Consider the following 72,089-nt stretch of genomic DNA (forward strand, 5'->3'; position numbering starts at 1 on the left):
ATACTGTACTTGGCAATCACTGGTCCACTTACAAAGAGAGACTGACCAATATTCCTGTGTGTGTGCTTATGTGGGTTTATGGACTGAATGGTGTGAAAGACTTGGCTCGGTTATCAGTTGAATACGTAAATTATATATTTTCAACCAATTGGCAAGTATGTTATGAGTGCATTTATTTTACTAATAAAGAAACCAAGACATTTACACTTGGTGTATACACTAATGATAAGCTTAAAAAGCAACATAATTTTGAAGTCCATTTAAGATTTTGCTGTATTTTTGGAGGTCACATTAGAGTAATCAAGCAGTATATATTAATGCTGCTTCATGAGTGTGTTGTTTATAAATGACATTTCTATAAAAGCTGAGAATTTCATGAAAACTATTTTGTTGAGATATTTAACTATTTTCCGGGCTATTCATACCCGTGCCACCTCTTGGGTGGCTTAATCACTTCATCACTCCTCATCACACTTCATCACATCTAACATCAGTTAACTATTCACCCAAAAAAATGGGGACAGCATTAGTATGAAACAAGAAGTTACATTTTCATGAGTATGACTGAAACTGGTTTTTTAACCAACTAGTATACTTTTTTGGGGACCAGAGGGAGAATGAATTTGAGTCCAGTGTAGGGTATGAAGTCAGGTGTTGTCTCGGTTGTTTTAAATAGATTCTATAATGGTTAAAGAGAAGTACACGTGTTGTGAGTTTAGCAACACTGCTCTTTCTAGATCAAGCACTACCTAACAGGTAGTGATTGATCTAGAACAGGACATTCTTCTGGACCAAATTGTTGGTTGATAAGTTTTTGGCCTATTGTTTAGCACTGTAATGTTAGGCATGAATATATGAGGCTATGCCAGTTTTCTATTTAATCACTTTAGGTTCAACTATTGCTTACTTTTCACAATATTCTAGTTAAAATTGCCATAGTTATGATTTAGATCACTTGTGTTCTTCAAGGGGTTAAGGGTGTCCCATACCCTTAACCCTTAAGGGTTAAGAGTATGGGATACCCTTAACCCTTAAGGGTATCCATGCCAAAGGCTACTGAGGTTTGTACCTCTAGACCATGCTGGAGGCATAAGTAACAATTCGACCTGTTGGCTTACAGTAAGCAACTCGGTTTGGCCATTGCTTCCTAAACCATACTAACTGATTTCTTAACTAATTTGTTTGAATCCACTTGTCTGAAAACAAAAAGAGAAAGGTCTTTCATGTATGTTCATTTATTCTCAATTTACTCTTAAGATTAAAGCTGTTATTTTTATTTAATGAATAACTTCAAACTGGTAATTTATCAATAAAACTTTCTGTGCAGTTTACTCTTCCTCTGTTATTTGTGATTTATCTTTACTATGTGGGGTCTGTTTTGTTGCTGGCGACATTCTGCACCGACGCTAATGGTTTGGTTCTTGGCTCGGGTCATCTCATTCATGGTCTTCCTCTTCCCTTCTTGTCGTTTACTGTACTGTGGTGAACATGTAACCACCTGAATTGCTCTTTGCCCAAGCCAATCTTAAGTAAGATACACTGTATGCCTAATACAGTGTAAAGTAATACATGCTCTGTAAGTCGTATATTTACACAATAAGTCTGATTTATATACGAAAGCTCAATATGTACACCACAGTATACAGCCTGTATACAAATATAACCTAATATACACTGTAGAGTGGAAAATCTTGGTAATGGAGATAGTACTGTCTTATTCACACACACACGCGCGCACGTGCACTCATAAAAAAAAGAGGCGATATGTTCACCACTTACAAAATAATATCAGGAAATGACCAAAGTGACACAGATAAATTCCTGAAACCGGTAACCTCAAGAACAAGAGGTCATACATTCAAGCTAAGAAAACAAAGGTGCCGAAAAAAATATTAGAAAGTTTGCCGAAAAAAGTTAGAAAGTTTTTGCAATTAGAGTGGTAGACGATTGGAACAAGTTAACTGAGGAAGTTGTGGAGATGAAAACAGTCAGTAGTTTCAGAGCGTTATACTGTATGGCAAAGAGTCCTGGGGAAGAAGGGATATCACAAGCGTAGCTCTCGTCCTGTAACTACACTTAGGTAATTACACATACACACATACACATAACTTACATATACATATATAGTATAAGATAAAACTTTTATGTTGGTTGTTCTATGATTTATACAGCTTGTGATGAAGCATGCTCAGCAATTTTGATCTTTCTATTCAGTATCTGATCTGTCATAAAATGTTTTCACTGATAAGAAAGAATGTACCATACAACTGAAAAATGCAAGTTGCACGGTAATTGAATGTTAGTTTAATGTAGCACATTATATATATCAAATATTTAGATTTTGGATTAAATATATAAAGCCAAAAATATTTTGGGAACAGAGTTGTTTTTAAACAACGCTCAAATATCTTGCCCTGTGTATATATTAGATGCAAATACTGTATGAGCTCGATTATCCAGACTATATGGAAAGCAGCCCCCTCCGGATAAGCCAGACATCCAGATAAGCAGAATTCTTACAGGGGAAGTCCAAAAATGACCATATTCACAATTTTTCTGTACCCCAACCAACGTAATTTAAACTTCAACGCATTCTATAAACTTCAACGCACACTATAAATCAAAAATATAATTTAAAAAAAGAAATGAAAACTTACCTTGTTGCAGTTTGTCTTCTTGTTTGATAATGTAGATCTTGAAATGTGTAATTCTTGAAAATTTAGTTAATCTCTGGTTATCCAGATTTCTGTCCGGATATGGAGAAGTTTTGCCAGAAAATTATCCGGACTTGATTTAAACTATGCCTGTCTGCGGTATCCGGCTAAACCTCCGGTTATCTGGATCACTATCCGGATACTGCAAAGTTTTGCCAGAAAATTACCCAGATGCTATTTTGGTCGGATAACCCAAATATCCAGTTTAACGGAATCCAGATAAGCGAGCTCATACAGTACTGTACAGTATATCTAAATGGAAAATTTATTATTCAAATGGAAGGCCCTTATTTGTATCACTAAAATTAGTTATATTTTTGCACTGCTTTAAAAAAAATTAAGAGCAGTTCAAGAAGGATGAAGTTTGGAAATTTCCTTAAGTTAGCTGTTTCTTTTTAGAGGGGGAAATGCTAAATAATTGGGATCAATGGAAATGTCAATTTAATATTACATTATCACATATTTGCTCAAACAGCCTTCAATTGTTAACAGTTTAAAGTTGTTTAAGACTTATGAAGATGTAAATTTATTTAACGTGGTGCAAATATTGTCAATTAAGGTTGTGAACTGCACTGGGTGCGGAGAGTTTCAAGAGCATTACATACCGCGTGTTAATACAAGTGAATGAATATCTGTTTGTGCTTGCATGTTGTATGTGCGTGTGTGTGTGTATATGAATCTTGTTGTAGAATCTTTGTACTAATATTAGAAGTACATTTTTTATTAGAAGCCATAGAGTATATTTGTAATGTATGTGATTGTATGTCTCTCAACTGTTTATAAAGCTTAGGTTGAGTTTAGTGGTAAATTTGAAAACTACTGTATATGTGTCATTCAATGTGTTAGTTGTATTATTGTGCCAAATGCCCTAAGCCAATCATGCAAATAAATGGTGTATATTGTAGGAAGTTGTTGTATATCCATATATATGTTTTTATCTTAATTATAAACATATTATAATTTTTTGTTTTCAAGTTGTTAAATACATACAGATGACTTAATATATTTTTTTATACCCCTTAAGTGACATTATATTGGGAAAGCCTTCAGTGAAATAGTTAATGAATTTTTTTTTTTTTTTACCCCAACCTTCATATTTTTGTAGTCGGGTATTTACAACCATTTTGTAACAATGACAGTGTTCTGTATTTTGCTTAGCGATCTAAACATCAGTGACTAAACAGTCAAAAATGCATTAACCCAGTATGTACTTACTTTATTTGCATCAGTCTTCTTCAGTACAATGAATGGTTCAAAATAGCAACACAACAGCTCTTAATTTCTACACTAAAGGAAGTACTGTAGGTTTATCATACAATTTAAAGGTGTATCTTCATAATAGCTGTGAAGGGCTTTTGAGTATTTGATAATTAATTTGTAGGTTTGTTTTTGCACTAAATGTCACTAATCATTATTCTCTAAATGGGGACTTGAAGGATGCTTTAGTTTATATAGCAGTATAAATAATAACACTGAGAAACTACAGAGAGTTTCTCTATCACTATTCTCAGTATTACTTGTCAAATTACAAGTCAAAGACACTTGTCCTTGTCAGTTCAGACTTCAGCTTTTAATTACAGGCAAAGACTGCATATTCAGAGGGGTTGGTCCTAGGAGCGAATGAGTAACTGGCTTACCTAATGCCCAAGTCTCCTGAATAAGAAATGACTTTTACTTACCCAAAAGTGTATTTGGGTTTATTTATTAATTCCGTAAACACTTGTTTCTTCACTTTTATGTTTTTTATAATTAAATAACTTGTGTGGGTTGATGTACAAATATGTATATGATATTGTATTCATGAAACTGAATATACATTACTGATATACAGACTGTACATGGTACAAGTATTTTACATGGCTACATCAAAATAGGTTTTGTATGTGAATAATCAAACCGCCTGAGGGTGATTTTTATTCAAAATACAGTATATATATTCTATTCTGAAGAATAAATACACAGTTTATTAAATGCACAATGTAGCATTACAAATGTATTGTGTGTGTGTGTGTGTATAAGTACTGTACAGCTGTATGTGCATAGGTGGGCATGTACTACGTACCACTCATACTACACTCCCACGATATTAATTTCTAGGAGAAGCCCCTTAATGGCTTCCCACTACTGGATCACGTCAGTTGCAAGAATCCTGATTGGCCTACCAGAGACCCGAACCAGAACCTGGACCCCCTTACAGTGATGCAGGAAATGGGACGATTATTGTCACCTCTTGAGGTTACCTTGAAGTGTTTTCGGGGCTTAACGTCCCCGCGGCCCGGTCGTTGACCAGGCCTCCTCGTTGCAGGACTGGTCAACCAGATGGAAGACCCCTCGTTGGGAAAGCATCCAGAAAGCGAAGCTTTACAGACAGTTGCGAGGTTCATCAAAGCAAAGCATCAAAATGGCCAAGCGACTCTGCAAATGATTCATTCCAAACAACTAGTTCACTTGAAATTAGTTTGAACCCATTAGTGCCGATGGCTGCAACTAGAAGCCCCAGAGGCCTTGGTCCACAGTAAGCTCCAAGGGCAGTCCTGTCACTGATGTGGTTGACTCCAGTATTGTGCTTCTCGGGTTGCCAACTGTTGCGGTGGATCCCACCACTTATCGGCTAAATGCTGGCCATCTTTTGGACTTTGTCTTGTGGGAGCCAATTACTCGTTTTATTATTCATTTAGTATTTGCTTCATTTGCTTGTTTTTATTTCTTGGCAGTTTTGTGTGGACCTGGCAATTTTTCACACTTTGAGCTACATGTGTACTTGGTGACCCTTTCCTGGATACTCATCTAGCATTGCCCCTGCACTGACAGAATTGTTTCTCTCCTGTGTTCAGGAGTTCGCCCCTGATAGACCTGATCACTGGAGTAGGGAGCCTTGCTTTGGGCAGTGCAAGAGTCATTGACTCCTCTGCATAGACCCTCAGCTGGGGGCATCCTAATTAGTAGTGTGAGGGGTTCATTAGGATACCCATACGCTTGCTTATACAGCAAGTCATGGACACCCATCATAACTGAATTGTTGTAGACTGTGTTCAGTGTTCTTTTGGCAAGCATCCTCAAGTGTCTGTTTGTCCTGCTTGGTTAGTTACTTTCAGGCTCTGGTAATTTTCCCTGTAGGTCTATGATGTGGCCTGTTAGGAATTGACCTGTTACGTCAATCCATACCAGCCCACGATTTTAGTCTGCTTATGATTTCGGCAATTATCCAGTTACCCATGTCCAGTAAATGGTGCTCATCCAATTATTTGGGAGGTCTCTGCATGAGTTAATTGGTGGTGGTGCACTATATATATTGGTGCATTTCCATTAAAAAACGATTGAAGGCATTTTAGCAGATGTGTCTGTTAAAATACATGCTGTACCAAAAATAAAACAAATGTCTTCCATTATCCAGTATGTTTTTAGTTTTCTGTATACCCATAGGTGATAAATAATTAGGAAAACTGGGGTTGCACTGTGATATGGACTTTGGACAAATGACCGGAAATTATATATCCCTGTAATTATTCGGTGGAAGACACGCCTTAATAACATGGTTGACACATTTTGAAGATGGTTACCCTTGAGGCCTGGTGCTGCCTTGGATCATTTGGCTGATCCAAGGTAGCACCAGGTTGCTGGCGTGTTCACCTTCACCAGGTGGTAAAACGATTTTCCACATAAATATTCTGATGCTGCAGTCTGATATGTGGCTATCAAAAGCACTTCGTATGCACAGACTATTAATAGTAATACAGTAGTTGAATTATAAGTGTTTTAATTTTTGTATTAGTCTTCGTAGTCTGTCGCTAGACCTCATTATTATACATAGTCGTGCAAGCAAAGAATTTCTTGGAGGTGCGGCTGTAGAGTCTGGCGCTGGCGGTGATGAACTCGTCCCACTTCTTCACCCACATCAACATCAGTTCCTGTTTTGCGTCTTCTTCCAGGCTGCTGTAACTGAATGCAAGGATGCACGTTAAGCACTCTTCCAGCCTCTCACACTCCTATCTCCCTTTTACGTAAATTAAATTGGTAAATATTGACCTTGGGAACAACTTGATACATGTACAGTATGATATGTGTTAACAGTGACAAAACATCACTGAGCAAGCAGTAAAAAAAAAAAAAAGTCCACAATAACATTGCTACATAATAATTCAATATATTCATTCATATACTGTAATGTAAATATAATGTACCTGCAATCATCGGCTGATAAAGCAATCATTGTTACAAAATATGAAATAGAATTGCATATTTAACAATGTCTAATTAGGAAAACTGACATTACAGCAAATTCATATAAATAATTACTTGATAGAGTTAATGGCCAGTTGTTTGAGGAACCTGAGGTCGGCCTTGGCCCCTCCTAGCCCCATGAATGCCTCGTAGAAGTCGTAGGAGAGGCCGATAGCGCCCCAGGTGCCTGGGTCGTCAGCGGACACCACCACAGGGAAGCCATCTGCCACCAGCGCAGCCATCGGATGGTTTCTGAGATCGGACACAAGCTTCAGCACCTGTAGAAGGCCTCCTATTACATTTCATGCCACAACCGGAAATACAACAGAACGTGGAACCGCCTACCCACCAAAATTGCAAATGCCTAAACACTGCTACAGTGCTCACAATGGTGAGAATTCCCAATTGTAAACTTTAATAATAAATAATTCATTATGTCGGGGGTAGGCAGCCAATGTATATAACGTGTGTAAAATAAATATATATATATATATATATATATATATATATATATATATATATATATATATATATATATATATATATATATATATAATCACTAAAAACTCTAAATGGCCCAACCAGGATTCGAACCCATGACTTCTAGGATCACCCCCCAAACGTACACATTACTGTGACCACCGCACCATTGATCGTCTGAGAGATCAATGGGTGCAGTTCGGTGCAACGTTTGGGGTTGATCCTAGACGTCATGGGTTCGAATCCTGGTCGGGTTGTGCAGCCTTTCATATACATATATACATATATATATATATATATATATATATATATATATATATATATATATATATATATGTCGTACCTAATAGCCAGAACTCACTTCTCAGCCTACTATGCAAGGCCCGATTTGCCTAATAAGCCAAGTTTTCATGAATTAATTGTTTTTCGACTACCTAACCTACCTAACCTAACCTAACCTAACTTTTTCGGCTACCTAACCTAACCTAACCTATAAAGATAGGTTAGGTTAGGTTAGGTAGGGTTGGTTAGGTTCGGTCATATATCTACGTTAATTTTAACTAAAATAAAAAAAAATTAACCTTATACATAATGAAATGGGTAGCTTTATCATTTCATAAGAAAAAAATTAGAGAAAATATATTAATTCAGGAAAACTTGGCTTATTAGGCAAATCGGGCCTTGAATAGTAGGCCAAAAAGTGAGTTCTGGCTACTAGGTACGACATATATATATATATATATATATATATATATATATATATATATATACATATATATATATATATATATATATATACAGTGTATATATAGACACACACACACACACCTCACCTGGTTGGAAATAGGGCAGATTTCAAGAGGAACGTCCTTCTCCAGAGCGAGTTCCCTGGCCTCGGGGTGCTTGGTGATTGCGTAACCGTGGCCGATCCTGGTGGCGTTGAGCAGGAGGGCGTCGATGATGTTCTCGTCCGTGCTCATACCGATCCACGCTGGCGACACCACATGGCTTAGTGCACTACACTACTCTTCTTCTACATGTAACGTTAGTATACAACACTACTCTTCTTCTACATGTAACGTTAGTATACAACACTACTCTTCTTCTACATGTAACGTTAGTATACAACACTACTCTTCTTCTACATGTAACGTTAGTATACAACACTAATCTTCTTCTACATGTAACGTTAGTATACAACACTAATCTTCTTCTACATGTAACGTTAGTATACAACACTAATCTTCCTCTAACATTAATACACAATACAACTCTTCCTGCCAATGTAACACTACAGCAGTCATTTTATTTCATCTGATTTAATGTTTCTTATGTAGAAAGATTTATTTGAGTATTATTTCAGGGTCTGGATTTTTTTATTATTATTAATCCATTATCTTGTCTTATCATTTGAAGTATTTTTTTGGTAGATCCTGCCCAGTAATTGTAAAATGCATACTAATAAAAGAGAATAGTGTCTCGTTTGGCCTTCAACTTTGGCCTGTCTGTTCACAGTTGGAGGCCAAACACTCGGGGCTAGACACGCCAAAATTTGTAGGGGACATGGGCTGGGGTACGGGACGGACATAGGTTGGTCGGGGAAGGCCGAAGTTAAATGCTTTAAGTAATATAGCGTGTTACCCAACACTCCCCCAGTGATTTTTCATTAAATCTGAAATCGGGAATGAGATGTCCGTAGAGTTTGAAGTTTACTCGGTGCAATTTCTTAACAGTATATTTTCTGAGAGGAGAAAGAGCGAGGAAGCAGGTGTGGAATGGAGAGGAGAAAGAGCGAGGAAGCAGGTGTGGAATGGAGAGGAGAAAGAGCGAGGAAGCAGGTGTGGAATGGAGAGGAGAAAGAGCGAGGAAGCAGGTGTGGAATGGAGAGGAGAAGGGAGAGAGGTGGGGGTGGGAAGGGCTTTCTTAAAAATACATTTTCTTGTAAAAGGGAGACGATGGGGAAGCAGGGGGAGGAATGAAAGGAATGGGGTCAAGAGGGAAAGGGGTGGGAAGGATAGTCAGGCTATCGCGGGCGCTGACGGGTATATCCCTTATATGCAATGGAAGTTATGGGTCTTGTGAGAATTAAGCGACTCACTGTTATAGTGACCAACGTTGTGTGTATCCACTACTCACCTAATTGTGCTTGCGGGGGGTTGAGCTATGGCTCTTTGGTCCCGCCTCTCAACTGTCAATCAACTGGTGAACAGATTCCTGAGCCTACTGGGCTCTATCATATCTACATTTAAAACTGTGTGTGGAGTCAGCCTCCACCACATCACTTCCTAGAGCATTCCATTTATTAACTACTCTGACACTGAAAAAATTCTTTCTAATGTCTCTGTGGCTCATCAGCCTCCACTGGTCAACAGCCTCTGGCCCCATACCTACCTGTCTCTCCCGAGTGGTAAAACACCGGCACGTGAGCGTCGGAGAGTGTGAGAAGTAAGTCCAAGAAGGCTCTGAGAGGAAGACCCTTGTCCTCTTGACCGACCAAGTCGAACCCTGCCACGAACTCAGGGAATTCTGTTCTCAGCTCCTTCACCAGGGAGATGTAGCCCTCCATGGTGGCGTTGTCGACACTTGTGCGGGAAGAAAGGAACAACTTACTGTTAAATGACAATGTGTGATAAACATAACTCTCCCTAAATCTTCTGTTTATATTCGTCTCTGGATTTATTTTCAATAACCAAAGCAAAGTGATGGAAGTGACATATTAGGCAAAAAATAGAAAAATTCATACAGGAGTCTAAAGCCCCAGGTGTGGATGCAATTCAGTCCAAATTCGTAAAGGTACTGGCCAATGAATTTTGTCCACTACTGAAACCTTCTATAGAAAATTAAGAAAAAGTTCCCCAGACTGAAAATGTGCAAATGTCTACCCCCCCCCCCCCCCCCCCCCTCCCCCCATCTTCAAAAAGGCAGAAAGAGTTTGGTGGAAAAGGCGAACACAATATGGCTTTTGTGTAAAATATATATCGTTTTACTAACCGGCTTGCCGTTATGGAAACGGTTACCAGCCATTCACACAAAGGACTAACGGTAGGCGTAGTATACATGGACCTCACTAAAGCGTTTCATAATGTACCACCCGAGAGACCGGCAAGGAAATTACAGGAACATGGAATAAATAATAGAATAATAATAGAATAGTAATATTGTTTAATATTACTGCCCGAAACGCTTTGCGTAATAGTGGCTTTAGGCATTGTATGTACTAGCTCTTATCTATAAAGCCAACAAACTTTGTAAAATCTCTTTATGTATGTACCTTTGCCTAAATAAGAATTATTATTATTATTATTATTATAATAGTAGAATTGATAAAACAATGGCTGAAAGGGAGTAAGCAACAGGTCGCCCTAAATGAAAATGAATCTGACTGGAAAAATATAGTGGAATACCGCAAGGTTCCATCTTGGGGCTGGAAAAATATAGTGGAATACCGCAAGGTTCCATCTTGGGGCTGGAAAAATATAGTGGAATACCGCAAGGTTCCATCTTGGGGCAACTCTTTCCGTCATGTACATCAATGACATAGATAAGAATATTACAAGTCACATGACCAGATTCGCAGAGGACACTTAAGATCTGTGGTAAAGCAAGAAACGAAAACGATATTGAGGCCTCTCAAAAATATCTACACGAACTCCACAAGTGGTCAGAAGATTGGCAAATGATGTTTAATATTGAACAATGCAAGACGTTGCTCGTTGGGCAACTGCACACCACAACTGTCATGCACCAGATTGAAGAAGAAAAAACCTAAGAGTTTAGATCCATCAGTCATCCTGGCCGGGGAGGATTGGCTAGGCGCTAGTCCTTAACTGTACGCTTCTGTTCATCCAGCAGTTAATGGGTACCTGGGGCCCCGATTCAAGAAGCAGTTACGCAAGCACTTACGAACCTGTACATCTTTTCTCAATCTTTGCCGGCTTTGTTTACAATTATTTAACAGTTGATGAGCTCCGAAGCACCAGGAGGCTGTTTATAACAATAACAACAGTTGATTAGGAAGTTTTCTTGCTTGTAAACTGCTTAATAAATGTAACCAAAGCCGCCAAAAATTGAGAAAAGATGTACACGTTCGTAAGTACTTGCGTAACTTCTTCGTGAATCTGGTCCCTGGTTGTTAAATGATTGGTGGGTCGTATTCCAGGGAAACTAGTGGATAAAGCTTACCCTGAGCTATGGGAAGGTAAAACTCTCAGCCTCCTAACAGGAGTCAATAGTCTGTTCCTGTACCCACATGAGTAAAAAAATAATGGTTACACAACACGCGAGAGCTGTAATAAAAAACAAGAACCCACCAAACTTTAGGAATAGTCAAACGAACCTTTGATTTCAAGAAAAATAAAGTGGGTTTTCAACTGTACAAGCCTCTGATGCAGTATTCTCCACAGAGAATACTTATACCCTGTGCACTGGTTCGTAGTTTAACGTGTGTGTATGTGTGTGTCTACCATTATCAGAGCCTCAAGCAAAACACGTAAGACAGGGAAGTCACATCTTACTGTCGTGGTGGTGCGTAGATGTAGCGAGTCCCGAAGTACTGGTCGGGGTGGTCGGCCAAGAAGCGCTTGGCGGTGTCGCGATACACCGTCATTGTCTCCGTCGGAGTCAGCTGAGTCCCATCAAGCTCGTACAGCTGCCGAAACAAGAATATATAAACAATGAAAATGTATCCTATCTGTGGGTATATTAACCTTCGTGTTGATATTGACACCATGAGACATACAGTGACGAGGACGGAGGTGTTACTGACCATGGGCAGCGTGCCTCTGAATTCGATGTACAAGACGTTGTCGTCTGCGAACTCCTGCAGCGCCTGGTATAAATAGGCCTCCCAAGCCGGCCGGTACATAACCATATCGGTAATGGCTATAAACACCTTCTCAAAGGCCGACCACACGCTGTTAAGATCCGGATATTTTTCTGCAACGAACAGACATAAAGTTTAGTTCAGTTCATTTATTGCGCCCCCCCCCCCCCCGTCCCTATACCTATCCTGGCTCGATTGGATCTCTTTCTCTGCAGTGTGTATATAAGTTTTGCTCTTCGTACCTGCTCTCGAAGTTCAGGTCTTGCACTGCGGGTGTGTACTCGTCTAGCTGTGCTTGCGGTGGTTGAGCTTCGGCTCTTTGGTCCCGCCTCTCAACCGTCAATCAACTGGTGTAATGGGTCTTGAGCCTCTACCACATCACCTATTGCACTCCATTTGTTAACTGCGGGTGAACAGCAGGTACTATGACGCTAACAAACAATCTTTCTAATGTGGGCCCCGTTTGTTAACCATTAATCAACTAGCTGAGGCGTGCATATGATTGGGCGGTTACCATCGGGATTGTCGGTGAGGATGGAGAGCCGCGCCAGAAGCTGCTGGTCGAAGTCATCAGGTGTGGGGTACGAGGCCCTCACGTCACTCACCAGCTGCCATTCACACGACTGGTCCGGCTCCGCGAAGAACCTGAAACACAAGGTTATTTTTTTTACGGGGTTATTCATGCCCGTGCCGCCACTTGTGGTGGCTTAATCGACATTAATCACTCGGTTGACCAGACCACACACTAGAAGGTGAAGGGACGACGACGACGTATCGGTCCGTCCTGGACCATTCTCAAGTCGATTGTGATGAGGGAAGGAGGCGAAGGACAATAAATAGGCAAGGCTGTAATGTATCTTTAAAGGCTGGACTCAAAGAGCTAGCACTCTACCCTGGAAGCACAGTTTGGAAAATACATTTAGTCGATTACTCACTTCATGAGGAGTTGGTCGTCCGGGACGTAGCACATGTAGAGGTTTGGCCAGTAGGTGATCTCCTGCACCACCCAGCTAGCCGAAGCCAGCGCCGTGTCGTGGAGGTGTAGACCCGCTCCTGGAATGTCAACACAACACGTGTGACTTCGATGATGTTCCTCTGTACCATCTTCTCCCCCAACACCCACCATGGAGTGATCTTCTCTTACATGTTCCGTATGGGTGTTCTGCTTGACAAACTTGCGTCTGTCACCTTATTGCTGAACTGCAGCAAGTTTGTCAAGCAGGATTTCCTTTACTAAAACAGTATTGGTGCCTTTAGACAAAATGTATCTGTTCTAAATGTTCACTAACCTGCTTCGGATCAGTCTATCTAGTAGCTTGCAAGGGATACTTGTTAGTGATACCGGTCTAGCTTAATTCTAGCTAGTCTTACCCCTTTCTTGTAAATTGGCCCATTCTCCTCCCTTCATTTCTTCTCTCTGTCCTGCCCCTTCTTTGTTCTATCCTTATTTTTGCCCTCCTTGCCCATGTCATTTTCCAGGTTTTCCAGGTAGACTTCTTTGAAAATTAAGATTCTTGGGGCTACTTCATTTGTGAATACAGTCCGTTCTCACGAGTGTTCCCAACGTCAAGAAACTGTCGTACTAAATTGCCCTATCCTAACTAACCAGAGGGACCCATGAACAGAAAATGGGACATTATGCCAATGTCGCGAACCGAAATTGAAGATCAGCTTCAGTGGTCTAGTTTTAATGTTTTCTCGTGATATGACCCCAGCCTGTACACTTCCAGATCTCTTTCACCCTCTCGAAGGTGTAGCTCAAAAGATCTGCGACAGATTCTTTTCAACTGCATAAGTTTTGCCGGAGTTTAAGCTGTGATATCATGTCGTCTCAGAATGATTGTCGATCTCTCGTTTTGCGCTATCCTCCTAGGCTATTTTTTAATTGACTGTGAATTTACTATTCGGAGGGCAACATGCTGTTATTCCGTGTCACAGGTTTCGTTTAAAGGCCCGTCAGGGGATTTGACGGCTGAGCGGACAGCGCTCGGGATTCATAGTCCTTAGGTTCCGGGTTCGATCCTCGGCGGAAACAAATGGGCAGAGTTTCTTTCACCCTGATGCTCCTATTCACCCAGCAGTAAATAGATACCTGTGAGTTGGACAGTTGCTACGGGCTGCTACCTGGGGGGTGTGTAACAAAAAGGAGGACTGGTCGAGGACCGGGCCGCGGGGACGCTAAGCCACGAAATCATCTCAAGATAACCTCAAGATAGAGGATGTTATCGTGTTTTCCGTAGTTGTTGTGTATACTGTGACAGGAAACAATAGTAGTGACGTTATCCCATATTAAAATGCTTGTTTATTTGTATATAAATATACCATCCATTAACATTTTAGAAATGTATAGCTTTAACCGTGTGAATATATTAAATATTCACAATATAGCAATCGTAATCAGGCTATATAGGGCTAAACTCACATATATATAACATAAAGCGAATATATAGCCTCACACAATTCATAATCTATTAATTTTGTATTCATAATCTATTAATTTTGTATTCATAATCTATTAATTTTGTATTCATAATCTATTAATTTTGTATTCATAATCTATTAATTTTGTATTCATAATCTATTAATTTTGTATTCATAATCTATTAATTTTGTATTCATAATCTATTCATTTTTATGCGGAATAATTTATTAAATGATAGTTTGTTTATTAGCAGCCTTAGACACGTGTGAAGCAATACTGGGGCTCATTTCCAGGACATTAATTACCTTTTGGCATCTGCCTGATGATATGGAAGACGGCCGAGGCTTCGATCTCCGCCTTGACCGACATAAAATTCTTGGATGGCGGGAAATCGAGAGTTTCGAAGCCGGCGTTCATCTCGGCCATCTTGGCCGCCGTCAAGATCTCGTTGACCTGCGTCTCCTCCGCCGTCAACACCTGGTCTTGACCTGTGGAACACGAGGTTAGGTTAATACGCAATTCACATCTGTAGGCTGTTGTTGGTTTACGCAATCCTTCGCCGCCACGCTGTAACACTGTAAAAGGTGTTTGGTTTAGTTGTATTTAAAATACATAGAGATACATGAGTCACAGACAGGGATTTGAGAAGGCGCCAGTTTGTCGGCCGGAAAGTCACACCTCTAAGCGTTAATGACCTCAAGTGACCTGAGGTCAGATCATGCGAATTTCACCTTGCTTCTGCTAATCTTATAATTGGAGCCTGGTAGCCTTCAAACATGCCGACGTTTAAGGAGTGGCTTGGTAGAGTGCCTGAGGCTATCTACTTGTGGGCGGAGTTAGTTACTAGGTTCCCCAATATATACTCGGAGAGCTATCGATTCGAGGGCATTAACAGATAGAGAAGAACAGCAGCCAGCAGAGGAGAGAAGACGGCCTAGCAGGAAGGCTGTCGGCCGGCGGGGCGGGGCAGTCTCTGTCAACTACAGACCCCCCCCCCCCTCCTCTCAATCCAGCTATAGGCAGACACTTGGTGAGTTGAGCATTAAGGTGACTTGGTCGTGTTTATATATGTTGTGTGATGATCAGGGGCAGTCAAGTTGTAGGGTTCTCAAATTCTTGGATGATGGCTCACTTTGAATATTAATCTTTAACATTTTAATTGGATTGCTTAAGTTATGATACTTATCATGAAAAATATAATTATTGAATTTATTATTTAAATGGTCTTTCACTTGGTTCCCTAGAGTTTTGAGTTGAAGTGAGAAAGCCTCTGTGGTTACTGGTTCATGATATTAATGAGTACATGTTTGGAGTTGATACATGGTAATAACATCTTTTGAGAATATTTTGATACAGACAAGTTCCATTCCTTGTCTTGTATGTAATGGTCTAGAATGGATGGTGGCAGCATTTCGTCTTCTACTATCTACTCTTCTACTTCTACTATCTACTCTTCTACTTCTACCTATCTATTCCTCTCCCTCCACCCCTCTCCAGACTCTCACTTTCAACTAATGACCCTCCTCGCTCCTCCCACATCTACACCTCTCACCCCAAACCCTCACTAATTACTTCACTATTCATTTCTTTCCTTTCGTTTTCTCTTATACGTTTGTGGCAGTGAAATGTATTCTAGAGTTCTCTCTAGGGTTTCGGGTAACTGATCAAGATACGGCGCCTTGTAGTCATAGCACCTAGGTAGTCGAATACCTAGGTTACAAGGTGTTGAACGAGAGAGGCTGCCTTAGAAACTCTGGAGGTGCTCTAGAATAGGTAGCTAACTGAGGACGGGATAACGGACTAGAGAGAGCTGTTTCCCCCGGCCTCGTTACAACGCGTCTCACATCTAGCACACCTGTTCTCAGTTTAGAACATGACGTGATATAGTATGGTACACCTGTTCTCATTTTAAGATATGACGTGATACATCATGGTACACCTGTTCTCTGTTTAAGACATGACATTATTTGATCACCTGAGGACTGTGTTGAAGAAGATGTTCCTGGTCTCCTTTACCAATATTCTGACCACACACGTATATGATGTTGTTTTAACAGTATAAATATCTCTTAACTTTCTTAGCACCACTGAAGCCTTACTTCACCCATAATATATACACCCATAAAATATCCAACCTTAATTAGAATTGAGTAGAATATGGCACACACACACAATATATATATATATATATATATATATATATATATATATATATATATATATATATATATATATATGTATATATATAGTATAGCCTATTTGGTAACCATTTATATATCGTTCGATATAACTACCATATTCACAAGGTTTACATATATTTACATATTTATTTACATTTTTATTTACACATTTACAAGGTCATTGCAATATATTGTGAATAGGTATGTTTGGTAAACTCAATAGGCGTAGAGTGGTACTTTGTGACTAAAAATGCTCTACAATCCTTTAAATAACCCATCACAATTAATGTCAGCTTATAATATTATAAGAAATCCGATTTTGTTTATTAAATTTTTATTATTTATCCGCACAAATAATTCTAACCCATGCTAAAGGCTAGAATACATGATTTTATAGATTGGTTGCCCAACGAGGCTTATAAGAAGAAAATATAGACTAACTATATGGAGTGTCCAGTGCAATTATTAAAATACAAATTAATATGATTACTTCAGATTTAGAAAACAAAATAAGAAATTCCCAATGACCTGAAATCTTCTGTATTAAAAGCTGTGATAATTTTTGCATTAAAATGTATTTAATGCAAAAAGATTTTATTTATAGATTTCCCAATGACCTGAAATCTTCAGTACTAAAAGCTGTGATCATTTTTGCATTAAAATGTATTATATGGTCAGCACAGCAAGGGGGAACAAGGAAATATGATGTCATTGCACGAATTCAACTTGGCTATAGGCACACCTGGCAAGCTAGTGAGGCTGAGTCACTACCACAATATTTAGCCAATAAACTTTTGTGACAAACTGTTACAATATTATGTTGACCACACACTAGAAGGTGAAGGGACGACGACGTTTCGGTCCGTCCTGGACCATTCTCAAGTCGATTGTAAATATTATCTTGAGCATTATGTTATTGAACACTATTGAGCACAATGTCAGCAGTTCCTGTTGCGTAGTGGTAAGACACGCGTCTGGAGTTTAGCGAGCGCTTTGTTCTGGGTTCGTATCCGAGGATTTACTGGGTGCCAAGCCTTAACTGTAGCCTCTGTTTACCCAATAGTAAAATGGTTACCTGGTTGTTAAACGATTTGGCAGGTCGTATTCCGGGTAATATTAGGATTAAGGACTTGCCCGAAACGCTACTCGTGCTAGTGGCTGTACAAGAATGTAAGAACTTTATATAAAAAAAATTTAATGTGAAACTGTATAAAAAAAATTGGACCTCCTGGCCCAATTGGTTGAAAGTACAACCAATTATGTAACTATATCTTTGCCTCTGGTGTACTGGAAGATATCTTAACAGTTAATACAAAATTTGCTTGTCCATATTTGCATTTGTTAGCTCCATCTCTTATGAATCCGTCCTTGCCTTGTATGGTAGTGAACAATGGAAAGTTGCATTTACAAATTTGTAAATTAAGACATGTATAATAACTGATGTAGTTGATTAGATTGGTGGTGCTCTTAATAAGGTCTATCAACCTCTAAAGGGTCATTAAGGTCACTGACCAACCAGCAAGTATACTGCAGTCCTGAACATAGTCTACAGTAAACTCCCAGAGAGATGCTCTACACCCTTCAGTGTATATATCCCCTCGCTGTGTTGCACATTTCATTACGGGCTCACCATAGCCCGTGCTACATGGACATTTCGTTCTGAGTAGGCAAATCTACAACAGCATGCAGATTGTAGCCTCGTGAACCGCGTGTATATGTTTTAAGTCTACAAGGGTCCGGTAGTGTTCGTTCTCGACTCACAATCGAGAATTCCGGGTTCGAATCCCGAGCGGGACAGAAATGGTTGGTCACATTTCCTATCACCTAATGCATCTATTCACCTAGCTGTAAATTAGGTACCCAGGTGTTAGCTTGTTGTGGAGGTTGCATCCAGGGGAGGGTCAGTAATTCGACCCCCGTGGGGGGGGGGCTGGATATAAGCCTAACATGTGCCGAATGTATGAACTGGTTGCGTGTTCCCAGACACAATTAATTATAATTATTAAATTAGTGCTATTGTCTTGTGTATAATCCTCACTGTCCTGCGTGGCAGTGAATATGAACAGCATCCTCACTCCAATAAGGCCTAAATGAATTACTCCGATTAGCCAAAATTGTATGGTAATTTTTGATGACCAGACCGCACACTGGAAAGTGAAGGGACGACGACGTTTCGGTCCGTCCTGGACCATTCTCAAGTCGATTGTGAGACTGTCACATGTCGACTTGAGAATGGTCCAGGACGGACCGAAACGTAATAGATTATTGTATAGAGTTAAAGAGCACATGTCACCTGATATCAATGGTTTCACACATGGTAAAAGTGTACACAACTGTATCACAACCTTTCTTACTGTTCATGGAGATAAACGGCACAAGTACACAACATTTCTTGATTTAAAAAATGCCTTTGATATTGCTAATAGGGAAGTGATTATGTATGAATTAGCGAGAATGGATATAAGGGGACATTTATTACAATGGATACGAGGCTATCTTACCAACCGGAAGTCCTCTGCACTGTTCCAAGGCTACAAGAGTGAAACTAAAGTAATGCAACTAGGCACCCCACAAGGAGGAGTACTTAGTCCTACCTTGTTTAATGTTCTAATTAATGCTTTACTAAAATCAATCCCAACTAGTCCGGCAAACATCACTATCAGCTATGCAGATGACATCCTTGTGCATACTAAAACCCACCGCGAAATGCAAACAGTCTTAAATTGTATACATACAGCTTGTGAGAGCCTTGGTCTTGTAATCAACGCTGCTAAAACTAAGGTATTTAACAGACAAATTGGCAACCGCAAAAGTGGACCACGAAAACTTAAGATAGACAACATACCAATAGACTATGTCTCTTCTTTCAAATACCTTGGTGTCTCTGTCCCTTGTACCTCAACTGCAGTCAATAAGTTACATCAACAATGTAGAGACAGACTCAAGGCTCTCAGAACTGTAGTGGGGTACAGCCCGAAATATGGTGTTAATATTAGAATAGCAAGAATAATGTATTTAGTGTATATAAGGTCTCTGATATACTATCATGCACCAGCTTTGGTCCTGCAGAATGGCAAAAGTATTGATAGACTGGAAAAAATGCAAAATGAAGCACTCAGAATTATACTTGGCTGTCCTATAACTACCAAAGTTCTCAACATGCGGAAAGAATTAAATATACTTAGCATTCGAGATAGAATATTTGAAATTAATCTTATGATGGGACTAAAGCTGCTGCGTGATAACAAAAACAACATTGTGTCAGTTGCACTGTTAGAACACATACGAAATGGAACTAGCGAGTCTAAATGGATTCAAAGAATTGCCACTCATATTAAAATGATGGGACTGCACGATGTATATACAGATGAAAGAGTACAGCACTTCCTTCCACCCTGGCAGATAGTACCTTTTGACATCCTGACCCCTGCATACCCCACCAAGAAACTAATCACAAGCAACCCTCATGCTCAGCTTGCTGCTAAATTAAGCACCATAGAACACATTCACAATATACACGCTGAAAACAACATTGCACAGACCATATACACTGACGGATCACTCAATACAGCTACAGGGAGGGCAGGAAGTGCTGTTATTGCTCATCAGCCCGATGGCAGCACAATTCAAAGAAATATCCGAATTAGTAACTGGGCGTCCACAATGCAAGCCGAGTTGGTAGCGATACTGGTAGCACTCGAAATTATTGACAACACTGAAGTAGACAGCTTAATTATTTCTGACTCCCTATCCTCACTACGAGCAATAAACAGTTTGCAATCAAGTAATAACGTGCTTGTCTTGGAAGCTAGACGTAGATATGTAAGAATACTTAGCAAGAGGGTAAATATAAAAATGTTGTGGATTCCTTCTCACATTGGCATGCAGGAACATGACAAAGTTGACGCCCTTGCTAAGGCTGCAGTAAATAAAGACAGTATTGAATGGAATCTTGAGTTATCAAATAGGTCCCTTAAAAGTGTCATTAGACGAGAACTCCTAGATGGATTTGAAGAAAGTAGAACAGTGCAAACTGGAACTAGTAGGTCCATTGTTCATCACAATGAAATGTGTGAAGTAAAACATGTGTATGGGGCAAGTAACAAAGTCAGTAGACTAACAGATGTTGTCACAGCTCGTATAAGACTTGGCTACAAGTATCTCTGGCAGTTCGGCTTGTATAGGGATCTAGATGAAGTAAAGTGTAAAGTGTGTGGACATAGGCAGGGACACACACTCGAACACTATATCATGGATTGTTGTAAAATTGAGCCTTTTAGAGATAAATCTAAGCTCACTCTGTATGATATGGCAACCTATCTTATTACCATGGATAAATTACCTGAAATCCTTGCACTGTACCCACATTTTGCTTCCAGTAGATGAACGACATATGAGATTCAGAAACAAGTAGTGTATTGTGAGGACTAATAATAAACAGAAGCTCCCCTATGACTCTGTAATATCCCCATTGGCCAAACTATTATGTATTAACGACAAGACCTACCATTAATGTATGATGACTTACTGTAAATATGTAGCTCTTGTAATAGCACTTTCTCTGTAACTAGCTGACATTGTATCTATAAGGTGAGAAGGATTGAAGAAATTGTTTATGTAATAATCTAAGATGAGGTCTGATAAAGACCTTTTGTGCCCTCTGTAATGCTTTTGCGCTACCGCTCACAGGATGAGTATGGGGTGCACAATAAACTAGCCGCCTTCGGCGGCAACAATCAAATCAATCGTCGTCCCTTCACCTTCTAGTGTGTGGTCTGGTCAACATACTTCAGCCACGTTATTGTGGCTCATCGCCTGCATATGATAATTTTTGTCCGTAGCTTTGTTAATAATATCAAGGTTGTTGCCAGTGAAACAACCCTGGAACATGTAGACACTAGAGAGATGTTGTTGTTATAAATTCAGCTACTCGGAACAAGTTCCAAGTAGCACGGGCTATGGTGAGCCCGTAGTGGACTTACCTGGCACAGGAGCGGTGCCGTCGGAGCACTAGAGAGAGCAATGGCGGCCATATGAACCACTGTGAGAGCCATATAGTACACCATGACGCCACTGTAGAGGTACTGACCCAGTATTGCAGTCTGCTCCTGAGCCAGCATGGCCTCCCTCTGCAGCAGGTACTCATCAACACTCAAGGTGTGGGTGACGGAGGGTGCGCCGGCCAGGACCAGCACGCCCACTACCGCCCACCTCACCCCCAATAACGCCCACAAGCCGGCCATCGTGTTGTCTCCGCCCGCACTCTGCCTCCGCCACGGACCCTGCTGTAGGGGAGAGAATCACACGGTAATGAAGTAATTATGGCGAGAATGCGCCAAGCCAGATTGATTGATTGAGATTAAACCACCCAAAAGGTGGCACGGGCATGAATAGCCCGTAAGTGGTGGCCCTTTTGAGGCATTACCAGTATCAATAGATGATACTGGAGATCTGTGGAGGTGCGGCTGCACCCTACGGAGAGGTCGTGACCTCTGTGCGCCAAGCCAGTACCTCTATGCAACATTCGGAAGGAATGTGCGGACGAGGATCTAGGATAGGACAGAGGGAAGGATCGGTGCCAAACCACTTGAACCGTCGGGGGATCGAACGCCGACCTGCAAGAAGCGTGAAGGGCGTTTACCCAGAACATATAAGCAATTGTTCTCCCGTTGTACATTAGCCCAGTTATTTTCATGTATGTTACACCCGTGACTTGCGAAGGATTAACCTGTTACTTGCACAGGAGCAGCCATTAACCTCACCAATAGTTAGTGGTGATTGAAGTCAGTGTGTCAAGGTCTATGGTGATGTGAGATGATAACGGTATGAGGTCTTGACGTCTCGGAGTGTCTCCTGCTGGAATGTGTTGACACACTCACCTCTTGACAAAAATGAGGCCGTGATAGTACCTGATTGGTGAACAAATAGGACTATTTGTTCACCTTCGGAAGGCCTTTGATAGTTAACCATAAGAACTCTCTTATATATGGTCGACTTGAATCGACTTGAGAATGGTCCAGGACGGGCCGAAACGTCGTCGTCCCTTCACTCTAGTGTGTGGTCTGGTCAACAAGATTCGTCGTAACTGGAATATGAGAGACGCAGTAGTTCCTACTCATAAGGGAAGGCTCTCAAGTGACAGTATTACGGGTCGACAGCAACCTGGTATTATTTGCCATCACCATCGAGCTCGATTTTGAAATTCAGCGTTGTCTTGACTTGACGGCTTCGGTGGGAAGATCTTTCTAGTCTAATCGCGGTCATGTAATATCACTAACCCATTGTACCTTCTTGTGAATAAATTATTATGTGTATATATATATATATATATATATATATATATATATATATATATATATATATATATATATATATATATATATATATATATATATATATAAAATAAATAAATCTGAATACTGAAGTTTGTGTATGTAAGCACAACACATAATAATTTTTATATATATATATATATATATATATATATATATATATATATATATATATATATATATATATATATATATGTATAAGAAGGTACATTGGGATTTGTGAGTATACATAGCATAGTAATTACATTCTTGTAAAACCACTAGTACGCGCAGCGTTTCGGGCAGGTCCTTAATCTAAGAAACTTATAAGTAGGTAAATACTTGCAAAATTTATAAAAATGATAACAGTTACATAGCATGAAAAAATTAAAGATGATAGAAAAATTGTAGGTATATTAAAGCACATAGGTAGATCCAATAGTCTGTTGCAGTTTGTCTTCCTCTGAAATCCATTAGAAACAAAATGTGCTGATATTAGTGGGTCAAAATATTCTTGAGTGGTAACTAGGCTACGAGCCATGTGAAGACGCCCCTGGGACTCCGGTGTGGCCCTGGTGAGGTCCACCCTAGGGTTAAAAAAAATCAAAATTAAAAAAAAACGTCTCCCGTTTTCCAAACGGTTACGTCTTCTTAGTGACAAGATTCTTTCATTGATTTATCCCAACTATTGTGACAACCCGCAATAGTTACTTTTAGATTCAGCTACTGGGAACAAAAAGATCCAAGTCGCACGGGCTATGGTGAGCCCGTAGTGGACTTACCTGGCACAGGAGCGGGGCAAGTAGCACGGGCTATGGTGAGCCCGTAGTGGACTTACCTGGCACAGGAGCGGGGCTGTGACTGACAATAGATGTCAAACTCCCTACCTATATGATCCTAGGTGAACCGAGGCATCAGGTAAAAGGAAGGGTCCCCCAAACTTTTCGTACTGCCTAGGAATCGCACTAGAGACCCAGGTGAGTGAGATGACTGAGCTAATTACTACTCTTGTGTCCAAACAATATGATATATGTGTTATCAATTAGACCCGAAGCTGACCGTGGGCACTCAATAACGATGGTAGTCAGTGGCGGAGGACCATATGCTCCCTCTAGTCCACAGTATTCCTTTCTGGCATACTGAGAAGCATCTAGAATGATATCAATGGCCTAGTAGCCCTGTTTGTTTACAATTTCCTCGATGGACCTCTGAGGTCCATCACGTGTTGACGTTGGGGCTTCTCGCTGACGTACGTTCACTGACGTTCACAGGTTATAATATATAACCTATATTATAAAACATTATCGTGGCTGAGATGTTACATCAATTTGGAAGCATCAGTTTAAGCACATCTGTTTGAATACCCCCAGTTTGGTTATATTAGTTAGAATTCAAAATTCAAAAATTCAAAATTCAAAATGTCCTTTCAGGTAAGAGTACATACATAGAAGATGAAATACAAACATAATGTTGGATTTATAGATAGAGCTAGTACATACAATACCTAAAGCCACTAATACGCACAGCGTTTCATGCAATTATACCTGCATGGGAATTATACTAGAATTAAACCTGCATGAGAGCAAAATTAGGTCAGCCCCCGAGTCCCCAATGGTTCTGGGAGACACCTGCTGTCACACCCTTATATTTTCTTCAGCCGTGTACGATAAGTGATAAAGTATCTTGCGTAATCAGCCTAGTGCGCAGTTGTGACGAACAAGAAACGGACGGGCCAGTAATGACTGCCACCGGCCACAGTAATATCAAATACGTATGAATGAGACCACGACAATGCCGGATAACGAACCCCGGTCACAGACGCTGCTCAGCATGAAGCGTACAAGTGTTTAGGTTGAAAAATAAGGTGGAGATTTAAGCGACCATTCTTACTGATTCGACGCGAGATAAGAAGAGATAAGAGAGCGTGAGATAAGAGAGGGAGAAGGAGAGAGAGAGGGTCTCTGATAATTCCACTTTAACATAATGTTGCACTTTTTTCATAAGTAAAATTTTAATTTCTACACTTAATATAATTTTAATATACATTGCGATCAGTCGAAACTTATTTTTAGTTGCTTTGATTATAGTTATTTATTAAATAAGCGTTTTTAGTCAATATTTGTCTACCATGCTATAGGTTATCAATTGTAAACCATTTGAATTAAAATATTCTCAATAAATATTTTAATTTAATTGATTTAATTTGGAAGACATTTAGCCAGGATGTAAACACCACAACAGCTGATAAAATATATAGGCTTCAACCCTTAAAGTCTATTTTATCATGACTGTAGTTGACACTATCTTCCAGCTGCTGTAATCATAGCAATTGAAATGCAGTATATATTCAGATTTGAATTCAACAAAATCAGTATCTTGACTCAAGAAATTGCAGACAAATTCGCGGAAATCTAAAAGATAAAACGTGTGTAGGTTAGGTGAAGCCCTAGAATGTCTTTGTGACATAGGCTAGGCTAAGTCATGAATCCTTCACTATATGTGCATTGAACTTTTTAACAAGCTTACGTTCGGGTGACATCTCCCGTCACGCAGGGTGCAGTCGCACCTCCACAGATCTCCAGTATCATCTCTTGATACTGGTAATGGCTCAAAAGGGCCACCACTTACGGGCTATTCATGCCCGTGCCACCTTTTGGGTGGCTTAATCTCCATCAATCAATCAACAAGCTTATCAAAACTAACTTGCTGAGCTAACTGAATTGTGGGGTTCAGTCCCTGAGCGCAGTATGTGCCTCTGTAACCCTTTCCACTACTGCCCCACAAGATGGGTATGGAGTGCATTATACATTAACTAAACTAACTTCACTATACTCACGGCACAACGTTCTCATCAACTCCAAAACCTCGTCAAAAATTGTAGGAAATACAGGTCACATCCTGGCAAAAGATGTCGATGAAAAGTTGATTCAATGATACATAAATAATGTTTTCCAGTTTGGCAGTGAGTGTGTTCGCCTGCTGAATCAGAGATTAGTTCCCAGTGAGTATTATGTACAAGAGCTGAGGTCATCAGTGCTAAACTCTGTTCAGCTTGAATACGAAGGTTTAAGGTCATTCACTGGAAGACATCTCCCGTCACGCAGGGTGCAGTCGCACCTCCACAGATCTCCAGTATCATCTATTGATACTGGAAATGGCTCCAAAGGGCCACCACTTACGGGCTATTCATGCCCGTGCCACCTTTTGGGTGGCTTAATCTTCATCAATCAATCAATCGTCATTCACTCCTCTTTAGGATTTGTCGTTTTCTCTCAACTACCGCCCACAACATGGGTATAGGGTGCATAATAAATGAACTAAACTCGGACAAGTCTTTAATCCTAATTTTCCCCGGAATACGACCCGCAAAATCGTTTAACAACCAGGTACCCATTCACTGCTGGGTGAACAGAGGCTACAGTTAAGGCTTGGCGCCCAGTAATCCTCCCCGTTCAGGATACGAACCCAAGCCAAAGCACTCTCAAAACACCGGGAGAGTGTGTTACCACTTCGCCACGGAGGACTGCTGAATTACACAACGTTAATTCGTTGTGTAATGTTACAACAACGTGTAATGTTATCTCATTACACTTAAGAGATAACAAATCCGATCTGAATTCTCAAAGAAGTAGAAGGTTTACGTCATATGAATTATTTTCCAATATATAGATTACCCTAGACAAAATACTGTGAATTCATAAAGTTTCAAGCACAACTGTGATGAAATAATCCATAGGCGAGACTGGTGGTGTAATTCAATTATTTGTAATAATATAATTCATTTTAGGTTTTAATATCCACCTGAAGAGGACATGAAGGCAAATGGAGGGACTTCGACTTGAGAATGGTCCAAGACGGACCGAAACGTCGTCGTCCCTTCACCTTCTAGTGTGTGGTCTGGTCAACATACTTCAGCCACGTTATTGTGACTCCTCGTCTGCATACGGAGGGACCTTCAACCCTGCTTCCTGTCCTCGTCGAGGTCACTAGCGTTAGTGACTCTCATGTAAACTCCGGTAAAGAAATATGCGACGACACCTGCAAGCCGGATGTTTCTTATTTGTCACAGGACACCTGTTAGGCTGATCGAGGTCTCTATAGTCAACGAGTGTTATAAAGGTCCCCTTAACCAACGATTGTTATATAAGTCGCCTTAGCCAACGACTGTTAAAGAGGAACCCCTACCCAACGAGTCGACTGTATAGAGGTCCCCCTGACAAACGACTTGTATAGAGGTGTTCCTAGCTAATAACTTTTATAAAAGGTCCCACTTAGCCAACATGTCATAGACGCTCCCTCCCGTAGCCAACGACTATTATAGGTCCACTAACCAACCACTGATTATTCAACAGGGTGCTACCCATAACAGTCAACTAGTTCCCAGGCAGTTAACAAGGGTACTGAGTGTTAAGAAACATGTTCAAACTTCTCGTCTTCTCCGGAACGGAACCCTTGATCAATGTGAACCGAAAACGCTATCAGTAATCAACAGTTTTTGAATTCGTAGCATCGTGTATAGCCATGTGTACTTTCCGTTTATGTAACTGCTACTTCAGGGTCATGCAACACCACAAGATGGAACGAGAACCAGTTGTCCATAATCTATAATTTCAAAGCCTATGGCTAACAATCTTGCAACGTCAGTTATTACATAAATACGAAGTGATTGATGGCTGTACATAAAGCACAGCCCCGCTCCTGTGCCAGGTAAGTCCACTACGGGCTCACCATAGCCCGTGCTACTTGCCCCGCTCCTGTGCCAGGTAAGTCCACTACGGGCTCACCATAGCCCGTGCTACTTGCCCCGCTCCTGTGCCAGGTAAGTCCACTACGGGCTCATCATGGCCCATGCTACTTGCCCCGCTCCTGTGCCAGGTAAGTTACGGGCTCACCATAGCCCGTGCTACTTGGAACTTCCGAATAGCTGAATCTATAATAACAACAACTGATGGCTGTATATACGAAGTTGCTGGCCTAACCTGTTTGAGGCGGCTGGATGGAGGAGATGAGGTGTTGCTGCCTGGGGTATCGAGCCTACAGTGAGGGCCCGGATTGAGGGGGCCCTCAGCGCTCGCCCCTGCAGGGCCCCCCACCCTCCCAGGACACGCTGGGAGGGGGGAGGAAAAGTGGGGTGGAGGGGAGGCAGAGATAAGCTGGGAGGGAGACGAAGGTAAGTAACCTCGTGTGCGTGTAGGCTTGTATGTGTGTTTGTGCGCTGTACACATGACAGTGCTCACGTACATGGCTCACAAACATGTGTATGTTTATCTTATTACCGGTGAGTGAAGCGAACCAGCAGCCCGCCATACCAGAAATCTTGGTTTGGGAGAGTGAGCATCACGCCTTCCCGGAGCCTAGTCCACTGCTAATCTAAACCCTTACAACACTCAAAGCAAAAGAAATTTCTTTCCCAATGATTCAAAATCACTTTATTATATAAAATATATAGATAGGCCTTAATCGCTCATTCGCCTATACTTAATTTTTAGGCTGTTTATATAACATGATCTACATGAACTCCACATTCCACAAAGTCAAAAAACTGGCAAATGCTTTTTAATATCGACAAATGCAAGACGTTGCATGTGAGGCATAGCAACCCACGTCACAACTACCAAATTAATAACATTACATTGCAGCAGATTGACGAAGAAAAGGACTGGAGTAAAAATTCACCATTCACGGTGTTGTGTTGACGGTATAGGTTAAGTAATAATTGTAAATAAGAAGCAATAAGATGCTTATCTAAACATACTAAGAAGGTTAGGTGAGGTCGGTGTTTTCTATGAAGCTTTTCAAGGTAAACTAAAATATTCACAATCAATTAGTATGTCACATATGCACTTATTAAATAAGCCAATATTGACTATAAGCAAGTGCGAGAACGGGTTGCAACCGTAATTCACAAGGTAGGAGGGAATATTAGCTAGAGAATCATTACTACAACACTTAACAAATGATGAGCGGAAGTACATATTAAGTATACAGACGACTGGTCACACATGAGGGAGACATCTCCCGTCACGCAGGGTGCAATCGCACCTCCACAGATCTCCCCAGTATCTCTTAGATACTGGTAATGGCTCAAAAGGGCCACCACTTACGGGCTATTCATGCCCGTGCCGCCTCTTGGGTGGCTTAATCTTTATCAATCTTTATCAATGGTCACACATCGAGGTAAGGTCAAGGGATTATGACCGCAGCTGCTTGCCCAAATTAATGAGTGCAGTCAAGAGGACAAAAGGTGACCTCAGGCTTCTAGGAACAAAGTGACCGACGGGTAATCGGATTATACCTTCCTTGGGGTGAAATGTTTGAGGCTATGGCTAACTGAACAAAGTTACAGCCCCGCTCCTGTGCCAGGTAAGTCCACTACGGGCTCACCATAGCCCGTGCTACTTGCCCCGCTCCTGTGCCAGGTAAGTCCACTACGGGCTCACCATAGCCCGTGCTACTTGCAACGTTTAGTTCCGAGTAGCTGAATCTAAAGCAACAACTGGAGACAGTCTTGTTGTAGGAGTGGACCTGGCAAGTCCTCCAGATCTTGTCTGTGGCAGCAATGAAGTGGAGCGGACAACTATGTGGGATGTGATCTTGTTGACCAAGTTGCAATATGTGAGTATTGAATGCAAAACTAACCGGGTGTGGAGCGTTGTGGTAATCATTCAGTATTAGGGACTTAGGCGGAAGTTACGAGTGTAGGTGATGACCAGGGAGGTCAAGTTCAAGTTCAAGTATGTTTATTGAGACAAAGAAAAAAAATACATCTCAAAGGAATAGAGTAGCTTAGGCTATTTCTACCCCCCCCCCCCTCCCTCCCCTCCCCAACCACTAGGGCTGGACGGTAGAGCGACGGTCTCGCTTCATGCAGGTCGGTGTTCAATCTCCTACCATCCAAGTGGCTGGGCAGAATTCCTTTCCAACCGTCCCATCCCAAATCCTTATCCTGATCCCTTCCAAGTGTTATATAGTCGTAATGGCTTGTCGCTTTCCCCTGATACTTCCCTCCCTCTACCCCCCTCTATTTCAAGTCCCTCAAGGGGCACACAAATTCAGAGAGTACAAATACACAAATCACAATACAAGAATCCCATTTAACATTGCAGGTTAATATAGTAAGCACAGCATATAAGTGTTACACTCTTGGGGCAAAATTCTTGTAGCTCCTAAGTATACTGTCTATCACACCATTATCACACATCGAAACAATTTGATGTGGTACACTACTTATTTCCTTATGTCTATAGTTATCAATAAGTTGACACTCTAATATATAATGTTCTAAGGTGTGGGCGTGCGGCATACTACATAATTTACACTCCTTATCTTTTTCACTGACATCAACACCGTATTGCCAGATATATTTGTATCCTAATCTTAATCTCATGTAAATTGAATCCTTCCAAGTAGACTTTCCTTTACCATAGGTAAAGGACGAATTTGTATTTATTATTGAATAATTCTTAAGTGTGTTACTACTGTCCACCATTGCCATTCTCTTTACCATTTCTTCACCCTCTTGGATCATCTTGATTCTTGTTTTTATTTGTTTCAAGGTTAACTGACATACAACATCAACAAGAGTTTTTTTCCGTGGCTCTCTTAACCATCTCATCAACTACCTCATTCAACAGTATTCCCACATGTGAAAGGATCCACATGAATCTTACTTTATACCCAGTTTTTTCTAATTCCTTAACATTCTCTCTACACTCAATTACACTATTCTGGTAAACTGGTCGTCTGCTAACCTCATTGTTAACTTTATCAATCGCTCTTTGTAAATCAATAAAAATTTGATAGTAATCATTATCATTAGCTTGACATTTAATAGTACAGAGGTACTTTTGCCTCTGAGGAACCCGAACAAATTACTAGACAGCTGATCACCTATCATATATAAATGGCTATTAAAATTATCCTCTCCATCATTTTGCAAAATCACGAGGTTAAGGATACTCTCCATTGGCTTTAGGGATAGGGATGATCATAGCTTTTTTTATATTTACTAGGAATACTGCCCTCTTTATAACTAATATTAAAGAGGTCTAACAGTGGGATTTTCGTCATAATGGCAAGTTCATTAAGTATTTCATAAGTTACTCCATCCTCCCCCCGGTAGATTTCCCAACTATGATCGCCATTATTAGTTCATCTCTGGTAATACCTGTGCAAGTGACATCACCACTGTTACCTGCTGTAAGTATAAGTTAGGATCTACCATAGTCTTTTCTTAGATCTTTCCAAGAATCTAATGACTTTCTCGTTACAGAGGACAATGAACTAAGCTTAGCAGCTTCCACCCAAACTTAGGTATACACAGCAACGTGTTGCTGTGTATACCATATGAAAGATTACGCAGTGTAGATAATAAACTAGCTATAAGTTCATCTAATATTCCTATCTCACTGGATAGTTAGTCATACATGGAATCGGGAGAAAATACCTGCCTCAATACAAAGAACAAATCAACTAACTAATCTTCTATGTATGTACTTTTACCTGAATAAACATTTGATTTGATTTGATTTGAACTCTGATTAAACAACAACCTCGCGACGCGATATATATAAATTTATGAGGTTACTGTAAAACTTTTTTGTCTGTGTGTTTTAATTTTAAATACAAAATAACAATTATTAATTCAATTAACATGTTATAGTGCAATGTTAACTTCCAATGTTAATATTATCACAAGTTATTTTACCTAGGGTAAAACTTTCACCAATGTTATAACAAAGTTAATGCACAAAGTTAATTTACCCAATATTGAGGTTTAAGTTATTTTATTAATTGAACATTCAAATTTTATTATTTATAAGTTTATTAATGATTGAGTACTAAATTTATATCACCATAACGTGCTTGAATCACTGAGACGAAAAAGTATGTAGTCCCAATACAACTGCATTTTCCTCGTGCTTTGGTTTTAAATACAAAATATAAATGTATAATGAATTTGAAATTATTTGGTTCGTGTTGTGTGGCCTTTTGTTTATGTTCCCGCGCCCTCTAATCTAGCTACGCCACTGAGATGATTTCGGCCTTACTAAGATACTAAGAGTTTTAAATAATTTATACAATTGGTTAGAGAACTAGCCAATGCTTTTTAATATTGAGAATGTAAGAGTGTGTAGGCAGAGCATAACAGTGCACCGCACAACTGTCACATTGTTCAGCTGGAAAAGATCAAGGAAAATGGGAGCTTGATTTGTTCAAATGGGGAAGATCGAAGATTTGAACAAATCAAATGGAGGGGGGGGGGGATCTTTGACAAGCCGCCGGCTTCCTGAGTCATCGAGACCACTAGTGTTAGTGGCTCTCAGGTAAACTCAGGTAATATCAACTACACTAGCTAGCACGCAGCAAAGGAAGTTAGGATCTACCATAGTCATTGAAAGTTTCACAAGTTGGACCGGTACGGTCAATAATTACCTGTAAAATTAAATTATTAAATTATTTATTTACAGATAAATACCTGTATTTACCTGAGGGTAAGTGCGAAGACAGGAAGCCGGCGGCTCATCGTTACTAGTAGTAATAATAATAATTAATATCAGCCTTGGAGAAAGGTCTAAACAGCGACCAAAAATAATTTGCTGCCCGAAACGCTGCGCGTACTAGTGGCTTTACAAGAATGTAATTACTATGCTATGTATCCTCACAATCCCAATGTAATCAACGAATTTAACGTGGACAGGAAACACTATATCTGTGATTGCCTTGTTATCAGTGACTTCAGATCAAATAGTATGAGGTACCTTGAGCTCTGTAATTACGTTATACACTCAGGAATATCGGTAGATATTCTTGTGCTGTACCCGGATTTTGCTAGTGGAGACTAATAGTTCAATAAGCCTTACTTCGTTTCAAGTTCTTACTTGATTCCATGTATGATTGGCCATCCTGTGAGGTGGGGATGTGGGATGAGCTTGTAGCTGGTTTTTGATCTACACTGTGTGGTCCTTCATACAGAATAGAGAAGCAGCACATTGCTCGGGATACCTAAGCGTGTTAAAAAATAAAATATATTGTTTGAGAGGAGTCTTGTAGAAACTGGTAGGAGTAATTATAATATAATGTTTCCATGATTCAATTCTTGGCTCTTGTGAAAATCGTGAAGTTGTTGTTTAGTCAGAGTTTGATTTGTTTTTGTATTGAGACATTGTATTGAGGTATTTTTTCCCACGTATGACTAACCATTCTGTGAGATGGGAGTATTAGTATTAGATGAACTTATATAACTAGTTTTTGATCTTCATTGTGTAATCTTTCATGCAGAATAGGGTAGCAGCACATTGCTGTGTATACCCAAGGGTACTAATAAAACAAAATGGGTCAGAAAAGCGGCATGTCAAAGGTTTCCCTGTTAATATTCATGATAAATTTTTTCAGATGAATTTTAAACAGAAGTAATATCTTAAATTAAGGTAGTTTTCAGTCTTACAATGTGGCTTGTTGAGCTTGAAGCTGTTGCCCCTTGTATGTGTTACATTTGACCTTTTACAGAAGAGGTCAATTCTTGGGGAGGTCAAGACGTTTGGGCGCGTTTCCTTAGCTGTATGCCTCATGCATATCAAATCAAATCAACTCAAATCAAGTGTTTATTCAGGTAAAAGTACATACATACAAGATGAGTTACAAACATAATGTTGAATTTCTAGAAAGAGTTAGTACTGTACATGCAAGGGATAAAGCCGCTAATACGCACAGCGTTTCGGGCAAGCAGAAGAATTATGAACTCGGGAATTAAGCGACTGTTAATTATGGGCTAATTACCTCCTGGTGAATCGCTGGCCTAAGTCGGCCTAAATCCTTGAAGGGGGGGGGGGTAAGAGGACCATGATAGGCCTCACGTATAGGCTTCCTTACCCTGACAACTATTATATAAAAAGGGAATTATTCCCGGCAAAATTAAATATTAGTCTATAAATTGCGAATACGGCAGTGAATACGTCGTTAGTTATTAGATAAAGAGCGGTGAGGTATAGAGGGTATACGTGGTCCCGGAAGCACATACCCCCGGGTATAATACAGGGCCAAACACCGCATTTTGGTGAATGTCAAGCAGAGACAAGTATAAGGAAGGAGGCGGGGCGGCGGATCCTCTAGCCAGGGCCCCTAAAGGCGTTCCGGCCGCTGCTGATCCCCTTATGGCGGGAAGGAAGGCGCGCCCCTGGGGTCGGATCCTCCTCACAGATGGCCTCCCGCCCCGTGTAACCTGCCACTGTAAACAAGGCAGCTCTTGACACTCCAGCAAGTTACTCTGCGGGTCCAGCCGTGGCGTTTGGCGGCAATTGAGAGGGTGTGGATGTGTGGTGAGTGTGGGTATCGGGTGTGGCACGGGGTAGAGCAGGTGTGGGACGGGGCACACAGCGGGTACGGGCACACAGGTGACTAATATTCCCCCCCTGTGTGGGCGACGGGGCAGTGATGGGCTGCTCCAGTCTTCAGTTCTACTGTCTCTACGACACTCGATTGAAGACAACTTTGCTATTTGGGGTCAACAAAGACCTAATACATTAGTGTGTATTCGTGGTATGACACTATTCTCTCCCTCAGGGTGGCATATGTCATGTGTGTGTGTGTTAGTGCTGACAGCAACTCTTCCCAACCTTGTCTTGTTGACATACATGACACACCTGTCATAGATTTTTCCCAGGATATTATGAAGAATTTTCTCTATTTCATTTATTGATAGGTATATTTTGTATGCCACAAATGATTGTCAGGATGGAAGTAACTAGGAGACATGGTTGATGATTGCTTTGTCCTTTACCATTTTGGAAAGTAAGTATGGTTAAATTACACAGTAGCATCCTCCATGTAGCTAATTTACTGATTGTTAAAGTTTTAGATAGTTAAAACTCCTATATATTTATATTTAGGATATTCCAGAATTGGAGACTATGCCCCAAGGTATATTAATTAATTGGCAATCAATCTTGTACAGTAAATTTCAAATAATACAGCTCATTCTTGAGGGTATTTCATGAGCTGTTTGAATAACAAGTAAATGATCATGATTTATTTGCCTGACCAAGTGATTATATGAATAATTAATAAATGATCATTGTTTATTTGCCTGACCAAATGATTAATGAATAACTAATAAATGATCATTGTTTATTTGCCTGACCAAATGATTAATGAATAACTAATAAATGATCATTGTTTATTTGCCTGACCAAGTGATTAATGAATAACTAATAAATGATCATTGTTTATTTGCCTGACCAAATGATTAATGAATAACTAATAAATGATCATTACTTATTTGCCTGACCAAATGATTAATGAATAACTAATAAATGATCATTGTTTATTTGCCTGACCAAATGATTAATGAATAACTAATAAATGATCATTGTTTATTTGCCTGACCAAGTGATTAATGAATAACTAATAAATGATCATTGTTTATTTGCCTGACCAAATGATTAATGAATAACTAATAAATGATCATTACTTATTTGCCTGACCAAATGATTAATGAATAACTAATAAATGATCATTACTTATTTGCCTGACCAAATGATTAATGAATAACTAATAAATGATCATTACTTATTTGCCTGACCAAATGATTAATGAATAACTAATAAATGATCATTACTTATTTGCCTGACCAAATGATTAATGAATAACTAATAAATGATCATTACTTATTTGCCTGACCAAATGATTAATGAATAACTAATAAATGATCATTACTTATTTGCCTGACCAAATGATTAATGAATAATAAATGATCATTACTTATTTGCCTGACCAAATGATTAATGAATAACTAATAAATGATCATTACTTATTTGCCTGACCAAATGATTAATGAATAACTAATAAATGATCATTACTTATTTGCCTGACCAAATGATTAATGAATAACTAATAAATGATCATTACTTATTTGCCTGACCAAATGATTAATGAATAACTAATAAATGATCATTACTTATTTGCCTGACCAAATGATTAATGAATAACTAATAAATGATCATTACTTATTTGCCTGACCAAATGATTAATGAATAACTAATAAATGATCATTACTTATTTGCCTGACCAAATGATTAATGAATAATAAATGATCATTACTTATTTGCCTGACCAAATGATTAATGAATAACTAATAAATGATCATTACTTATTTGCCTGACCAAATGATTAATGAATAACTAATAAATGATCATTACTTATTTGCCTGACCAAATGATTAATGAATAACTAATAAATGATCATTACTTATTTGCCTGACCAAATGATTAATGAATAACTAATAAATGATCATTACTTATTTGCCTGACCAAATGATTAATGAATAACTAATAAATGATCATTACTTATTTGCCTGACCAAATGATTAATGAATAACTAATAAATGATCATTACTTATTTGCCTGACCAAATGATTATACATATGTTTGGTAGAGGCAAATGCATCACAACTAATTGGGTGCAGATATATTCAGAAGTAGTAAAAAATTTGCAGGTGCATTAAAACTGTGATATTATAATGAAGTTGCAAACTTTGTGCACACCATATATAAAGAAACAAAACTTACTTTTGTTTTGTTAGGATAGGCTTGGTAAGGTTAGCAGAAGGGTGGAATAGATTAGACTTATTTAATGATTGACAGATATGAGAGAGACTTCTCCTATGAGAAAAATGACTGAAAAGCCCCATGTATGGATGAAATTAAATCCAGTCATAAAATAACTCGCAGATGAACTATGGCTTCCACTGAAACTCCTTTTCAGAAAATCTTTAGGCTAAGGGATAGTTTCCCTAGATTGCAAATATGCAAATGTCACCCCTATTTTTAAATATGGCAGAAAGAGCTTGACCTGGCACATTTGCAAGCTCATAGCGAGAATACTAAAGGAGGGAATCGTTCATGATCTTGGTGAACAGTCTTGTAAAATCATTGCAACATAGGTTTGTTAAAAATACATCCTGCCTAACAAACCTGCTGTTATACTTGTTATAAATGGGGGCTATTAGTGTACCTGGGAGTACCACCTAGAGGGGTTAGACTAGGCCCGGCCCCCCAGGGAATTAGTTCCCAAAGATAGATGTAAAAATAGTCTGCAGTCTAGGTGCAGATTGCCTAACCCTAGTCAAAGAGTGGGATAGTAAACTCCAGTTAAAAACTTACACTATTAATTAAACATTATACACCCCCAAGTAATATCACAATACTCTACCACATCTACTTTGTTTTAACTCTTGGACTCCACATAGGTAGGAGACGAGATTTACATAAAGTACTAGCAATCAGTGATAGTCTACGATCCCATAATTAATTGAACCGGTCAGTACAGTAACAAGCTAGCTTCATGCTGGTCCAAGTGGTTGGACACAATTTCTTCTATCCTGTCCTAATATCCCGTCCAGGTACTATATAGTCATATTGGCTTAGTGCTTTCTCCTGATAATTACCTTGCCATGTTCCTTGCAACATCACAACAGGAGAAAGTGAGTCTTAAAGTGGTGGGTGCCAAGGGAACTTTCTTTAAGTTGTACACCACCCATGTCAGCAACAGGCATGTGTCTAGATCGAGAGACCCTCTGTATTGCAGGGTGTATTCCCTTTGTTCCCTACTGTGACACACAACTAATAATTCCTCATGTCCTTACGTATAATTTGGGTACCTGGTTTCTATCCATGTCCCCTTGTTCATGTATCCCCTTTAACAAAACTATTCTGTCCTTGTCTGTTCTGTAACTTGCCCTGAGAATTTGTTTTACCTGAGGGCCACTAGTACTAGTGGCCTCGACAAGGACAGGAAGCTGGTGGCTTGTCAAAGGTCCCCCCCCCCTCATTTACCCTGATCTTTTCTAGCTATATTTTACATTTTTCAAGCTGTACTTTAAATTTTGAAATCATGTCTCTCCTAACTTTTCTGACTTCATGTGACATAATGTTTATTTTCTTTAATCTTTCCTCATTACTCATCCAGATGGGGGGGAGGGGAGGTTGGTCATTGATTCCAAATTATTCAACCGTGTTCACCCAGCAGTAATTATACCTGAATTTACCAGAGGAGCAGCCATTTCTATGGATGGGGTCATGAATTTGGTAGCTTGTCAAAGGTCCCTCCAATTTTTCTGATGATTTTATGCAGCTGGATTTTGAATTGCATTGATGTCTTGGCATTTATGGCTTTGGCAGGTAGTCAATTCCAGTACAGTAGTTTATAACCTCATGGGCGGTGAAGCATCTTCTGTTTTCTGTCCTTTGATGTGGCTTGCGGACCTTGAAGCTTTTGCCCCTTGTATGTGTTATATTTGACCTTTTAAAGAAGTTGTCTGATTTATTTAGGATTATTAAAATGCTAGGATGATCTATAGATCTGTATAAGGATTGATTTCTAAATATTTCTCGGGAGTGCTTGTGTTTTGTTACCTTTTCAGTGTTGTGGGTAGTTTGTCTCAAGTTAATTTATCATTTTCACATGCTCATCCACCCCTCTGAGGAAGTAAGACACAACCTTTAGAATTACTTCCCTCTGAGGAAGTAAGAATGGTTCAGGGCAATGGTGGGCAGGGAAGGGAAGGGAACTATCAGGAGAGTGTAAAGTGTCAAGTCATTACAACTATATAGCACTGGGAAGGGATAAGGATTTGGGACGGAGCAGGGGGAAGGAATGGTGGCCAACCACTTGGACGGTCGGGGATTGAACGCCGACCTGCATGAGGAGAGACTATCGTCCAGCCCAAGTGGTTGGGCTATGGTGGGCAGGGGAAGGTCGCAGGAGCCTGGCATGTTGGGTACGGCCCTTACAGTATCATAAACTGAGGGGGGGATCTACTGAGGACCACCCAGGAAAAAGGTGCTTTATTACACTCATTGCTTTATTTTAAGTCTTCTGTGATATGTCTGGCTGGTTTTATCCCCTCTTGATTGCCTTTGGATGAAAACCTACATAATTGTCTTTTGTGTGCTTTGTGTCAAAAACTGTGAGGTTTGCATTCATATACAGATGACCCTTCACAAATGCATGCATAAAGAGGCTAACTTGCAATCATTTTTTTTTATCTCTCATCAATGAAAAAAAATTACATTTTCAGCATCATAAATTAAATGTATACGTATACTGTATATGTATATATATTATTTTTTTGCAGGGCCATAGGACAAAAATGATGCAGTAACCAGAGACAGGCAGTGGAGCTGAACATGACTATGGGAACTATAAATATTTTCTGCCCATGGGAGGACAGTTGTCCGGAGCCACTTCTGGACACGTGTGGAAAATTTGTTATCACGCATCCCGAGACCTTTTGTGTACTGCACCAAGAGACAGGCTTGTGGTACCTCAGACCAGGTGTTGCTCTCCCAACAGAAATATGTGAAAAGTTGATAAGTTTGTGGCAAGATAGAGATCCCGAGTTACTGGATGATAAGTTCATAAATATATTCCGAGACTTGACTAATACGAGGTTAAAACGTATCACCCTAAGAAACTCTGGAGTATCTGATGATGGACTGAATCTCTTACTGTCTCATAATTTAGTAGAGCTAGATATTAGTAATTGCAGTAAACTCACAGAAAGAACATTAGAAAATATAAATAGAATTGGTGACAGTCTAACAGCTTTAGTGATTGGAAAAACAAAAGAGATTCTACCAGACTCTGTGTTTTCAATCTCACAACCAGAGTCCAGTGACAGCTCAGACTCCAGTCCTGTTAGTGAGATCAAACAAAGGGGTTACATCTTGCGGACACCGAACTTGAAAAAGCTGGTCGTCCGAGAGCTATACCAGCCGAAAGAACCGGAATATTTTGCTCTCCTGCTGAAGCCACTTACGAAGCTCACTCATCTGGACTTGTCTGGCTGCTTCTTCCTTCATGATGTGTCGTATATCCTGCCCATGAAGTATCTAGTCTCCATTAACCTGCATAGTGTCCAGAGGATACAAGATGCAATCCCAGCAATCTCGGAAATGAAAACAATTAAGTCAGTATGCGTTTGAATTGTGTTCTTTATTAATGTTTTATCTCGTAATAAATTTCATTAGAATAAAGCTAAATCACTGTCTAATTGATAAACAGTAAGTTAATAACAATTTCATATCTAAATACTGTACAGGAATGTAGTGTATTTGCCATTGACCTAATGTTGAAGAATTAATATTTAGTACTTCGTATGGAAGTTATTAGCCAAAGAACATTCAAATACCGTACTTCATTGTGTTTTACTATATTACACTGTACATAACCCTCAATAGATAGTTATCATCCAAGCAGTCGCCTCACCTGTGTGAAAATAAAATATACATATATCTCACATACATACACAATATATAAATATATATAGTATACATAAGCTTTCTGTCAATGAACTATTTGTGCTGCCATTTGTTTTGTAATGTACAGTATTGGACTGTAATTTAAATGTCAGTACAGTATTGTACTGCAATTTAAACCTCAAAATTATAATTTGATGTGGTTATTGAACATGTTGACCAGACCACACACTAGAAGGTGAAGGGACGACGACGTTTCGGTCCGTCCTGGATCATTCTCAAGTCGATTGTTGATTGATTATTAAACACTTAATGTTTTCCTCTTCCTTTTCTTTCTTTCTTTTTCTTTTTCTTTTTTTTTTTTTAGATTTCTTGATGTTTCTCAAGCCAACCAGAAGTATGGGATGTTCGAGTCACCCGACAGTGTTCTGGCCAAGCTGGTGTTGAGTCTACCGAACCTCACCAGTCTTGACATTTCTGGCACTAATTTATCGGGGGATGGTACTTTCGATGAATACAGGGACGCGGAAGAAAAGGTAATGTAGAATTCTACAGGGCATGTAGCTAAGTGATTCTTGTATTTAAGTTGAATGCTAATTTGCATTTTCTGTAATAACTTTTAATTTAATGTGCAAGGTAGTCTGTGACTGTAGTTGGATTGTTGACTTGTAAATAAATGGTAGACATAATTAAAATGGCTGTAACTGATTTTGCTTGAAATTGTCATACAATTGTATCTTTCGTTGTACAACATATATTCTTGTATAATCGTAAAGGTAGTCAGACCATGTTATGGGAAGGTCCCACTTCGGTAGCCCCCCGAGCTAAGTGCTGGTCATGCCAAGCCTTAAGGAGATGGACTAAGGAGTTCATCTCCTTAGATGAATTAAGAAGAAGAACTAAGCCTGTGAGACCTATTCTTGCCTAACGGGAGCCAACCTTGGTCTCACTTTTGTCATCACATAGAGCAGCATTCCTCAACCTTTCTGGGGGGAGCCCCGTCGGCTCCCCGGAGCTATCCCAGGCTGATATGCTAATGTCAGACTTTGGCATCAGTCATGTGTATGGAGTTCTTAGGCCTACCGGGGACCACGGCCAGAACCGGGCCCCCTCAGAGAGGCAAGGGGAGCAATGGCCTATAGAAGCCCCTGTGTAGTTGGAAGCATTCTATGTCTGCCATCGACCGGAACAGGCACCCAGAAAGGTAAGCGCCCCAAAACAAACCCCTATTCTGGTTAAAATTGCTACCTAAAACCGAACTAGTGGATAGAACTCCCCAACCGAAAACAAGCAAACTAGTGTGACGTCACACACTGCCGCGCCGCTGTCTGCGCAGCTCCCCCCTCCCCGGGAGGGGGAAGGGGGAGCCCCAGACCCCCCGCGCCAGCTACCCACACCTCAGTTCTTGAGGCTGATGCTATAGGCGATGGTCGTGTGCTCTGGCTCCGGTGTCGCTACTGCACTGTGCTTTGCGTGTGGTGTTAGTTTTGTGGGTGCGAGAGCCAGGAGTTATCTTCAGTACTCGGGCTGCATGCGCCTAGGGCTGCCTTCCCTAGGTGCCCTGTAAGTACTGCCCTTGGGGCTTGGGGCCACCTTCCACAGGCTCCTCGGGGTCTGCCTCTGCTGGTCCGTTTTACCTTTCGGTTTTTCGGCCGCCTGTTGGGCTCTTGGGTGTTCTGTTCTCCCTTGTTACCGGCAGGTAAGAGGCAGTTTGCACTGGTAGGGGCGCAGGGTGCTGCTCAGCTTGTATTTCCCGACATCGCGGCCGGCTCTGTTCCTTGGGGTTCGCTGTCCTCTTGCGGGGTTTTGTTTTTCTTTTTGTTTTTGCCTGGTGGGGGGTTCTGTCCTTTTATTCAGTTTGTTTTTGCCCTTCCACTGTTCTCCTCGGTGGCGCCCCCTGCTAGGTCCCCGTGAGTGTACACGTCCCTGGGGTTCAGCTTTAGAAGTTTGCTTGGTAGTTTTGGGCGCCGGTTTGCAGCACCCTGCCTGGGACTACCTGAGCGCGAGTCCTCTTAAAGTAAACGCTCAGGACCCTGGGAATCCCCTAGGGGGCGCGTGGGTCCGATGGATGTGACCCCGGAGTCCCCACTCGCTGTGTGCGAGTTTGAGGGTTGCTCGGTCCCCTTGTCTCAGGGTGACCCTCATTGTTTTTGCCTCTGCCACGCTGCCTGTTGGGTCGGTGATACTTTCGACCCTGAGTCCTGTGAGTGTTGCTGCTTGCTTGTGACTCAATTTACCCAATCCTCTGATGATTCTATTCGGGTACGGGCGGCACGTGCGTTGCAGTCTAGGTTTCGTCTGTTGCAACGCGCTCGGTTGGTTGCTTCCCCGGATGCCCCGGGGCTGCCCCGCTTTGCTTTTCGAGACCCGGACTTGGGGGTGGGGGTCGCTTCGATCCTGGTTCAGTCCGCACCTCCTCGTCCTTCCCCTTCTGTTCGTTCTTTTTCTGTCTGTGGGTAGTTAGCTCCGGGGAGCCGACGGGGCTCCCCCCAGAAAACCAGCGTTGAATGTAATGAAACGCCATTTTCTGGGTGAGTCCCGGAGGCTCCCCGGCATCCCTCCCTCCCTCCGGTCGGCGGTTTTTCGCGTTTTTGACATCCAGCCTCAAGAACTGAGGTGTGGGTAGCCGGCGCGGGGGGTCTGGGGCTCCCCCTTCCCCCTCCCGGGGAGGGGGGAGCTGCGCAGACAGCGGCGCGGCAGTGTGTGACGTCACACTAGTTTGCTTGTTTTCGGTTGGGGAGTTCTATCCACTAGTTCGGTTTTAGGTAGCAATTTTAACCAGAATAGGGGTTTGTTTTGGGGCGCTTACCTTTCTGGGTGCCTGTTCCGGTCGATGGCAGACATAGAATGCTTCCAACTACACAGGGGCTTCTATAGGCCATTGCTCCCCTTGCCTCTCTGAGGGGGCCCGGTTCTGGCCGTGGTCCCCGGTAGGCCTAAGAACTCCATACAGATGACTGATGCCAAAGTCTGACATTAGCATATCAGCCTGGGATAGCTCCGGGGAGCCTCCGGGACTCACCCAGAAAATGGCGTTTCATTACATTCAACGCTGGTTTTTTGCTCTTGTGCAACTGTTGAAATAATTTTTATACCTCAAGAACCCCCTGCATGAAAAAATTATTACAGTATTATTATTGTTATTAGTATTATTATTATATATATAAATTTCAAAAATATTTATTTATTAATCATATCAAATCAACCATACCTGTAAACACCAAAAATGAACATTGACAATGTTCCTGTGGTACTCTTGGGGTTCCACAGAAACCCGGTTGAGAAATGCTGAGAAAGAGCATATGCAAAATGTTTTAAAACTTGAATTTCTTGCATATCTAATTAGCATTACACTCCAACACCAAGAAATTATTCATTGCTCCATACTACTTTAGTCATTATGATGGCATACTATTTTAACTGCTGCTCTTATTTGTTTTCACTTGTGTTATGATATTTATGTCATTCTTAAATTCAGCACTTCCAGCTTCTTTTGTTTCTCTCATGTATTATTTGAACCCTTTTGCTTACCTTTAAAACCATTCTTGTTTTTTCTGGAGCCAAGCCAAACAACACTTGTGAAAGATAGTTTGATTTAGTAGAGGTTATACTGTATTTAGATGCTCTGTATATTTATATCTATTACATTTTTGTTTTTTTTGTACAAATAAAACAACTACTACAGTTATAAATGGTTGTCTAAAATTCAATACTTTTGAGGAAAAATGTTAAACAAATCCACAAGGGCCGTGACGAGGATTCAAACCTACGTCCGAGATCATCCCAGCCCCTTGTGGATTTGTTCATTCACGCTATTGTGATTTCTGTGTATAAAAATATGTTGTTGTTTCTGGGCGCTATGTACAGTATGTCTGTTCTCCAACTTAATGATACTGTACATGTTAACATTGCAGGAGAGCCGAGTTGGAGATATGGAAACAGACCTGTGTGACATCCCAGGGCTAAAAAGTCGGATTCATAACCCATTGGAGTTTCTTGGCCTGTATAACACACTTCACGATGCCTGCCACAGAAATCACATCCCTGCCAAAGTGGTGAGATAACTTACTTGATTAATCAGAAAGAATTATGCATTTGCTGCATTATAAGGCTTGGATATGAGGCCTGTACCTGCCCAGGAGTATTGAGAAGAGTATTGAATGGTGCTGTGTAAGATAAGATTAAGGTGCTGAATGGGTGATCATACCATACTATGATTGATGAGGTAAGAGAACAAAATGGGACACGTTGAGAGGACTGGTTGATGAGTACAAAAGAAGAGTTGTAAGTCATCTTGTAGAAAGAGACCGTGAACAAAATTAACTTTGGTGCCATGTGGAATATATAAAATAAATGTTTTATAAAGAATGCCATGGAAGTGATGCAGAGTTGCACAAACTCGTAGAACAGTGAGAAGAAGTGCATGCTTGGATGCAACCTATCCTCCTGTTTAGATAGTCCTTTTTGTAACAATATGCACCATAGTACAAACATTGACATCATTGACATAATAAGCAATTAGGTAGGATAACTTTGCAGACAATGAGTCACAACAACGTGGCTGAAGATATGAAGACTAAGCCATACACCAGAAAATGAGGAGACGATGACATTTCAATCCGTCCTGGACCATGATCAAGTCGATTGTGATAGTGGTCCACAATCAACTTGATAATGGTCCACTATCACCTTGATAATTGTCCAAGACAGACCAAAATGTTGTCGTATCCTCATTTTCTTGTGTGTGGTTTAGCCTTCATATATACCTTGTTTTAACTTGCCTTAAATATGTGATATAAGTTACAGGAGCAGTGATTTAAATTTTACACTTTTGTAGCTATCATTGAAATATCCGTGTGTTTATCTGATGACTATGTAATATACTGCTGGTGTAAGCTTACGGTATACATTTTCTACAATAGGCAAACTTGTTAGTACAGTATTTTGTAACCAAGTCGTTACCTGGTTAGTATTTTGGGTAATACTGTGTGTCATCCCAGGTAAAATACATTGACATTTCTTGAACATGGTAATAGAGTTGTCTCTGAACTTGAGGAATTTTTTTTGTATTCCTAGTGACAAAAGCCTACATTTGATTAGATCTACATCAGTAGGTGGTGCATACACTCCCAGAGGTATTTGTAGCCACGCTTAAGCCTAGCAGTAGTAATGTTTAAAAATATGCTGTCTGTACTGGATGATCCATAGATATGTAGCTCTAGCTACATAGTTTGCAGCTAGTACCATCATGTCTGATGGATGAGCTGGTGTAGATTTCACTTCATGTCAGGCGTATTAAGTTTTGTTGGAGTTCTTTGTATATTACTGTCCTTGTGCTGCTCATTGGCAATCCAATGAGCAGCACAAGGTGATAAGCAGCTTCTTCTTTAAGAGCATATGTTGTGGGTTAACTTACCAGTTCTATCTTGCACTTTGTAGCCATCCCACACAATCTGGGATGGAAACTGAGTTATCCTTATTCAGACAAGCTAATTTGTGTTTCCTCCCAGATCACTGGTGATGCAAGTGAAGAGCAGATCTTGGCAGCCACTGCTGCTTACCTTGACAGACCAGAAGTGCTTGTTAAGGCCTTAAATGAACTTTTCCATATCTTCCGGTTTGAGACGTGTCATGATCAACAAAGGGCTCTTAATTTAATATTACTCTCAATGTTAAGACACCGCAGGGAAAAACACATCCAAATATCTGGAAGGTATAATAAAGAGGATTAATATATTTAAGTTCTCATTGTTTGAATATACTATATATTAGTTTAAATATTATTTTTTAAAATCTTATACATATGCAATATATGAAGTACAAAAATATTTGGCATTATTTTGATAATGAAGTTTTGTATGTTTTCTTTCACCGAAAAGTGCATCGCTATTCTACATTGCAAAGGGAGAAGATAAAAATAGTTTGAGTGTGAGAGCGAGACAGAAGATGATAATAGTCTTACTAGATGCAATGGAGACGCACCTTGATGATTCAACTATGATGCGTAATGGCTGCCTCACGCTCTGCCAGTTCAGAATACCTCAGGATGTGGTAAGTGCATAGTGAATCGGCTGGAGTGGAGGCATTTTGAATCGCTATTTAAAAGCGATTCGAAAGTTCGGAAGCGTATCCCCCAAAAGTGGTCCAGAACCACCTCTAGATCTCTTTCTTTATCAGAATTCTTCAAAACCTTTTCACATAAGTTTGTAGGTTGTGTGTGTGGCCTATTATCTCCTATTCCACATTATATAATGTGTGTTTTGTTTATTTAACTATGTAATTACCTTTGTGTAGTTTCAGGACAAGAGCTTTGCTCATTGTATGTTATCTTCTTTTTAATCTGCCATATGAGGTGTTGAAGCTTTAATTGACTTCGACATTTACTAGCCTCTCGTATAAATTACTGTATTTCAACAGTCCAAAACTCTATTTGCAAAAGAGAACTTTTGTTTATTTTTGGCCTTACATTCTTGAAGTTGGAGGTCTCAAAAATTTAGCTTTGTCAATTTTTATCAATTTTAGAAAGTTAGAGTGCAGAAGCACAATGAGTCAGTTGGAGACTCCAGATAATGGAGAGTTTATTGTATTTTAAAGCAAAATGTTGAAGATTATATTTTGGATTATTTTCCTCAGAGACAATAATAAAGTCGTTTGTGTTAAGAAAATATACCACTGCGAAAGGAATATTTTTTCCTTAACACTTTCACGCTCTCGGCGCTCAAAAAAAAACAATACCCCAGATGCTTTCGGCACTTTGCGCGCCTACGCGGTAAGACCGAAAAAGTGTACACTCTTTTGACTGTCCTGACAATAATTGAAGGCGCACGTATTTAAATTTGGTATCACTGTGTTCGCAATGAAATTGTCTATAAGAGCATACCTATAAAATGCCGCCCAAGCATAAGGAGTATCAACACCAAATAAAAAACTATGCAGATCACTCGCCGAGAGCGCCAAACAGCAACAAAATGTTTCCACTCTCTTAATGGTTGCAAAGCCTACAGTTGTCCTACATCGCTAATTTTGGTATCATTGGAATCGCAATAAAATTCTCTACACGGACATATGCATATGAATGTTTAATATAGGTAATTGCCCACCCGCAAGAGTGTGTGAAGTGGAGAGTAGTTAGCCGCGAGTGCACTGGCGAAAACACGGGGGGGGAATCATGCTTGGAAAGTTTATACATTTATACGTTTCCTGACCCTACTTTTCTATGTACGTATTTCTTTTTTATACCAATGTGTTCGCAATAAAATTTTCTATAAGATGAAATGTATAACAATTGTACAAAGCATGTGTAAGAGAAGCGCCAAATATAGAACCACGTCGCTCAGTATGCGTTCGCGGCAGAAACGAACGCATTGTTTTCGTTCGTTTGATGTTTGTCATGTTTATACTTGTTGAAACATTTTATAATTTGTATGACAGTGATCGCAGTAAAATTCCCTACACAGACATATACATAACACATACAAATATTTCCCACGTGTTGGATATATCAACGGCTAAAGGGAACCCACTGCCACACGCCCGCCACACCCAGAGCCACACCCGCCACACCCCCAAACATACTTTGTGTTTTTTTTTTTTACTCATAGAAGTTTGTGATATAATATTCATTCTGGTACCAAAAAATTCGCAAATAAATTCTCTACAAAATGTATGTAATATAACTTCTTATAGATGATAAAAAATTCCAAATAGGTGTACTTACCCTGTCTATGTTGATTGAAGATCAACAGTTGAGCATTTTTTCTTCACTCCACCATCTTCAGGCTTCTGATCCTGAAGTTGCTCATCTGATGTTTCTTAGGTGGAGTGAAGCTGTTGCCGGTGGTTATTTTTTCTCCACCCAAAATATCTTTCTTCGGTGGTACCTTGTGTAGCAAGGCGCAGCGCACAGTGCCACATCACAAGTTTTACATCCATATATCACGTCCCTCCTTTTGCCAGACTTGAAACAAACACGGCATCTTTTTTTAGCCAAGTGCACGAGTTCATGCGTCAACTTGTAGTTGAGACATTGTTCTGAATCTATAATTCTTCTATTTCTTGGATGCACTGGAGGAATATTGTCTTCTACAGGAACCACCAAACTTGTAGTAGAATCTTCTATGAAATCAGAAATATCAAGTGGTTCTATGTCCTCAATGTCCATTTCAGAATTTGTGGTTGATGAGTGGGCTTGAGGTGTTGAGGTGAACAGAGGACGCCTCGCACCAGATGGGCCGGGTGTTGAAACTGCCGCGTCAGCAGGAGGAGCTGCGCTGGCATCTATGTCGGGAACATGTGGTATGCTTGTTGTTGTTGGTCATTCCTCGCTGTTCCACGCCAATAAGGCTTTTATTCCTACTGCGTGAAACTCTAATAGTGTTAGTTTTTTTGTATCTGTTGAGTAGTGGTTATACAATGCGTATGCATTGTGCATGGCCATTTGCAGAAAATAGAAAGTGATCTTCTTGGTCCATTTGCGGGTTTTTCTTGCAAACTCATAATATTTGACCATTTGATCAAAATGATCAACACCTTTCATGAACTTATTGTAATCCACAATGGCCTTTGGTTTGTTCATTTTCACAATTTCTACTCCAGTTCTCCTGTCACGTTTACGAACGCGTTTCCTGCGCTGTGCTCGAGTAGTGTCGGCATTGTGAATATTGGTGATGACAGAGACGGGTGCTTGTCCTTCCAAACTATAACATGATTTCTATTTCCATGAAAACTCCATGAATGAAACTCCATGAAAACTATTTCATGGAGAAAAATCTGAGAGTATCCCCATCCATTTCGGTTAGAAAATGGAATTTATAGAAATATTTTTTCGATGGACTACAAAAGTAGTCTGTTATGCGGAATCGTAAGAAAAAACGGTGACGAGCTATCTCTAATCTAAAGCGAGAAAGTGTTAAGACATCTCACTACAATTTATTTTTGTCAATATTTTATTACTTTTTTTTCCACACTTTTTATATTTCACAAAGTGAGTTTGCTACTTCTAATGTTTAGTTTCATTTTTTACTGTACAGTACTTAAGTTTTCAGAATTCTGCTGTAACTTCTGGACATTGGTAAGCTCTTATAAGTAGTGGTAAGTAATATGTAAAATGTTGCTTCTGTTATTATTCTAAAGAACTTGCTTTTTCAAATACAATTTTGTAGCCGATGTCACATTTTCAGCTATTCGAGTACCGCCGTTTGGTTCAGCTATTGCTACGTTTAATCCGAGGCCGAGGCGACGGAGATGATTTTGTTCGCCGTATTGCCATCTACCTCTTGAATTCCCTAGCATGCCAGGTTGATGGAGAGCAGAAAGAGCTGGTTGGAGATCTTGGTGCTATTGAGGTTAGTGATGCTAAGCATATCTCCTGCAATCATCCAGATTTTCAGCTTGTTTTTGTAAATTTGTTACAATATACAGCTATATCACATTTTGTGATGAGCTTAATAGATAGTGCTAAATAGTCTTCCCATCTCGATGCCTTCTTTTCATTAATAGATAGTGCTAAATAGTCTTCCCATCTCGATGCCTTCTTTTCATTAATAGATAGTGCTTAATAGTCTTCCCATCTCGATGCCTTCTTTTCATTATTTTCATTAGTGAAGTATTTTGAAAAATAAAAATGTGAATGGATATACAGTATATAAGGTGTTGCAAAAGAGCTTGGGAAATACTTCGATGTGACTGTTTGAGCTACTGACAATTTACTCTGATCAACAGACAATGTTGAAGCTGATAAGTGACAGGTTGCAGCGTCACATGCACGATGATATGCTGGAGATTGCTTGGTCAGCCATGTGGAACGTAACCGACGAAACGCCTGTTAACTGTTTACGATTTTTAGATGGCCAGGGCATGACCTATTTCCAAAAGTGTCTTAAGGTAAGTTTGCTTGAACTTTTAATTACTTTGCATTTGTCATTAAATATTATTTAATATTTCATTCATTATTGTTAGTGTACTTCACCATGAAAGGTTAATTTAGTAGCAACAGAGCATATGGAAAACAACAGACATACAACAGGTGAATTTTCTGGGATGTGCAGAAAATTTGTGGCCTTTACCTTTAAATAATAAATCAATTAAAAACAAAGCCCTTTATATGCATGGTCTATGAACCATCCTCAGAAAAACAACATCAGCAGGTCCTCCAAGACAAAAGAAATATGGCTGAGCGTCATAAATTTTCTCAGAAATTGTTCTTACATTTATTGTAAAAATCAAGCTTTGAATGTAATGAATGCCTTTACCTGGTGAGCTGCTCAGTGTCTACCTGTAGCTGTAGCACTGGGGCTGCCAAGCCCCTGGGAATCTCACTAAGCCTATGAGACCTACTAATGGGAACCAGAACAAAAATCTGGCTGAATCAAGCCACATTCATTCAAATAAAAAATAAAAAATCAAGCCCTAAAAAGTACTTGCCATAAAGAAAACAATTATTCAACTTGGAAAATAGTCCAGCCCTGATGTACCTGGTTACCATCATTTGGCAGCCCAAATCTGCAGAGTCCCCTGTCTGCCAATCACCACATTCATTCACATCTCTGATGGGTCTGCTTTCAGCTTTACACTTTCAGATAAGTTGTGTTGGCTATCCCCGGAACTTTTTTTTCTTCTGGGGCCATTGCTTTGTTTTTGTTCCATTTCGTACTTCTAGTGTGTTCTGTGCCATCTGCCTTGCATGTGTTCTGTTAACATTTTAGTAAAGGGTCAGGGTTGTCTTCCTGGTCCCGCCAGATAAGGGTTTGTGTTTCATCCTTGTTTCTGGGTAGTGTGTGAGTTTACTTCCTACTGTCAATTCTATTGATGGGGAGTGATAATAGTTAGGTGTATGGTTTTGTGACTATCATTTGTGGCTGTGCCTCCCGAGTGGTCACTCCCTGTGCTTTAACCAAGGGTGTGCTGTGATTGTATAGAAGTTTCTTCTTGTTCAGTGGCTGTGTTCCCTCAGCAAATGGTTCAGGTAAAGGATAAGTGTTTGATGACCTGAGACATTTTCCCAGGGCCTGGCCCTACCTGTTTGCAGATGGTCCTGGTGGCCAGTTCCCCAACTCACCCCTGGGACCTGGGGTTTTGTCGGGTTGTGTTTGAGTGAGCTTTTACGGCTCCTTCTGGATGTCTTCTGGACAGATCCTGGCTATTGACTCAAGAAGTAACTGAGGGACATTCAGATAAGAGTTTAAATTCTCTAAATTCCTTACTTTTTCTCTAGGCTCATACTTCCACATTTCATGAAAAGAGGAACTGGGGCAATGATGGTGATTTATTATTATTACCTGTAATCACACTTAAACGTTTACAACCTAATGCATACCTTACATATTTTGCACAGGAGTTTCCTGATAAACCAGAGTTGCTGAGGAATATGATGGGTTTGTTGGGTAATGTGGCCGAAGTGAAGAGCCTCAGAGCACGCCTTATGACCTCAGAACTTCTTACGACCTTTGCTGACCTCTTAGATTCAAACTCGGATGGAATTGAGGTAAGATCACATGCACAGTATTGACAAAGTTAACATGCCTTAGTATAAGTTAGTACTGTACCTAGTCTTATGAAATTGTAGATCCCAAAAATTGTTTTATCACTGCATGCAGTTTTTTTGCTATGGTTCTCAAGTTGGGAAATATGGAAACTCTTGAAACCAACTACTGTACAGGTAAACTACAGGTAATCCTCTAAATTCAAAAGGTGTTTTTTTCTTGGTTTGTGTGTGTGGCACAAATGTTAGTGCTATTGACATGGCAGGCATATGCATGTTTATAAATTCCCACGTATAAGTTTCAGCATTTTTCATTTTTGTTTATACTGCTCACTAATTCCAGCCTCAGTTACTCGAATCTCCAGGTAACTTGGCCAAAATCCCAACTGAGTTCGACTTTCTCTTGATTCAGACAAAATCTAAATTAGGGAGCAAAATGTTCGAGTTATTTACGAATGTGTGGGAGGCAGTTTTACAAACATGCAAGTAAATTGAAACAAAGTATTAATGACATGTACAGAAATTCAGTAAAATATTGTAATAAACAATTATTGATAGAAGTTCCACATTTCCCTGCCTAAATAACTGGACCCGTCCCAACCCTGTGCACTAGTCATGTTTTTGCCCTCTCGTGTGATACAACAAGGAGACATTCCATATCTAAAGAATTTCTTTGCTTAAATTGCGCATGTAAATGTTTTACAACCTTAATGTCTTTATTTCAAAGGTGTACAGTACATGTTTCTGTAGTGAAAAGTACAGTTCAGTATTCTAAGCTGAGGTGATTAAAACAACTTTGAACTTCACCAAGGGAGGTTAAAATTTATTTTAATTAATTGTATATGTTTATATGAAAAAGCTGTCATAAGTTATTGTTGTTTACGATGAGTCACAACAACGTGGCTGAAGATGTGAAGACTAAACCACACATCAGAAGATGAGGTGACGACGACATTTTGGTCCGTCCTGGACCATTATCAAGTTGATTATCTTGATAATCATTATCCAGGACGTGTAATGGTCCATCCTGGACTATTATCAAGACTACGATAAAACGTTGTCGTCATCTCACCGACATCTCATCTTCTGGTGTATGGTTACGATGAAACGTCGTCGTCATCTCATCTTTTGGTGTGTGGTTACGATGAAACGTCGTCGTCATCTCATCTTCTGGTGTGTGGTTAAGTCTCCAGTTGTTGTTATGCGTCACGAAGGGGTGGTAGACAGGGAGAGGTGTGTAACGAGGGTGACATGCTCTGGCCACACTGGGGTTTTGTCACTTATCACTTACAATTTTGAAGGCATTTTCTTGCATTCTTTCACAAGAATGTTTTTTATTATCTACTTAAATTGTGTTTTGACTTCTTGTAAGATAAACAGCAAATGTTTTTATTGCAAGAGTTAGTAAAGAGAAGTGGATCCCTTTATGAATGTACTGTTATTAAATTATGAAATGGTAGGCATATGGACAGTTATAGATGATGAGAATGTAATAGCTTTAACAGGCATACTGAGAGCAGTAAATTATTATAATTTTGTTCTTCCTCAGAATGAATTATGGTTTTTCATGAGTTCCAAAGATGAAATTGTTGCTGAATTTTCTTTTTTAAATATCAGGTGAGTTACAATGCTGCTGGAGTATTGTCACACATTGCCAGTGGAGGAGCCGAGGCGTGGACTATCGATCGCCCAACAAGAAATGAGGTGCTGGAAAGAATGGTGGCAGCAATAGAACGATGGGATTTAGCATCAAAGCGAAATATCAATTACAGGTCGGTCTTGTTCTGTGAATGTATTGTATTTCTGTACTGTATCTCCAGTCCTAGAAAGTGTGTTTAGAATGTTAAGGCTTATGTTATACCCTTACACCATAAGGGTATGGTAACTATACTAATATTGTCAGGAATGTAGTTTTAAAAATTTTCATAGATGGGTGCAGTATTTTGAAAAACAGTTGGTGACGTGGGAAATTGATTAATGACTGTGCGAACATCATCACTATGCCAAAGTGTTAAGCACAATTAAAACAAAATTAGCTTTCATCTTAATTTTGAGCATGACTTGAAATATCTGGAAAATTTGGTGATAAATATGACACACACACAACAATGGATACAAATAAGATAAGTTTAGATATTATATATATAATAATAAGCCCAAGGGAGCCGGTCAGCCGAGCGGACAGCACACTGGCTTGTGATCCTGTGGTCCCGGGTTCGATTCCGGGTGCCGGCGAGAAACAATGGGCAGAGTTTCTTTCACCCTATGCCCCTGTTACCTAGCAGTAAAATAGGTACCTGGGTGTTAGTCAGCTGTCACGGGCTGCTTCCTGGGGGTGGAGGCCTTGTCGAGGACCGGGCCGCGGGGACACTAAAAAGCTTCGAAATAATCTCAAGATAACCTCAAGATATATATATTGATTTGGATTTAAGGGTGTAGATTTATGCAATAAACTACTGGGTAACATAATGGATATGGGATCACTAGGACAGTTTGAAGCATGGGTAAGACATAGGACTGAATGTTTGGGTATAAATTGGAACGATTTTACATCGGCTAATAGACCTTCAGCAGTGTCCTCTATTCTTGTGTTCTTTTTTATTTGTACCATTTACCTTCCCTCTTTTCTTACCAAGTGGGTAAGGGGGAGGAGGTACAGACAGACAAGAAAAGAGGGGACGTACAGACAATCTACTCATTCCACTTATTTTCCAAAATAATTTATCATGACTTTATCATCTTCTATGTGTTTTATATTTACACTCGTCTATCTGCCCTCTTACAGGTCCTTTGAGCCCATACTACGACTCCTGGAAGTGTATCATACACCCCAGTGTCAACATTGGGCAGCGTGGGCACTCGCAAATCTCACACGAGTATACCGTGAGTCACTCCTGCTTGCCTTTTGTTTTGGTCTGTAAAGTTGCAGCTCAAGCATAAAACAATTCACTTCTATTCAGCCGGATATATTTTGTTGTATTTAGTTGATTAGTTATATGTAGTTTATTAAATGGTTAGATATGATGTGATAGTAATTTGTCAAAATTGGATCAGCTTGTAATTGGGAATTGACGAACATATCAGATAAAATCTTAAGAAAAATATGAATGTTTTAGTGTTTCTCAAGCATAAATCAACTTCAGTCAATCCGTACTTGTGCAGAGGGAACTAAACTTTTTATAGGGAATTAGCCTGATGTTCTAGAGATCTCCAAATGTTAAACAAATATTATGTCCATAAAACAATGACATGAGCATTAATATTAAATTTTTTTCTCTCTTTCAGCCCCAACTACGGTACATAATAAAATGCAAAATATTAGGATTTTCCATGATATTGAAATGTAATTCAAAGAAATGCATAAAACACACTCTTTGTGAAGTCGTATGGTCAGAGCATTGCATTTGTATGTCATGTACCAAAAAAACTTGGTTGCATAAATGTCATGCTTTCCTAGCTCTTGTCTTCAGGGAATGAGAGTTAGCTCTTCAGTCCTGCCTAGCTTTAGTACAGGGTGTATTTATACCGGACATTGTGCACACCGCAGTTGTCTTCTACTGGGAAATTAATGATGAAAAAGCAGTACATTAAATACTAGAAAATTAGAGTTCGGATGTTGACCAGATCATACACTAGAAGGAGAAGGGACGACGATGTTTCGGTCCGTCCTGGGATCAAATGGTCCAGGACGGACCGAAACGTCGTCGTCCCTTCGCCTTCAAGTGTGTGGTCTGGTCAACATTCTTCAGCCACGTTATTGTGACTCATCGCCTGCATAGAGTTCGGATATTGTCAGTAAGATTTTGTTTGATCTTTTTATTTATTAAGATGGCTGACTTTCATTATTGTATATTAAAATATATATATATATTATTTCCACGTGTTAAATATATTCATTACTATGGGGTGACATCAGCTGCCATGGCCCTCACTGATGCTGTTGCATTTTGCTATCAGTGTAGTATTGTAGTCTATAATGAATTTTGTCTTTCTTACAGCTGACAAATATTGCTCTTTAGTTGAAGAGGAAGGAGGCATTCAGCTGCTAGAGGAATTACTCAAGTCTCCAGCTCCTTACCAGCGCATTAAGTCTCTTGCAGGAATTGTTATTACCCAGTGCCAACTATTTAAGGTCTGTATCATATCAATTTGATAACTATTTGTTACTTTTCTGAGGCTCATAACTATCTGCACTAGTTTCTGTACATTATTATTATTTTCTGGGGGAACCCCCTTGAGGCTGCCTGAAGCTACAGGGCCAAACTACTAGGTACAATCAGTTGTAAAAGTTCTTTTTCGGCCTACTGGGGACCATGAGCCAAAATCTCGCCCTCCTCTAAAACAGCATAGAGACATGGCACAATGATAAAATTGTCAGTGAAGTTTAATCATGTCTGCCACCACTGGAAAAGCACCCACAAAGTCAGCAAAACAAAACAGACCACTGCTGGTTATAAGGAAAGATCGGCACCTTAAAATTGCCAGTAGAACTCCCCCCAACAATGTAAACAGAGGATTGAAAATTTGTGAAACTTGCACAAGCTTGTTTGCGACTCCTCCCACCCTCATTTTGGAGGGAAGAGCGAGGCAGACCAAACTAGCCGGCTGCTCTACCCTGGGATACCATGTTTCTGCAACAGATATCCTGCTATTGTACGAAAAGATCAAGACTATCTAAGAGTTCTCTATAACTGGCACTCCTAAGAAGCTACAGGAATTTCTGAGTTTGGAAAGTTTTTACCACATTTATCTGACCCTGTTCTGACATATTAAAATCTTTGAGTGACCATGAAGAGAGATTTCACAGATTTACCCTCAGCAACCCAGCCATCCATCTACATGCCCAACCTACATACCCCAGGATAACTTCTCTGCTAACTATGTGTTTGTGAGGGTTGACACTGCATCAGCCAATTCAACACTTAAAAAGGGACCTTTCTGCTGAGAACTCCGAACTTCATCATAATCGATCATTGGGGTGCTCAAGGTGTTATTTTTATGGCTGGAGTGAAGACGGTGCATTTCAATGCCACTCCATCTCTGCATGCTCTTGCTGCGCACCCTGGATTTTTTTTTACCAAAGACAACAAACTACACCAGTGGACCCACTTCCTGTAAAAGTACCCACTGTTTTCTTTAAATCACACTACCATCGCCAGATGGAGATGTCAACATGAAACGTTACACAACCTGCAAGGGATGTAATGTTCACCTTCCTGTCCATTTATCGGTCTCTTGTTTACGGTGTCCTATGGAGAGGGAGGGAAAGTACAGTAATTCCTCGAGTCCTCCCCACTTCCCTGCAGTACATATGGAAGTGAAATGACTGATGAGCTGGTTCATGAACTCCTGGAGCTCATTTTGTGGTGTCATGTTTGCCTGGCATTCACTTTCTGTGGTTTCAAGCCACACTTAATCATGTAGTAAATAAATTTTTTTATGTATGTGGATACACTTTTTTTTTTATATATACAGCTGGGCAATACTGGCAAATTGTATTAATGTTTGCATTTACCTTACAGGAATATGGTTCCCTCGAACATATGGATTTCGACTCAGACTTCTAATATTTGATAAGTATGAAAGATAGCTTGCAGAAGTAATTATGGTCCTCCAGCAGCAAGTTTATGTACGATACTTAATGTCCTTCATTTAGTAGTTAGCATGAAACTGGCAGTAGATGTTCTCGGGGAAATTTCAAAGAAATGTAAATAGCTGAAGTGAGTGCTGAACAGTGAGGATATCTTTTACACAACATAGTATTTTATGGGTGTCAAACTTTGGGGTGATGTCGGCTGACGTGCAGTTACAATTTTTTACCAAAATTTAGTTTTGGCCTTTCTATAACATAAATAATAATTAATATACAACTATATAATATATATATATATATATATATATATATATATATATATATATATATATATATATATATATATATATATATATATATATATATATATATATATATATATATATATATATATATATAATTTTTCTTCAGATTTTTAGTCTATGCAAAAGGGCATAGATAATATTTTTGGCACATAACTGAGCAGAGACTGTCTGTGCTGTAATTGGTAAAAATTTCTGAATCTAGACCTTGTTGCTCTTATTATTTTCATCATCATATCCTTCTATATAGCTGATGAGAGTAGTTACTGTAACAGTAAACCCTTGCTAGTTCCTACTAACTGTGGTGGTGAGACATTTGCAAAATTATTATATTCCAGCTGCCCTGAACCCCTGGCTTCTCATATAGTAGTCCCAAAGTCCAGATTGAGCCTTCAATATTTTCAGATGATGTATTTGTTTAAGTATAATATATATAGTGATAAGACAATTCATATTTGACTAATTTATCAATTGTATTAAATGCTTTCCATACAAATCAAATTATAAATTGGGGAGAAGTACATTATACCATTTGTAACAAAAATTGACCTGATGTCCTTCGGCCTTTCTAGAGTAATGCACTGAGTATGATTTCTTGTATTCCTTGGCTACTCCAACCAACTTCAAGGTGACCCAGCATATTGTAGGCTACAGCTATTATTATTATTTGACAGCCAAGTCAAGAGAGATACTGTTGATTCTTTATTTTTTTTTTTTTGTTTTTTAAGAAATGTCGCAGAAGTTATTGCTTGTAAAAGCGGCACTTGACTTACAAATGCCTTAATACTTGAGTTTTCAAGAAAAATTGTGTTGTTAGCATATGCCTAAGATTAATGCGAGTTTATCGAGTCCTTCATATAACAACATGCATTAAAGTTCTCATGCAGAAGAGTTGACTGGTATGAAATATTTTATATATATGATCCATTGGAAATCATAGGGCACACAGTTGATTGCTTCTGATCTAGGTTGTGTTGACGACTTATTGTTTTTTTTTAATGATTTAATATTCATTTTGTCCACTCTTATGTACCATTTTTTAGCTGTTGATATTGACCTAATAAAACACTTAAAGAATATGCAAAATAAATTTCCCACCAAATGATGTGAAAAGTAATTAACAATACTGTACTGTAAATGCATAATTTATGCAAGATTCAAGGAAATAGAAAAAATTATGTTCAGTGTGTGTGCAGGTGAATGTATATGTGTACTTGTACATACCTGTACTGTATATACATACAGTACATACATATACATATGTGCATATATACACATGCAAATAAATATGTATATACATGGCTAAACGATGTGCTCTAATTCACACCTCGGTAATGCAGATCTCTGGATAACTCGTCTAAAATCGTAAGAATTTTAGTTCACTGAATTGAGATATAAATTTGAATCATGACTTTGCTGGACAACATATTGGTGACCTGTTTATAACACAAATTACATTAAAATTATGCATTAATAACATAAATATGATATTAAAATATTATAACAATTATTAATTGTTAAAACTGTAATTATCTAAGTAATTATCTCTACAGGATGAGAGCTACACTCGTGCTGTGTTATTAAACACAAATTATTATTAAATTTTATTAAACATATAAGATAAAATATTAGATTATATTTCTTAATATTAGATGAGTTAAAAAGGGATAAAGAGATAATGGAGACAAAGGCAGAAGAGAGGAAGGGAATTATCAGGAAAAAGTGCCAAGCCATTACTATTGCCTGTATATAGCACTTGGAAGGGGTCAGGATAAGGATTTGGCATGGGACGGGGGAGGGAATGGTGCCCAACCATTTGGACGGTCGGACCTACATGAAGCAAGACCGTCGCTCTACCATCCAGCCAAGTGGCTGGCCAAGAGGAGGAGGGAGGAAGGTGGAAATAGGAGGTATTGAAGAATGCAAGAGGTAATTACAAGAATGGTAAGCTGTTGAAAAAGAAGATACATAAACTAGAAATGACCGTAGGGGAGCTGATGGTCGCATGTATAAATAAGTAGGTGGTGTTGCCACGGGCTTTCCCATTGGTATTCTATTTACTAATTTTTACATGAGTAAATGAAAGTGAAGAAAAGAAAGAAAGCCCTCTTTCACCTCTTTCGGGTGAAAGAGGGCTGTGACGATCTTTGGAACCCGTAGGTGCAGGACCGGGACGTCCACCTCCCGAGGGTTGTGCGGCCCAGGCTCTGCTTCAGGCGGCTGGGGCAGTTCATAGCCTTGATGGGGTGGTTCTTCTCCGGCCACACCCACGGGGGATCTTCAGGTTTGGAGTCCCTGTGCCTTTTTCACCAATTTCAAGGTCAACCCCGGAACTCTCAGTTCCTGCTACGGTGCTGGAACCAAATATATTGGCGTTTGTCTTTCCATTGGAGACTTTCGGCGCTGTAGAGAGGGATGGGGGGACCTGCTGCCTGGGTAACAGCGTCTCCTCCATATCAACCTACCCTGGCTTTGCGCCCTGGTGAGGCCACTCCAGACCGACAACCAGAGTACAATACCATATTCTCCTAAGACTGATGGATGCCTACTACTACTGTAAAATAAAGTCCTAGTTAACATCTGGTTAACAACCGGATATTTACTGTAGGAATGTTGATGACATATTTCTGCAGTTACCTGATACTGAACACTTGCTGCAGTTTAAGGATGCATTCGAGCGAGGTTCCATGCTAAGTTTTTCTTACAAGATGGAGAGTGAAGGTAAGCTGCCTTTCTTAGATGTCTTGGAAAGGAATGGTGGCTTTCATACTGCAGTCATCACTAAGGAAACCAAACTAGGAATGTGCTTTAATGTTAGTTGTGAGTGCCTTGATAGATACAAGCAGTGTTTTGTTGATGCCTATGTCAACCATCTTGTCTCTCACGGCTCCAGTTGGAAACAGGTTGGCAAGGAAGTCGGTAGAGTAAGGCAGATTCTAGTCAATACTGGAAACTTTAATGGATACGTCGAAGAGACCATTAAAAGAAAGGTGAGCAACAGTACTACCTCTAACGAAACAGCCAACATCATATTATCAGTTGCTCCTATTACAGTATTCTACAAGAGCATCTTTTCCACAGCTCATGAATGGAGGAAAGAGTCAAAAAGACATTATTGATTGAAATGTGACCCCCTACTCATCAAGTTAATAATATACTATAAGAGCAAGAAGACTGCCAGTTTGCTCATGAAGAAAACTAAACACCAAGCAAAAGTCTTGAGAGAGGTGAATGTCGTCTATGCCTTCATGTGTCTACTTGGGGACCGTCAGCCCCACCGATCTCTGTATATAATAAGGAGCCTGACAATACACAGATAACAAGGCCTCATTAAAGAACATATCATTTAAACATACAAAAGAAGGACTTTGCCTCACTACCTACAATGAGGCCTACTGTAGACCCCAACCAGTGGAAAATGACATCACAACACAGTAAACAACAACGCCCATTCACCAGCACCTGAGCTCCGCGGCTTGACTTTAATAACCTCTGTAGCGAGTAGATTATCCCAATAAGATATTCGCTCCAAATGCATTGTTAATATTCCTGTCAACCTTTGGAGATGAATGAGGTGAGGCGTTGCCCGGGCAACACGGTGAGGTGTTGCCCGAGCATATAAGCAGCAGAATAGCAAACATTAACTAGTCTACTTTCAAGTGTGGTCTAGAGCAGACACTTGCGAGATACTGTACCGACGCTCAGTGCGCTCAACTCACACCAAAGTATCACCTGTGTACTTCTGTATATTCGACCAAATATATATATAGTATCTTAGTGTCTGTGTTTATTGTCACCATACTTTACGTAACAATAGAACCGTTACACCTCTACCTGAGTATATATCCCCCATACCATACATCCTACACCAAATATCACCTAAACATTTTCCAGGCAGGAATGAAAAGTTGTTTATATAATATATTATAGAATTCTTGTGTTTTTCCTTCTAAAATGCAGACCGGCCATGAATTTTGATAATCTAATCATCCAATTCAACGCTGATGCAATATAATATATATATATATATATATTAAATGAAATATATATTAAAAATTAAATATATATTAAATGTCAAGTTTTTCCCTGAGTGCTCTGTGTTCCCTTCTCTGAGGCTGTGGGTCCCTATAATTACACCAGTGGTGGTACCCCCCTATATATATATATATATATATATATATATATATATATATATATATATATATATATATATATATATATATATATATATATATATATATATATATATATATATATATATATATATATATATATATATATATATATATATATATATATATATATATATATATATATACTTATACACTTCTCAGCCTACTATGCAAGGCCCGATTTGCCTAATAAGCCAAGTTTTCATGAATTGTTTTTTGACTACCTAACCTAACCTAACCTAACCTAACCTAACCAAACCTAACCTAACTTTTGCGGCTACCTAACCTAACCTAACCTATAAAGATAGGTTAGGTTAGATTAGGTAGGGTTGGTTAGGTTCGGTCCTATATCTACGTTAATTTTAACTACAATAAAACAAAATTGACCTCATACATAATGAAATGGGTAGCTTTATCATTTCATAAGAAAAAAATTTGAGAAAATATATTAATTCAGGAAAACTTGGCTTATTAGGCAAATCGGGCCTTGCATAGTAGGCCGAAAAGTGCGTTCTGGCTACTAGGTACGACATATATATATATATATATATATATATATATATATATATATATATATATAATATATAATATATATATAATATATATATAATATATATATAATATATATAATATATATATATATAATATATATATAATATATATATAATATATATATATAATATTATACATACATATACTAAAGGTGAAGGGGCGACGAGGGAAATACTGAACAATTTTGAGGATATTGATCCACACCACTTTGAAAGGTTAGGTGCCAAGTGGCAACGGTTTCAAGCTCATCAAGTCACAATGCAGGAAGGAAAAATAGATGCTTAATCACCCAAAGAGTTATAAACCCATGAAATCGCATACCCGCAGAGCCGTAAATGCCAAAACGCTGCTGAATTTCAAAATCCAACTGAACAAAGTCATCAGGACAAATGGGGGGAACCTTTGACAAGCCGTCGCCTTCCTGTCCTCGTCGAGGCCACTAGAAATATAGTGGTCCTCGGGTAAATTCAGGAAGCGCAGGTCAAGCAAAATCGCACAGTTCCCCCCACCAGGTTGGAGTGGGCGTGGGAGAATTTTCCACGTCTGGCAAAAGGACAAAGTAGCAAAGTACGCAGCCCTAGAGTTGATCTCCCCGGAACCCATTCATACATACTCTAAAATACCCGGTGTATGTAGAGGCTTAAAGGTCTGCAAAAATTGAGGGTGCCAGAGCCTCTATAAATAATCTTTCTTGCGGTATTGTTGAGAAAATTCCACCTTCACACAGTTAAGGGGGTCCATAGAATTACCCAAATCGGCCCAAAACTACACAAATCGTCCTAGCATTACGTAAGTAATGAAGAAATATGGTATATTTACTTACTATAATGTTGGTGCTACACGTAGAACATGATCAAACCTATTTTTACTCTGAAATAATCTAATTTCATAACGAAATGAGACGTAAATATGAGAGAGGTGACGCCATAGGAAGTCGACGGTCCAAGCGACAATTTTGTGGAGCGACTTATCCAAGATATATGGTCGCCTGGAGAGTGTTTGCTGCCATATCAGCCTCCTGTACACAGTGATCCAGTCGTCGCATTTCATGGCTCAAATTGTCGCAAATTTAATTGGTAATATTAACAAGTAGAATGTGTATTTATAATAATATTTTTCATAAACAGCCACAAAATATTTAATATTTATTAAAAAAAAAGTGTCTGGAAGTTAAATCAATTCCACATGACAATAAATTTGTTATATAGATACTAGCGTTATTCGTTGGTATGCGTTCGCAATTTAAACTACTCATGTCCTTTTCGTTCATAGAACACCGAACCCTACACGCTTGTAGCGAGTAGATTATCCCAATAATATACTCGCTCCAAATGCATTGTTAATATTCCTGTCAACCTTTGGAGATGAATGAGGTGAGGCGTTGCCCGGGCAACACGGTGAGGTGTTGCCCGAGCATATAAGCAGCAGAATAGCAAACATTAACTAGTCTACTTTCAAGTGTGGTCTAGAGCAGACACTTGCGAGATACTGTACCGACGCTCAGTGCGCTCAACTCACACCAAAGTATCACCTGTGTACTTCTGTATATTCGACCAAATATATATATAGTATCTTAGTGTCTGTGTTTATTGTCACCATACTTTACGTAACAATAGAACCGTTACAAGCCCTTTGATCCTGGCCGGGAAGGACTGACCGGACGACAATCCTTAACTGTTCACCCGACAGAGAATAGGTTAAACGATTTGGCGGGTCATACTCCGGGATAAAAATTAGGATTAAGGACCTACCCGAAACGCTATGCATGCTATAGTGGCTTTACAAGAATTTAAAAACTTTTTTTTATATATAAATAAAAAAAAAATCCGTCGACGAATCTTCTTGTGTGCGATGAGACTTAATTGTATCTGGCATAATTAAAATCTTAACTTAAATAATTCGTTTGTTAGACAATATATGATATTCAGATCTATAAATTACTTTAGAAAGGCCTATAAGGCATATAAATATTAATTTACACATTCCTGGCGCTATACGCTAGGAATTTCAATACGTTGTTCAAATAATTTTAGGCAGGGAGTCTCTGGGTCGGTTGGTCGCTACGGGGTCATCGACGCCGACCCGGTCAGTCTTCAGGAAGCAGCCGTGGCGTGAGCATCGTCGGTCCCGTGTAGGTAAGGCTGATTTTTTTTTTTTTTTTTTTTTTGTAAATATATCTGAGCAGTTGGGAGGTATGCATGAATATATAGTCTACCTCCACCTACAATGCTTAATGCATTATACATTTGTTCGCTATTATAGCATTGAGTTTTGTAATGTCTCCGAGGGTCATTGTTTCCCTATTTTTTTTTCATCCGAGTTGTGTAGTATTCAAATGTTTGTATTCCACTAATGCTAAATAGTCTGTCGTCTCTCGGATATTGTGGAAGATTTTTGAGGATCATGATTTGCCAACATTATATGGGTAGGATATTATGTAGAATACACTTCCCCAGTGTTAAACTACCCCGTCGTCAGGCTAGGCTCGTTAACGCGGCGGTCGTCTCCCCCACATCCCAAGACGCATTTATTATCGACTTTCATGTACTGTGTATTAAAAAGTTTTTATCGTGTATAAATTAATTTTATATTCTATAATTAATTAGGCGTATAGTAGGTTCGGTATTTAGGTTCTGTTGGCAATTATTTTCACTTGAAGTATGTGGAGGGTGAAGCATTTACAGTTGCCTGTCCTCAGGCCAGGCTCGCCTACGCCGCCGCCTGACCCAAAGCCTCATTCATCAATTTTCTCGCTGTGTATTCAGAATTATTCTCGCGTATAAGGTAATATTATTTTATGAAGTTAATAGTTAACAACTAAGTTTACTGACAAGCGACAGTTCAATGTACAAATACTGCAATAGTTTAGTTTAGTTCATTTATTATGCACCCCATACCCATCTTATGGGTGGTAGTAGAAAGGGTTACAGAGGCACATTATGGGCTCAGGGACTGAAGCTAAGCAAGTTACACAACTGGTCGGGGTCTGGTTACACAACTGGTCAAGCTCCGGTTACACAACTGGTCGGGGTCTGGTTACACAACTGGTCAAGCTCCGGTTACACAACTGGTCGGGCTCCGGTTAATAACTGGTCGGGCTCCGGTTAAATAACTGGTCGGGCTCCGGTTAAATAACTGGTCGGGCTCCGGGGGTGTCACTTGGGCTATGGGTTGTGCATGGTCGGGCTTCCGTTCGTGCATGGTTGTGATCCAGAGGTTGTTTGTTTGGTTCGTTCATGCTAGGCTTGTGGTTAGACAACTGGTCGGGCTCCGGTTTCATAACTTGTCGGGTTCCGATTACATAACTCCAGGGGTGTGACTTGTTGGGCTTTGGGTTGCACATGGTTGTGCTCCGGTTCGTACATGGTTGTGCTCCGGTTCGTACATGGTTGTGCTTCAGTGGTTGTTTGTGTACTAGTGCTTCAGGTTTGTTTGCTAGGGCTCTGTTTATATGTTTCCTAGAAATTTGAGTTTCTTTTTTTGTATATAGTTCAATTGTTTGATATGGCTCCATAGTTGGTTTCTAGGGCAAGTGGAGGGTTTTAGGTAGCTCTAAGCAGATTTTTGTTTGGTCGAGCTAGGAATGGAGTTTGGTTGTGCTCTGGGACTGTTTAGCTTAATGGTGGGGGTTGGATGAGATGTATACGTGCTAGGCTTATGGTTACACAACTGGTCGGGGTCTGGTTACACAACTGGTCAAGCTCCGGTTACACAACTGGTCGGGCTCCGGTTAATAACTGGTCGGGCTCCGGTTAAATAACTGGTCGGGCTCCGGTTAAGTAACTGGTCGGGCTCCGGTTAAGTAACTGGTCGGGCTCCGGGGGTGTCACCTGAGTTTTGGGTTGTGCATGGTCGGGCTTCCGTTCGTGCATGGTTGTGATCCAGAGGTTGTTTGTTTGGTTCGTTCATGTTAGGCTTGCAGTTAGACAACTGGTCGGGCTCCGGTTACACAACTGGTCAAGCTTCGGTGTTACACAACTGGTCAGGCTCCGGTTACACAACTTGTTAGGTTCCGATTGCATTACTCCGGGGGTGTGACTTGTTGGACTTTGAGTTGTGCATGGTTGTGTAGGGTTCGGTGTTCAATGAACGAAAAGGACATGAGCAGTTTAAATTGCGAACGCATACCAACGAATAACGCTAGTATCTATATAACAAATTTATTGTCCTGCGGAGTTGATTTAACTTCCAGACACGTTTTGTTTAATAAATATTAAAGATTTAATGGCTGTTTATGAAAGATATTATATAAATACACATTCTACTTCTTAATATCACCAATTAAATTTGCGACAATTTGAGCCATGAAATGCGACGACTGGATCACTGTGTACAGGAGGCTGATATGGCAGCAAACACTCTCCAGGCGACCATATATCTTGGATAAGTCGCTCCACACAATTGTCGCTTGGACCGTCGACTTCCTATGGCGTCACCTCTCACATATTTATGTCTCATTTCGTTATGAAATTAGATTATTTCAGAGTAAAAATAGGTTTGATCATGTTCTACGTGTAGCACCAACATTATAGTAAGTAAATATACCATATTTCTTCATTACTTACGTAATGCTAGGACGATTTGTGTAGTTTTGGGCCGATTTGGGTAATTTTATGGACCGCAGTTAAGGTCCTCTTCCCACGTGGGGACTGGAGAGACGGCAGGGATAGGAGTCAGAGCGGAAAATTGAGATCACACTCCCAGGGTTCCAGCAGATTTGGTTATGAAGTTGATTTTATTCGATTTGATTTGATTTGAAAGTCAGCTGTTGGTTCCTTGGGCGTTTTTCCGGTTTGTCCCAGACTCCCACCAGTGGGGTTTGTACCTTTTCTCCTCCAACTATCCCCACTTCCCGCTTACCCACTGGGTACCTTCACTACACATGAGTTTAGTTCTTCCTAGTATCATAGGCTGGTAAGTGGATTGGACACAGGGAGGGAGCCTACGCATGGAACAGCCTACCCGCTGAAGCCGTAAATGCCAAAACTCTGCTAAATTAAAAAAAAATGTGGAAGTGGTCATCATAGCAAAGAGGAGACATTTGACAACCCGCCGGCTTCCTGTCCTCGTCGAGGCCGCTAAAGAGTTAGTGGCCCTCAGGTAAATTCAGGTGAGCGTTCTTCTGGCGTTCATTCTCAAGAAGCTAGAGCATCCGAGCTCAAAATAAATACGAGGTAAATCTGTGAATTACAAAACCCATTACAATGAATATGAAACTGAATTCGAAATACAGATAAAAATGATCAGGTATAATGTGACAATTAAGTGTTATGTTGATGGTATTATTAAGATTTGCGAATATGATAAATACATTAGGCTAGTAGACCGCAGCGACAGGCGTCTGCTGGTTGGGCTACAAGTAGCGAATTGGGCTACTTTTGAGAGCCCCGCGCTCCCAAATATTTAATTTCGCTACTTGCTACTTTTGGGGCTAATTTAAAAGCAAGATGTGCTAATTTGGGCTATTAATATTAAGGAACTCAATGATGATTATTTATGGTCAGATGCAACACAAACAAGCATCTCGCGATAGCAGCCACAGACTGACGATTTAAATGCGAGACCAAAGATCACATTCACTCCCCAAAAAAAATCTTCCACTTATTTATTTATTTATTTATTTATGCATATACAAGAATGTACATAAGGAATGTGAGGATACAAATATGGTAATTACAGTCTTGTAAAGCCACTAGCACGCGCAGCGTTTCGGGCAGGTCCTTAATCTAAGAAAATTTTAAGGAGGTAAATACTTGCAAAATTTATAGACAAAAAAATGATAACAGATTACATGAAATGAAAAAAAAAAAAAAGATGAGAGAAAATTGTAGGTACAGTATATTAAAGCACATAGGTAGCTAAGATTGATTGCAATGACAGCTTAAAATGGTAGTTGACAACAAATTGGTAGGGCTATTGGGCTTATGGGCTATTCATGCCCGTGCCACCTCTTGGGTGGCTTAATCTTCATCAATCAATCACAAATAAGCAGTTACAGCCCAGCTCCTGTGCCTAGTCCACTACGGGCTCACAATAGCTCGTGCTGCTTGGAACTTTTTGCAGGCGATGAGTCACAATAACGTGGCTGAAGTATGTTGACTTGATTACCAATTCGCTACTTTCAGAGCGCCAGCTCGCTACTTTCAGTAATTCGGAGCTGGCAACCCTGCTGGAGGCTGTCAGCAGAGCAGCAGCAGCAGGAGGAGGGAGGCAGGAGGCTGGTCGGAGTGGATTAAATATTGATAGAGGTGTGTTAAGGCCACTCAAACCCGTAACATCGACCCGTGACCACTCCCTGAGGGCCGCCAGCCGCTGTCACCCAGTACATGAGGTGAGGAGACCCCTGGCTTGTGAGTGACGGCTGGGGGCTTTACCTGAATTTACCTGTGGACCACTGACTCGAGTGGCCTCGACGAGGACTGCAAGCCAGCGGCTTGTTCAAGGTAAAATCCTCCCTCCTCCCCATATATAGTTTATTCTAGCACTATGATATCTGAAATGTGCAGGTTCGAATCCCCATGGTTCCTACTGATTTTATCATTGATAGTAATGAGAAAATGTGTTTTTAATGTCATTTCTTTGTGCATTATCATATCTGTATGGTGAGAAAGGTATAGTGGTAAGGGATTAGACCCTTGTACAGTTCCTCACATGCAAGGTCTTCATTTGTCGATATTGCAAAGCATTTGTCAAGTCTTCAGACCATTTGTGGAGTTCATGTAGATAGATCTCCTTGCAGGGCCTCAATATCATTTTCACTTCCTACTTTACCATAAATCTTAAGTGTTGTCTACAAATTTGATGGTGTGGTTTGCAGTATTCTCATCTATGTCATTGGTGTATATGATGAAAAAAGGATTGGCCCCAAAATGGAGCCCTGTGGCACCCCATTCATCACATTTCTCCAGTCAGATTCATTTCCATTCGGCATAACCCTTTCCTCTCATTGTTTTAATCATTGCTTTATCTATTCCAATATTCTACCATTTGTTTCATGTGCCTGTAATTTCCATGTGCCAGTCTTTCATGTGGGAAAAATCAAATATAGCTTTCATCTATAGCTTTTTCCTATAGCTTTTCTATAGCTTTCATCGAAAGCTTCAGCAAAGTCCCTGTGTGTTGAGGTAGTCACACGAGCTCGGTGTATCAACAATGACCCTAAAATCTCTTAAGATTAGGAGAGCTATCTCTAGTAGTGGACATCAGAGGACAAAATTTGGCCCACTGTAACAATTTTATACAAGCTAACTAGACCATACTTAAATTACTTTAACATTGATTTTTCTTAATACAATGACCTAATGTTAATGAACCTAACTATTACAGTATTTAACTTTAATTTATAACGTACAGAAACTAGAGAACTCTTATTAGATACATCCTTATCTAACCTGTCCACTCACACACCCAAATCTTATCATGTGCAGATAGCTGCTTTCAGCATGACAACTGGGAAATATATTTTTTGTCTGGAAATGAAACCAATTCCCCAAAAGATTATACAGTTTTTCTGGCTTTGTTGTATGCTGCCAGATTATAATGTTAAATGTTTAGTTATATATATTAGAACACTATATTATTTAACAGTTTATAATGCAGTATAAACCTACCTGTATATGGTAGAATTGCTTTGTTATTTAGAGTGAGAGGTTATGTTGTATGAGTTCTTAACTATCTTCTCAGTCACACAAGAAGTTTGGTCTAGCATTGAAGTAAATAATATTTGATAATTCATTGTGTCGGGGGGGGACAGGAAGCCAGAGTGTATTCATACGTAGTAGACTTATATCAAGGAGTCTGCTGATCTTATTTGATGATCCATAGATGTGTCTATTCAAATATTCTTTGAATATATGCTTGACAGTATAATGATAGAAGTTTCACTTTGCCTCAGATCAATAACTGGGCCTCTACCCTTTAGACCAAAATATTTGCCATACTACTTGCACTCAAATTTGTGTGTCTCCAAACTTGACACATTAATTGTAAGTGAATCTTTGTCCTTAATTGTGCTGGACTTTTTAACACACATTTATAACATGCATGTGTCTGAAGCTAAACAAATGCAACAAAATTATTATATATTAGAACATACATACATACATACATACATACGTACATACATACATACATACATACATACATACATACATACATACATACATACATACATACATATATACATACATATATACATACATACATACATACATACATACATACATATATATATATATATATATATATATATATATATATATATATATATATATATATATATATATATATATGTCGTACCTAGTAGCCAGAACTCACTTTTTGGCCTACTATTCAAGGCCCGATTTGCCTAATAAGCCAAGTTTTCCTGAATTAATATATTTTTTCAAATTTTTTTCTTATGAAATGATAAAGCTACCCATTTCATTATGTATGAGGTCAATTTTTTTTTATTGGAGTTAAAATTAACGTAGATATATGACCGAACCTAACCAACCCTACCTAACCTAACCTAACCTATCTTTATAGGTTAGGTTTGGTTAGGTAGCCGAAAAAGTTAGGTTAGGTTAGGTTAGGTAGGTTAGGTAGTCGAAAAACAATTAATTCATGAAAACTTGGCTTACTAGGCAAATTTGGCCTTGCATAGTAGGCTGAGAAGTGAGTTCTGGCTACTAGGTACGACATATATATATATATATATATATATATATATTGTGACGATAATCTCCTTCAAGAGATTGAGCCTGCTCTTCCCTCCACAATTACGTCGTTGTGGTTATATAAAACGACTATGGAAGACATGTCCAACAACAACAACACCAGCAAGGCTTGCCAGGGTGAGCAAAACATATGCAGCCAGCCACCTGTTCGGACTCAAACCACCAAACTACATGTTGATCGCTACCGGCTCCGCTGATTGGTCGCCGGTCTGGCTGCACCTGCACTCGCCCCCCCATACTACTTGATGTCTGGGGTCGCCCCAACCTCCTACCTCAGAATGTTCAGTGCTCTCGTTGTTACCACTCCTCCCGGCTAGACGCTAGCGTGTACTGAGGGAAGTGGTAGCTTAAGCCAATATTCCAGCACCTCCCATTTACTTGTATATTGCACTTCTTGTTATTTTGTCTTAACGTAACTTTTCATTGTGTCATTTAAGTATTCTTATTATTTTGATTGATTTTATTATAAGAATTTGTTTGTGCATTTTATTCATGTTTTGATTTAATTAACGTAATTAAAATTTCATTGTTAAAGTTTACTTGTGTTTTGTGTGTCTTCTCCTTACCTTACCACAGACGAAGTTCCAGTTTTTTCTATTTTTTTTTATAACTATGTGACGAGGCCATACCCCTAGCCTTAAACAGCCGAACACCAACGCGTTACCGTCACAAGTTATATTGGGGCCTGTCCTAGGAGCTTCACTCAGGTACTGGTGCCAAGTGGTAATTTATGGTAAGCGTATTTAACTTTGTTAACGTAGCTTTACTATTTTTCATATTCAATTTCATTTTTTATAAGGTGCGGTGTATTGTGCATTACGAGAGTAACATATAGTGAAGGTGAGACAACTTTGGATTACGTGGTGACT

General features: G+C 39.6%; 3 protein-coding genes across 5 annotated transcripts in view; 2 read left to right on the top strand and 1 right to left on the bottom strand.

Moving 5' to 3' along the window:
* Window positions 1-4,615: 4,615 nt before the first annotated feature.
* Window positions 4,616-28,250, bottom strand: LOC123752774 (adenosine deaminase 2). Of its 2 annotated transcripts, none has more exons than XM_069332367.1 (11): window positions 28,130-28,250; window positions 21,929-22,121; window positions 14,965-15,147; window positions 13,173-13,290; window positions 12,752-12,882; window positions 12,181-12,350; window positions 11,930-12,063; window positions 9,807-9,997; window positions 8,249-8,406; window positions 7,011-7,213; window positions 4,616-6,653 (listed from the first exon to the last, which is right to left on the bottom strand). In XM_069332367.1, the coding sequence occupies exons 2-11, from the start codon at window positions 22,080-22,082 to the stop codon at window positions 6,503-6,505; spliced, it is 1,593 nt and encodes a 530-aa protein (XP_069188468.1). In that variant the 5' UTR covers window positions 22,083-22,121; window positions 28,130-28,250; the 3' UTR covers window positions 4,616-6,502. The 2 variants fall into 2 exon arrangements, with proteins under 2 accessions (XP_069188468.1, XP_069188463.1); XM_069332362.1 differs by having other exon boundaries at window positions 21,929-22,124; window positions 28,130-28,245.
* A 6,081-nt stretch (window positions 28,251-34,331) lies between these two features.
* On the top strand, window positions 34,332-57,585 carry LOC123751961 (protein zer-1 homolog). The gene is made up of 13 exons (XM_045734029.2): window positions 34,332-34,468; window positions 39,283-40,116; window positions 40,773-40,941; window positions 44,320-44,460; window positions 45,916-46,118; window positions 46,285-46,456; window positions 49,585-49,749; window positions 50,126-50,287; window positions 51,738-51,887; window positions 53,502-53,656; window positions 54,670-54,767; window positions 55,883-56,016; window positions 57,407-57,585. The coding sequence occupies exons 2-13, from the start codon at window positions 39,335-39,337 to the stop codon at window positions 57,449-57,451; spliced, it is 2,376 nt and encodes a 791-aa protein (XP_045589985.2). The 5' UTR covers window positions 34,332-34,468; window positions 39,283-39,334; the 3' UTR covers window positions 57,452-57,585.
* An 11,055-nt stretch (window positions 57,586-68,640) lies between these two features.
* The window catches only part of LOC123751943 (probable palmitoyltransferase ZDHHC24), a 16,965-nt gene continuing 13,516 nt past the window's right edge, over window positions 68,641-72,089 (top strand). Inside the window, exon 1 of one of the 2 annotated variants that reach the window (XM_045734021.2) lies at window positions 68,641-68,834. The gene's annotated coding sequence lies outside the window, so the exon portion shown is untranslated. Of the gene's footprint in view, window positions 68,947-72,089 lie in introns of both variants that reach the window. The other variant, XM_045734015.2, reaches the window with a different exon arrangement.

The sequence above is a fragment of the Procambarus clarkii genome, chromosome 4 (genome assembly GCF_040958095.1).
Source record: "Procambarus clarkii isolate CNS0578487 chromosome 4, FALCON_Pclarkii_2.0, whole genome shotgun sequence".
NCBI lineage: Eukaryota > Metazoa > Arthropoda > Malacostraca > Decapoda > Cambaridae > Procambarus > Procambarus clarkii.

Coding starts and splice junctions, on each gene's coding strand:
- LOC123752774 (XM_069332367.1), bottom strand. CDS start 22,082: ATGGCCGGCTTGTGGGCGTTATTGGGGGTGAGGTGGGCGGTAGTGGGC. Junction 12,351..12,751: donor CCTCACCGACAATCCCGATG/GTAACCGCCCAA, acceptor TGTTCGTTGCAG/AAAAATATCCGGATCTTAAC. Junction 6,654..7,010: donor CTGGCCATTAACTCTATCAA/GTAATTATTTAT, acceptor CCTTGCATTCAG/TTACAGCAGCCTGGAAGAAG.
- LOC123751961 (XM_045734029.2), top strand. CDS start 39,335: ATGACTATGGGAACTATAAATATTTTCTGCCCATGGGAGGACAGTTGT. Junction 40,942..44,319: donor ACAGGGACGCGGAAGAAAAG/GTAATGTAGAAT, acceptor TTAACATTGCAG/GAGAGCCGAGTTGGAGATAT. Junction 56,017..57,406: donor CCCAGTGCCAACTATTTAAG/GTCTGTATCATA, acceptor TTTACCTTACAG/GAATATGGTTCCCTCGAACA.